This window comes from Anser cygnoides, chromosome 1 (genome assembly GCF_040182565.1).
Source record: "Anser cygnoides isolate HZ-2024a breed goose chromosome 1, Taihu_goose_T2T_genome, whole genome shotgun sequence".
Taxonomy (NCBI): domain Eukaryota; kingdom Metazoa; phylum Chordata; class Aves; order Anseriformes; family Anatidae; genus Anser; species Anser cygnoides.
Window position 1 is genome coordinate 130,377,822 of NC_089873.1, and position 72,089 is coordinate 130,449,910.

Sequence of the window (72,089 nt, forward strand, 5' to 3'; positions counted from 1 at the left end):
AAAGAAATTGCACCTCCCAGGTTGAGAGCCCTAGAGAGCTTTTTACAGTGTCTGTTCTCATTCATCTGACACAGATAAAAGAATTAAGCTCTGCCTCACTCACCATCTTTGACCATTTGAAAAGTCCTCTGATTCCACAAATACAAACATCCACTAGGGGGACAGAAGTAATATGTGTTTCTGGCTAGGCAGCAAATCACAATAGTGGGAAGTTGAGCCTACTCTTCCATCTGCTGTGGGTCACTTTGAATGACAGCAGGAGTTGGCAGACAAAACCATAGCAGAATAGATTTTTCTCTCACTTCTTTCCAGCACCTTCAGAGATACCACTACGGCAAATAACCATGATAACAAGCAATAAATACCCCAAATATTTCTCTCACAGTTCTATGAGGATTCTGTTCGCTGTTATTTCTCATATCCTAGTTTCCTAAATATTATACTGGATGATATCCTCATATCCTGCTGATAATAATAATTCACTATTAAAGCACAGATTTTTTTTTTATAACACTAAACTAGTATTTCAAACAATGCAGACGTTCGCACGATTGCTGAAAAATCCAAACCATTTGGAAGTCCTAAAATAAAATAGAAATATTAACAGAAATTGTGCTTAGAGAGATTCAACAAATATTCTGGAAAGACATGAAGGACAGATGTGGAATATATTACAATGTTTCACTCATGGCACTTGAGTGATGAGTCACCCTGAAAGGCTTGGCATTTTGGAAGGTGGTACCAGAGCAGGTGCCATAATTAAATTTATTTCTCATCTTGGGCTCTCACAAAGTGTGTTAGAAGTGTACCTTCAAAGTGTGGCTTAATTAATCTAATGGGAATTCCAAGCATTGTGGTCCACTTGAAGGAGTATAATAAAGCATCCCTTAACAAGGTTTGAAGATTGGATTATGATGGTAACTGAAATTTCCATGGCATAAGCAGTAAGTCATGTTTTTATGCAGGGTGTTATAAATCTTAAATGCAGGCATATCCCCATTGAAAAGTGCCCTTGAAATCTCTGTGTGACTGGTATTTACTGTTTTCTTTTCATACAAGCAAGTTACTAGAAGGTAACTCGGACTGTGAGTTTTCAGAGATCTGACAGAGTAGAGCATATACCTCCTTGGTGTCCATGGTTAGGTGTGAGTGCCAGGACAAGAGGCACTGGGCACAAACTGGAGCCCAGGAGGCTCCCTCTGAGCACCAGGCAGCCCTTCTGTGCTGTGCGGGTGAGGAGCCCTGGCACAGGCTGCCCAGAGAGCTGTGGGGGCTCCTCCTTGGGGATCTCCAAAAGCCGCCTGGGCCTGGCCCTGGGCAGCCTGCTCTGGGTGTCCCTGCTTGGGCAGGGCTTGGAGCAGGTGAGCCCAGAGGGCCCTGCCAGCCTCAGCCACGCTGTGAGTCTGAGATTCTGTGATTCTGTGAACCTTTTCTTTTTAACCTCTCTAAATCCACACCACCCTAACTAGCTTTCCCTTCAGCCTTTTACCTTTTGTGGAAAAGTGTCCTGACAGGACCCTGCAGGGAGAACTTTGGGAAGTAAAGGGATCTGAGGGAGCTAAATGCAAACAGATCTGCAGATGTGGAATGCTGTGTCTCTGCACTTCAAACACTGCCAGACAAATATGAGAGCAACTATTGGTAGACAAGGGCCATACAGACTCATCTAGGAGAAGGCCTCATTTAAGGATTTGGGAGGCTCATGTTTCTTCCCTTTGGAAGGTGCTGAAGGCAATATTCAATTCGAGACAATATCTGACTCCCTGTATCTTTCTGTAAGAAGAGTCTAATGGATTCACATGGTATCCTTGAAGCTGACATAGAATCCATCTCGAAAGTGAGTTAGAGGTGATGCTGTGCTCTGTGGCGTGTCCAGCTCATAATCACTGCAGCACACAGGGAGAAGATGAACACTAGCACTGTAGCTTAGACTGACTGACAAGACTGGCACATGGTTAATCAAAAAGACTACTTTATAAGGAGTTGTCAAGGTTTCCTGCAGCTCATAATTTAGAAACATGAACATTAGAAACATTGACATTAACTTTTTATTTTCGTCTTGGTAGAAAGCCAAGCCTTCTCTGATATCTGGGGAGACAGATCTTATAATAACTGTTATTCTGAAAGCACAGAAACATTGTTTTCCTGATATATGCATTTTATCTATCTTGTAAATAATCAAATTCAGTGCAATGGAAAGCAAACTCTGAAAACAAAGAACTGTATTTTTATCTTTAGTCATGTGCCTTTGCTTTTCTTTGGAAATGATCTTTAGACCCACCTTAACATCCTCCATATAGTGCCAACAGCTGTGTTCTGCTGAGAATCTGGTCCTGTGCTCATAGAGGAAGTCAGCATAGCAATTATGCACATTCAAACAGTGTAATCAGAAGGATTTAAATGTCTGGTGGGAATGAAATCGGTGTGACTCCTTCTGTTCAGTGAGCAAGGTTCAGCCAAGGCTAGGTAAGGCACAGCTGTATCTCACCATGGTACCCCCATTGGCGGTAACGGCAGGGGTTGCTTTGCTTTGAGAAGCATCCTGAGGAGGAATATCATATGTTTTGACTCTGAAAAAGAGAGCCAGGGTTTTGACTCTTAAAAAGGGAGACAGGATAACCCTGGGTTTTTCGCTAAAAATAATGCTGGCTTTTGCAAACTTCAGCCTTCCTCCTGGATTTCTCTATCACGTTTTTTTTTTTTTTTTTTAATAGTTATCTCCCTGCTCATTTCCCAAGGACGGCAACTTGGCTTGCTTTTCTCAATAAAACATCTCACATTGCTTGAAAGGACTCAACTTGTCCTTCTATGCAGTTTTCTTTGAAGCCTTATTTTTACATGGCATCTAGAAGAAATCTGCATAGAAGTCAGTGCTTTGGGAAAGAGCTGACAGGGGCTATTTTATTGGAACTTTCCATCACCTCTGTGTACTACACCCAGCATGCTCCCAGCCCGTCCTCAGATCTTCCTTCCTGACCACTGATGGGTAGGTAGCTCACCCATTGTAATGCTTGGATCTGTATCTGCCCATATGCACACACTAAGCATAAAGCAGCAAGGCCCTGCTCCAGAAAGTAAGCAGAAGATATCACATTTAATGAATAATGGTACATTATAGGGTCTCACAACATGAGTGAGCGTTGGTTCAGCTCTCCCTGTTAGCAGTGTAAGCAGCAAAGTGGCACAGGTCTGTGCAGGTGGACCTATGCTTTTACTGAGTTACCCCTGCACTCATTTATTTCGAGCTGAAAAAAGTCTTAAGCATATTGATTCAGGAGTCTTTTTAAGATTATTCTGCCATTACAACCTTGGACTCAGACAGGCTTGTTAATAAGATATAATAAACGAGATTAGATTGAATAAATAGGAAGTGTTTCCTTCCCATAGTGAATACTTTATCTCCAACATTGGAAATGTTTCAGCTGAAATTTCTTAGTTGCTGACACACCACAACTCAGCTGTAGCAAATTTTCACTTAGTCCTTCCTGCATAAACTCATTTTGGTTCTGTAAATGTTCTGTGTATTGGAAAAGCTTTGGTGAATGCCAATCCGGAATGCCATACTGGGCTCATGAGACAGCAGTGGAAACGTTTGTTTGTTTGTTTGTTTGTTAGTAAATGTTTCTTTGTTCCTACCAACACAATATGCTATATTTCCTTCTTCTGTGCAAGAGGACGTATTTGTAAATACTCCCCCTTAATTTGAATTTTTTAGCGTTTTCAAAGATTTGTTCCTGTGTGTGACTGTATAGTCACTTCTTATCTGTTCCCTTCTTAGATAAAAGCTGCACTCCCAACTTTCCTGGATTTTTAAAGTATTTAGAACAGTTCCTACTAATAAATTTAAACTGATAATAGAGAAAATAGCAATCTATCTAAATCACAGTCTTTCTAAATCACAATAATTTCTGCTCCAACAGGATTAGAAGGCAGCTAAGGTTGCATAATACTTCGCAGGACTATGCCTTACATTAAGGGGAAAGCATAAGGATCACTTCTAAATCATATTAATTAAACTCAATTGATTAAGTAGCCTGAAGGATCCTGAAATAACTCTCAGTAAAAATATCCTAGCCACATTTGAACAGCTCTGAATGAGAGTGCAGCTAATCCTCCTAATATAAATGTATGGGAAAATAGGTTTCATTAGCTCCATTGCCTGGTAAGAGTCTCCTTTAAACCTGTGGCAGAAAACTTAATAAAACTCAATAATCTGAGGAGCTACAAGGTAGAGTTTTCAAGTATTTTCTTAATTAATATATCAATAAATACTGAAATCTGTGGCAGAAAACATTTCAACCTACCAAAAATAAGTTTTATCAGTAGAGAGTCTGTAAGACCTCCCACACCAACAGAACTACCATGAACTGGTAATTAATGTTAGCAGTGGACACTGTACAACAGAAAAACAGTTTAAGCTTTATGTAATATTATCAATATTCTGTCAAATACAGAATGCAACGTGAGTGCCAATATAAATATGAATCAAAAAATGCCAAGGAGAAGAAACTGAAATAAGAAGGGCTCTGACAAACAGCATCTGTTAATATGACATTCCCTGGAGGGGAAGTGGAGAGCGAGGCACCGGTCTCTTCTCACTGGTGACAGGGAGATGATGATGATGATGACAGAACATAAGGGAACACCACAAAGCTGAGCCAGGGGAGGTTCAGGCTGGGCATCAGGAAACGTTTCTTTGCCGTGAGGGCGGTCACACACCGCAACAGGCTTCCTGGGGAGCTGGGTGCTGCCCCGTGCCCGTCAGTGCTCAAGGGGCATTTGGGCAATGCTCTCAGTGATGTGCCCTAACTGCTGGTCGGCCCTGAAGTGGTTAGGCAGTTGGAATAGATGGTCTTTGAAGGTCTCTTCCAACTGAACCATTCCATTCTGTTCTGTTCTGTTCTGTTCTTCCTCCTGCAGCAAACATACACCTAAAGCCTGTGTCCAGCTCACAGTGTTTGCAGTAAAGATGGGGAGGATGTTAAAGGCTTGGTAGAATAGATTGATGCCTAAAATGCAATAAAGCCCAACAAGAGCACTGTCTCCTTCAAGCTGAGAGCTGCAATTGATTCTTGGAGGGCCAAAGCTGTTGTGTAACAGATGTGCAAAGTGGTATGAAAGCAAAGACCACTCACTTTTTCTTTCTAATGAGACAGATGCAAAGGCCACTGATGTCAATGTAGCACCAGTCAGCTTCCATAACTTGCCTCTGTATATTTCCTTTAATTAGTCAACCCAGAGCAGCTGAGTTTCAAGGCCCAGTGCTGTTAGGCACATTCAGTAATTGCAATGCAATTGCTCTGAGCCTTTTGCTTTCATAGGCAGTGCTTTCTTCAGTGTTTCACTGGCAGTGGCCTTCTGCAAGCCCTGCTCCATCTGCAGCCCCTCACATATCTGTGGCAGCAGAAATGGGAGCACTGAAGATTTTGAAAACCTCTGCCAAGTCCCTAGTGTCTGCAAATCTGTTGTCAGTGCAGCATTGCCTGCAGGAGCAAACTGGACCTGGGATGAGGATGCCCAGTGGGTAAAGAGAATCCCTGCATTTTTTTTGTGATACCACCTCTGTCTTTGTCTGTTTGGCTGCTGGAAGATAACTCTTTCTAGTGTTTGAAAATTGACAAAAAAGCAAGTGAATAAACATGCTTATGAAGCTTGAGATGATTTCTAAATAGAAAGCAACAAACGCCTTCTTATTTAATCTATCATGCTTTATTAGCTAGAAGTTTTGTGTAATTCAATATTTACCTTTTGATAGAGTGTTCAGTTTGAGTCCATATTTCAATAGAGGTCACTCAGGCACATTTTTGAAAGCATGGTGTACAAAATTAGAAAATATATCCAAAGGCAAAATAAACCAATCAAAATAGAACACATGCTTTCACATTTTGATTTCATTCTTATAAATCCCCTTCTAATTGTTACCTCAAGGGAGCTGAAACATTAGCCTTTATGCAAATTTTCATTTGATAAGGAAATTATTTTTTCAGTGTTTTTTTTTTCATACCAGATTATACAGCATCTGGAAAAGAGAAAGCAAAGCATGTTTCCAGTAAAATAAACTGCATTACCTCTGTACACAGCAATTCAAGACATTTGTATTGTAGACAGATGGCTGAATGCACACAAACATTACTTTACAAAGCAATAAGTAATATTCAGAGGAGATATTAAAATTACACTTTATAAAATATGTACAATCTTGTAGTTCATAACTAAGCTTTTCCACACATGCACTAGGAAAATGATGTGAAGTGGGTTGTGTCCTCAGCTGCCTTCAGAGTGAACTGCTGATAAAGCTGATCTATAATACATAACTGGTTCTCTGTGTCGTAGATTTTATAAAAAGCAAATACTCTGTGGTCTCTTGAAGATATTTTTTAAAGTGCATAACATGGTAACGGATCACCATGCTTCCTGAAGTGATTCTTGGCTTGTTCTAGACTGCCAGCAACTGGTCCTGAATGCACATTCAGAACAATTAGAAGCACACACTGATTTTTCCTCCAGGAGGAACCAAATGAACTAGAAATGCTTGCCTGGAGTCCACCTGCTATTCATAGGGATCTGCTTTTTTGGAAGAAAGATGGGTTCCCCTCTGATACTCCTAATCACTGAATGAGGGAAGTGTTTTACAATAGTGTAATTTTTTGTTGGTGGTGGTGTGGTTTTTTTGTTTGTTTGCTTTTTTCCAACCTACACTCTGTTCCTCAGATTGTGCAGCACAGCTCACCTCTTCCCTTAAATGCAATACAACACTGACAGGGAGAAATATACTCAATTTTCCCAAAGAGCACCGCATTTCCTTTTGGACATCATTAAATTACAGTGCTTACAGTTTGCCTCTTTCATGGTAAATATCATATTAGTGTGTATTAGACCAAGGGTCATGATTATCCATGTCTCTTGCTCTTCACCTTCAACCTGTGGCATAGATAGCACAAGTGTAAGCACCGTAGGCATGAGATTGGCCTGATACTTTTTCTCAGTTTTCTATTATCTTACCCTGAATGAGCCTATGGGAATAAAGACATTCTTCTTAGTTTTCCTCCTGTTCAGTCTGATACATAAGTAACTACATGGCACAGGGAAGGCAGGCCACTGCTCTTAGACTAATGGTCTAACCAAATTTACGCCAGCGGTCTAAGGTCACACAAAGGATGACTGGCAGTAAGGGTGTATTCACAGCAGCCTTCCTCTATCATGCCAGCAAGGAGCCTCACAACCCTAGAGCAAATGAGTAAAGGGCTGTGAACCACTTTCTGGAGGGGTCTTGTACGTGCCACATTCAGGTGATTGATGATGAGGAGGAAAAGCCTCCTTCTTGTTAAACCATCTTAATGGCCTGTTTAATGTGGCATCAGGTGGTGGTGACAGGGCTGCATGCAAGAACAGAAGGTTCTTGCAAGAACAGAAAGCTGCAAGGTGGGAACAGAAGGAGGAAAAGAACGTGTGCCCTTCTGCTGGTCAGCATGGAGGCAGGGCAGGCCTGGGCTGACTGCCACAGGAGATGTGCAGAAGGATTCATCTGGACAGACATCAGCCATTTGAAAATTAGTTAGATAGTCTATGTTGACCAACTAGAGCTGGTGTGGGCAGTAAAGGTGAGAGATGGGGCACCATGTCTCATGAAAAGGGATGTGTCCAAAACAAGAGGGATGATTTGCCTGTCCATCTTCAAGGGCTGGGTGCCAGATTTTTCAGGGCAACAACTAGGATAGGCACCCCACAGTGGGAACTGTGCTCAACTCTGTCGTTAACCTTCAGGGCCAGTAGGTCAGAGCCTGCTTTGGCTTGGTTTTAGGCTATTCATAAAACAAAGGTAGAAATGTCCTTTTTTTTTTTTTTTTTTTCTTCTTCTTCCTTCTTCCATTTTTTTTTTCCCAGAAAAAATGCTTTGGACCCTTTGGATGAGAAGTTCTGTCCAGCAGGCAGGTGCTTTAATCATTGCTCTCTGCCTCCTAGTGCAGGGACTGGTGTCATAGCCACCTCCCACTAAAAAGAGGCTGCAGAGGCATGGTGATGTGAACAGCAATAATACACTGTCTGACTCTGGAGCTAGAAGTGCTGGCACAAAGCCCAGGTTCATCTGTTTCAAAGCATCATTTTGGAAGGACGTAAGGGACTGACTTTTCTTGTAAACACGCAGTAGCACTTACTAAAAGATGTTCAGCATAAGGCGGGCATTTTAGCATGAAGTGTAATTAATTTACATTAAAACAGATTAAATCCTTTATTTCAAAAGAATTCTATGATCGGTTCTCTTTAATTCATAACTACTTATGGTGAAATAATCAAACTAATCACAGAAATTGTCTGAAGTAGCTATTTCCAGAAACAAGCAATTAGGCACTTTTAAAATGAGTTTTGGATGTGATTTTAATATAAAATTAGACATAGTCTTCATTGATAATCTTAGCAGAAAGCGGGGTGGTATTTAGTCTCTATTCTTAACAGGTTTTACAATTGCGATGATGGATTATGATGAAGTGCAAGGTAGGGACATAAATACAAGCCAGTCAGCCAGCAGAGATGGACATCCCAAGGCAGAGGCTCTTTCCAAAGGGGACACTTTCACCCCCTCTGTGGTATGACCTACACAGATGCCATACCTGGGTGAGGACTCTCGGGTTAAGTGTGAATCCACATCGGAGTCCACTGTTTTCAAGGTGCTGAGCCTTTCAAAGTGGCCTGTACAAATACACTCCAGGTTTTCTAGGGAAACTGCTACAGAGAAGGAATAAGTTATTGGAGTTATTGACCCAAGCCAACAGCACTTGCGATGCCCGAAGTGTGATTTGGAGATGAGCCTCTCTTTTCAGTGGTTCTGCAGGATGCCGTGCCCGCAGCCCCATGCTCCTCCCGTGTAGCTGCTTACAGGCAGGACGAGCAGGGGTGAAACCCTGCCAGCTCCTTTGGGAAGAGAAAGGGGCTGGGGAGCAAGGAGGTCTTTCCAGAATAGATATGTGGACACCCAGCTAGAGCAGGGCCACTGGCTTTGGGCCAACAGTCTGGCCAGATCCGTGCACGTGAGCTGTAGAGCCCTTGCGCAAGAAATGCTGTGTACAAGGGAGGGATGCTGCACGAACAGCTCATCCAGCTCACCATCCGCTGCAGAGAGCTGCCTGCAGGCTGGCTGAACTCTCTTGTGGCTGTAGCTACCCAAGCTAAAATGCATTTTACAGCCCAACAGCCTATTCTGTGATCTTAAATAAATATCAATTTACAGATGGCCCAAATCAGCTGTTTCTTTACATGCATGCTTTTAAAAGATAGCAGCATGTATAAACCTGCTGTCGTTGAAAAAAAAAAAGAAAGGCTAAAGGTAGCACAAATATTTCAGTAAACATGCAGAAAGCTTTCAGGTTTGAATAAAGTCATCTAAATATTCCTTTGCCTCCTGCCTTCTTTCTCTTGGAAATGGAGATATGGTGATATATGAGATCTCTACCGATTTATTGAAGAATGATACAGGCCCATCAACTGCAGTGATTTCCCAGGATGGAGAGGGTAAGCTGCCCTCTTATCGTTGTGGTGCCTAGCACTAACAATGAGCTGCACAGTTAACATTCAGGGGATTGCTTACTGCTCAGATAAGCTGCACTGAACTTCTCGCCTTTAAAGAAGGCTGAAAGACTGTTTTTGTTCCCCAACTGAATACACACAGATGGTTTTCTGCTGTAAGGAAAAAAAATGTATTTTGTCAGAAAAATGAGTAAGAAGGTATATTATTTCTGCCAAACCATGCATAAAAATGCAATCTTTCTGTTTTGTAACTAAAACGTTCATTCCATACAAATCAAACTAATTAGGGGAATCAGGATCACACATATGTTTTCTTGTTAGGTAAATAGAGGATTTTCAAGATATTTTTTGTTTGTTTAACACAAAGAAATATTCATTACCTTATACAACATTTGGTGTTTTTTTTCAACCTGAAATAAATATTTGTGTTCAACAATACAGCCCTTCTTTTCCATCAGTTTTCTTGCTTACAACTGTTACCATGCAGCAGAATCACATGCATCTGGTTTTTCATACTTAAACATTTCCTAAAAGGCAATATGTGGAAACACTGCAACACAGATACCCTTTTGTAGGCAGAGCCGAAGGACTCTGAAACCTTCACTTGGTGTCAGTCTTAGAAAATTTCTGTTCTTTCTGATTCTTTGATTCTAATCTCTTTGATTCTTTGCAGTGATTTTCAAAACTGATGAGAAAACATTTTTAACCAAAACAGTGCTTAATAATCCTAAAGCAAGAACAGCTGAAAGCTGTGATTTATTCAGTGCTTTCATCTCCCACTACCTTCGGTGGGAGCAAAGGGAATTCAGGAATTTCAGAAAATTCAATTTCCTAATGAACAATGTTTTGTCCTTTTGCCCTGTTTAATCTGCTCTGAGAAAGCAGGGACAGAACTCAAGATGTCCCAGTAAAACATTAGTTTCATATTTCACACTGATTCATCTAATGGCAGCTACACATATTTAATAACCCTGCAGCACTTCTGACCCAGGATGAAAGCACCGCGTCCTCATAGTAGAAAGTAGCACACCCCACCATGTGACATGCAACAGCCTGACCCAGGGGCCGTTTGTCCCCCACCCACACGCTGCAGAATTTTGGGAAAAGTGTTTTTTAGAGCCTTGTAATGCAGCATTTCCCAACCAATGCAGTCCCCAGGGCTTTTCCTGTCCTGAACCAGATCATTGCCAAGGAGCAGGCTGCATCTGAGTGCATGTCTCTGCAGTCGCTTGCCAGGCAGGGACTTTATCTTTGTGCTCTTTGAAAATTTATCGAGCGCAAGCAGTGCTGCAGACAATGCTCCAGGTTCAAAGAATCGGCGCTGCAGGTGTGCCAGCAAACATCGAAATAGCTCTAGATAAGGAATTGGACTGTTGCAGCAGTATAAAGTACATCATGTTTTTGAAACCAAGGTAATGAGACAAGTAGCAAGAGGCAGAAAACTAATTACAGCTACAACTAATGCAGTAACGTGCTAGGATATTTCTGAAAACTTTCTTGGGTTCTCTTTTCCCTGACCTCAACTGCTGCATCGAGTGTTTTAATTATTTTAACACAGGGATGAAATAGGAATAATTTCAGACTCAGAATTGCTCTTTCTGAGGTATTAAAAAACAAGTGTAAGTTTGTGAAATATATTCCAAAATACTTTTTTTTTCTTTTTAACCATTAACTTTTTTTCACTAGATTTATTATTTTTTTTTTTCACAAAACCACCAGATTTTCTTAAAGGTATTAAATTGGGACTGGGGTGGGATTTGAATAAAATAAAGAATTTCATTGAAAACGTATACTCTAGTTTTCCACTGAAAAGGCCTGCCCCATGTTGCTGGAAACTCAAAGAAGTTGCAGACATTTTAGGTTTCAATGGAAGTTTTACATTTTACATGGCGCTCCCTCTAAAGATTTGCCTATCAGCTCTGAAAACAAATGGGAAAAAAAATAATAATAAAAAAGGAATAGTGAGGAAATGAAGCAATGGTGTGGCTGTGACACATGCGAACACCTGCAGCTGCATTGTTGGAAACCACTTTCCAAATGATAGCCAAAACTCCCTCTTTCCTGTCCTCAGGGGGGTCACTAGCTCTTCTAAGAAGAAAAGAGTGAAATCCACAGCACTTGTTTAATTCCATGGTGCCACATTTTCATAATTTTGCTGTGCTCAACACAGTGTAGCCGTATTCAGCGCAGCCCTGAGGGAGCTACAGCCAGTGCTTTTCCCCATGTTTACAATTTGCTCACATCAGAGCTCTGTTTTCCCCTTTCCCTCAGAAACATGAATTCAGAAATTACTGAATTCTCTCGTAGAGCAACAGTGATCTGTTGTTCATTACCAGTCAGGACACACAAGGCAGCACAGTCACTGCGGCTGTGGGTGAAATGTGCAATTCCTGCTTGCTTTCCATGATATACTTACATGGCTGAAGAAAATATTTAGTGAAAAAAAGTCTCAGGCAAGATATATTCTTCTCATTTTGAAATATCGTAAACAGCTCAAAACTCAACAAAACTCTCTGAAATGATCACAGGCCAGGCTGGTCATCAGGAGCTTCATGTTAAAGCTCAGGGAAAGCACCATCCTGCTGAAAAAGGCAGTAACAAAGGCCTCAGACAGCCCAGTGAATTGCAATTAACGCCACAGCCACACACTTGGACAAGAAAGAGAGTGGACTCAGCTGGAAAATGACCCCACTGTGTTAATTTTTCAGGCAAGGAGATCCTCACCCAGGGGACACTACTCTCTGAGCCTGCAGCCCCTGCAGACAGCAGGTCCCGCCAGCATCCCTGGGCACCCATGGGTGCCAGGCTGAGTGCGATTACGCTGCATGCCTTTTCGACACTCACCCAGCAAGCCTAACACAAAGTTTTTCTAGCTTTCATTTTTCTTTTGCCATGGTAAGAAACAGGATCATCCTCACAGAGGATGAGGGCCATTAAAAACTCAATATTCCGCTGCAGGGATCGGTTTATAGCCTCATTTGTAGCAGCTTGCTTTATCAGGTGTGCAGCCTCATTGCCTGTCCTATAGCCCACACGCTTCGAGAGCTTGTTATCTGCAGGACACTTTGCTCATGTTTCCAGGACAGCTGGTGCCTGGCACAAGATCTGCTCTGGAGCGAACATTACAGGAGGCCTGCCTCGCCGGGCTGCCAGCCAGCCTTGTCACTTGGTCTCCACAAATTTCTGTGAAGATAGAAGGAAAAAAACTGTAGTCTGGAGATCAGACCTTGCATTGCTGATGGTTTCTACTGCATAACTGGTGAGTTTCACAAAGCACTACTGCATGAAAAGTGGCTGCTCTTCATTTTCTGTCAGATATCTACCCTTAACCAGACCCGACTAAACTTCTGTGGTACCCCTTAAGTGGCAAAACACATTCACTATCTCCCACCTTGAAGACAGGAAGAGCAAAGTAGTAACACTTGGAAAATGCCCTTCTATCTCCTCCATAACATGGCAAAAGCTCACACATTTGAAAACTGTAAACATATTCCAACTCACATTTATTTACGTTACTGCTTTCACATTGACGTAGTGCAAGATACTGCTCATTTATTTCAGATGGGGCCACCAACATACCCCAGTAAACTCTTGATATTTTTTATACCATGAATTAATACTGTACTCCAAACATTAATAAATACTTGAAAAGTCTGTAAATGACCTACACTGAACTCCTTTGTAAAAGTATTTACCTTATTTAAATGGATTTATTTTGGTGTCAAAAATATTATGCCATGAACTGCTGGATGCAACTGTTCTGATGAATTTTGTGCACCTGGTGTAGTCTTTGTCATTGCTGTAAGTCTGTCTGAGTTTGGGATTGAGCAGAAAGTGATGAAGAACTGGCAGAGCCAAACTAGATTTGATCTTAAGACACTCACTTCACTCTCGTTAAAAGCAGCAGGTCTTGAAGCAACGCAGCCCACCCCAGGGAGCTCCTGCGGGCAGGTGCTAAATGACCTGCTGCTCCAGACATGCCACAGTCCGGGATGAAATGTTGGATGCTTCCAGCTCCTCCGAGTGCAAATTCTCAGAGTGCATCAGACTTCCTCACACACAAGTGTGCATGCATGTGTGCATATGTGTGCTACTCAGCATCCCCACGGAGCAAAACCAAGCAGCTGCACTAGGTACGTCATGCAGTGGTCCTCAGCTGCATGTTTTAGACATAGCCTTCATGGCAGATGTGGTTGCCATTGATAAGGCTAAAGGTGGCCAGGGAGTGGTTGGTGCTCTTGAGGGAGGTCATTCGGGTGGTGCTCCTGGCCATGCTCTGGGACCGGATGAGGAGGCGAGCTCTGCAGCAGAACAGCTGGTTGTTGAACTGTTTCCGAAAGCTCTTGCTGAGCAGGTAGAGAGCAAATGGGTTGACGCAAGAGTTAGTGAATGCCAGGATCCGAGCACAGATGCTGGCGATGAAGTGCAGCACTGAGGTGTCCACCTCTGAGTAGTGGTAGGACCGGTATAAATAGATGATGTGAGTGGGGAGCCAGCAGAAGGCAAAGAGGCACACAAAGACCAGTACTGTCCTGGCCAGGCGCTTACGGGATTCAATCTGGAAGAAGAAAGAGAAATGCAGGTTAGCAGATATCCCTAGCTTGGACCAATAGCTAGCTATATTTTCCCAATGCTGCACCTTAAGGGTTAGCACGTGACACCTGCACTAGTTACCCATATATAACATACTATGTAATATATAGAAAAAATAATATTAATAAATATTAATATTAATTATGGAGTAGGGGTCTGGGATATTTCACAGAGCCCAGAGGCAGGACTTTCTGCCTTGGGGCCATGTGGTATATGTACACAAATGTGCTGCCAACAGCTTACAGCCCTTGGAGACCAAACGCAGTACTCAGAGGCTGAAGGGGCTGGAGAAGTCAAGAGAGGAGATTTCATGCCTACAGAAACACCAAGGCAGAAGCACGGTGGACCCTTCAGCTGAAAGAGCTGGGGTCACAAGGAGCAGGTGGCTGTAGGGAGTGACCAGATAGATGACCAACCACCTCTCTTAGCATAGCTGTATCTACCCAAGGGGAAGGTGCTGTTATGATGTCAGCTAGCTCGCAGTATAACCTTCACGCAAACAAGCCACACTTTTGTTTTCCTTACATGTACAGGCTTGGAGTCAACCCAAAGTATTGCTCAACGGAGGGGAGCTGAGGTAACCCATACCTTATCTTTTGTCCACCAATGCTGCACACTAAGATAACGCCACTGAAAAACACGTTTCTTCCTAACGAAGACAAGATCCATGACGGAGGTCACACAAAAACCGAGGATGAATGGAGTTGCTCAGAAAGACCTGCTGAAATGCTCTGCTCACTGGGTTATACTGCACAGCAAGTATAACATTGGTGCCTTTACAGGGATCATAATATTCTCCTGTCTGGTAATTTCTGCACCTCTTCCCAGACACTTCTAGGGTATTTGCTGCCACCCGCTTGCTCCGTGTATCTGAGAATGACCTGAATAGCCTGAAACTTTCCCCATCCCTGACTACGCTGCCCTTGTTCTGGTGCTGGTGCTGCAGCAGTGCCTGGCCAGGCTCCTGGCCACCTCCTCATCCTCACTTACCTTCTGAGCTACACAGAAACTTCTGAGCTAGATCAGAAACTGAGCAGCTGACGCAGGCTGGTTTTTGCTCAGGACAGCTGCAAGGAGGGAGTATGCAAGAGAGACCTGATGTGCACATTTGGACTTTATTTGGTGCCCCTTTAATGGCACCAACTGAAAACTAGCTATTGAGCTTAGAAAGAACTGACATGTACCAGATGATAATGTCTCCAGGGAGCGGTCTGAAAATTAAATCCTTCGAGAAAGGGCTCTCCATGGCTAAACCATATATTCTTTTTAAATGTATCCTTAATTTGATACAGGGCTATTGAGGCCACATCTGCACTATAAAGAAAGGAAGCAACGCAATAAAGAAATCAATACCAGTTATCTCAGATGGAGACCTATAGCTCCTGAATGCACAGCAGGACAGGAATGATGGACTGATGGTGTTAGACTGTAGCCTGGCCTTTTGTTTTCTTTAGAGCTCTCTCCCCAAAACCAGAGGGGGAAAGGGCTGCTTTTACAACTCACTTTATTGCCACTAATCAAAACAGTCATTGAATCTGCAAAAACATAGCCTGTAGTGGAAAAGATTTATAGACATTCAGAAGAGAAAAAGAATAAGGATTTAAGGGACAGCACATCACTTAATGGGCAGAAAACATAGCTTTCCATCCCAGTTGTTTCAACTTAGTACCGGAAGGCTGTGAGAGATGGTTGTGTTATGTCAACCTAAGGTGGAGATGTCAACTTGGTGCAATTATATGGATGCTTGTTCAGCTGAAGAATGGCTTGTGTCAGTTTAGCTTAGGTTGAAGAACCTCTCAGTTGAAAGGAAGGGGATCTGTCAATGGAAATAAGTTGTTTAGAAAGAAGTTACCTTGCTGTTGCTTTCTTACTTAGACAAGCCCAAGGCTTAGATGTATCCCAATTTAAGCAGTGACCAGAAACACTCAGCTGCACATGAAGGATTTGGATTTACCCCTGGAGATAACTTTTTCTCCCTAGTGGCTTACAAAAGGAGCAGCCAAGAGTGAACAGTTGCCTGCTGAATGCCTGGAGTTAGTTTGGCCAAATCCTGGTTAAATCCCCTGCACATTTTCAGCCACACATTTTCAACCAGAGCATGAGACTCAATTGTAATATATCCCAGTTGAGCCAGCCTGGCTTTGAGTTCTGTGGTGGCACAGCTTAGGAAATTTTATTTAAACAAACACAAACAAAAAAAAACACTCATGAGTGATAATAAAAGAGGTATCTCTGCTTTCAAGGCTACAAAGGGGAGGTTAAGAGTCTGCACTGGTCCAGAGTAAATGTCTTACATATATAAATCAAATCAGTCTTAAGGTGAAACTTGAGGGTATGACTTATTGGACCAGAAGAAGATTGACCAATCTGATCTATTAGAGGGCAGATAACAAGGGGGCAGGCTGTTTTGTGCAACACCACTCCCCTCTGCAGACCATAGAAAAAGAGGCATTGATAGATGGAGAATAAATGAAAGGTTTCAGGGGAAGAAGACAGGCCTCTCCCTATCTCCTGAGACTTCAGCCTGGATTGCACCACTGCAAAGATCACACCATCCACAAGACGTATAACTTCAGTGCATCTATTAGGAGGCCTCACTATCCTGCTCTGTCCTCCTTCCTGGGGACCCTATGCACAGCACTGTTATCCTCCTGTCTCCACTTCCCTAGTCTCTCTCCAGCCTGTACTGGTTTCTCAGCATGGCACAACACCAGCAGATGACACCCCATTGTCATGTCTCCATGCTGAGGACTGAATCAGAGCCAGAATTTCCTTCTGCAGGAAGAGGGACTGCTTTGTGAGGCAAGACTTTATCCAAGGTTCTCTCTGATGAAGGAACATTGATGAGTTTTGATTTTCTGCCATGCCACCCCTCAGCTTTGATCTCACAACACCATGCTCATCTCTGCCCCATCTCCTGCATCCTAGTCAATACCTTCCCAGGCTCTGGCCTGAGTTTCCTGCTGTGTTTGTTGTGGTAACCACCCTGTCAGAGTCTCCAGAGTTAGAAACATGAGATGTCTTTAATGTTGTGCCGCAGCTTGTGTCAACCATTGCAATTCTTTTAGACCACAGTCTAATAAAATTAACGCAACAGATGCAGTCTGCCCTCATGTCATTTTCCCTGTATGAGCCCTCTTTGCTACTAGGTTCATCAGGAGTGTGGATTTTTGAAGAAAGCCAAGTCTCTACCTGTTTTCTCACATGTAAGTTTCCTTCCACGGGAATGTTGTAAGCACTCCGGATCAAATTCTTAGCAATGAAATAATAATAAACTGATATGACAGATAGAGGAATGATATAAAAGATCAGAAATGATGCCATCGAGTGGATTTTTGGATGCAGCCCATCAGAATGTGGGTAAGGAGCACAGCTGATGAAGGTTTTGTTAGTCCCTTTGTCATGGAAAGGGTGCAAATCTGAAAACACCGCTTCGGGGATGGCAAGCAGCATGGAGACAATCCAGATGATAGCAGCTCTCACACAGATCTTCATCAGTGCATGGGACGCTTGGATCTCCATTGGTCTTACTATAGCTTTATACCTAAAGAAAAAAAAATAAAAGAAGAAAGAAAGAAAAAAGAAATCATTTATTGACCATAGCACTGGTCATGGATAAAATTCAGGCACCATATTCTTGCTCATTCTTTACAGACCCCTTTCATTTAAAAACAAACAAAATATCCTATTTTACTCAAGATTGAATTTTTTTTCTGCTATTTTAAATTTTACCGTTTTCAAAAGATTTCTCATTTTAAAGCAGAGATAACTGTTATGAATCCATTCAGTTTCATGTGTATTGATTCTGAGTTAATGTAATTTGTAATCGACCCAAAGAAGCACAGTACTGCCTGACATTAATATGTATGTGTCCAAATAGCATTAAGATCAGAAGTACAGTCACAGACTTCTCTTCAAAGGCATACAACAGTTTACACCCCATTGCAAAATACTGTTGAAAGAAACTGAATGGATTACTGAATTTGCAGATTTTGTAGCACATTTCCTTTTGAGCTGCGAGTATGCTTACCTTCTGGAAGCAAAATCTGATGCTTTCTCAATCTACAAAGAGTGTTGCCCATTTAAATTGCTGCCTGATGCTGTAGATGGCAACAGTCCATTGTCCAGAACTAAATGCTCCCAGGCTAATTAGCCAGAGATGCTAACTGGCTTTCTTAAAGAAAGAAAGAAAAAGCAAACAAACAGCAACAACAAAACAAAAACAACAGAAACATAAACATAAACAGAAGAAAACAAAAACAACAAACAAAAACCACCACTATTGCTTGCTGTGCTAGGCATGTAGAAAATATTTTTTGTTTTGCAATTTTGTCTTTCATGATTTCAGCCCTTTGGAATACTGCACTTTAGAATCCAAGAAAATGAAAGAAGCCAAGTTATTTGAACCCGATGTGTGGAACAAGAGGACAAGAGAACAGAAGAGTTTCATATCTGCTAGAGCCCTGGTCTGGCAGGAGTGTACACACCAGGTAAGCCAAAATTTACATATGCATTTGAAGACTACAGTAGAAGGAAAAAATTAATTGAGAAGAATTTCCAAACCTACAGGTTTCACAAATTGTTATTTAAACTAATTATCATAGCAATTGCTGTCTGCTGAACACTTTTTTCCAGGATCCACCTCACACTGCCCATGACAATTTTGGCCCCTTAGTCACTGTCAGCTCTCTGAAGATTGATGATCCATCCCTACGTGGGTGCTCCAGAGTCCTTTCATAATCTCCTTCCAGGGTCCTGACTCTCAGCCAACTGAATCAGGCACTGAGGCAGCAAGTACAATGCTCTGGAGTTGTGCAGACATCAGTTCTGCACTGTTTTAACTGGTTAAGTGCATTATTTATGGGATAAACACATGTTTAGTTTCTAGTTATAAGCATACCCTATTCAATGTACCTATCATTTCCCTCTATGTGTGTATGTCTGCATCTGTGTATGTGTATTTTATGTTGTACACACATATTTATGTACATGTATTATTCATGTACATGTACCTACAAACACACATGAGAACATACATGCACACATGAATACATGCATGCACACATAAATACATACATGTTTATATTTAAATTGTGGGTGATCAAACACTGGAACAGGATTCTTCTTCAAAGAGAAGTCCAAGGCCAATTAAACAGGGCTTTGGGGCAATTGGTTAAAGGATCAGGCACATGGGTAGTGTTTTCCTCTATCCTTCCAGTAGCAGAGAACAATATTGAAAGGAACAGGCAGAACCAGCTGATCAATATGTAGCTCTGAGGATGGTGTAACCTGAAGAATTTTGGGTTTCTCAATCATGGGATGGTCTACACAACACCAGGCCTGTTGGCACCTAATGGGATGTACCTTTTTCAGAGAGGGAAAAGGATTTTTTTCAGAGGAGCTAACAGGGCTGGTTGATAGATCTTTAAAATAGATTTGAAGGGGAAAGGGATAAAACTAGGCTTATCAGCGACAAGCTATGGGATGGTATGCCAAAATCTGAGGGACTGCACGCTAGTGAGATTCTCCAGTCTGCTCCACAAGGTGCTGAGTACAATGAAACACATTTGAGATGTTTCTATTCCAGTGCACACAACATGAGGAACAAGCAAGAGGAGCTAGAAGCCTTGGCTCAGCCCCAGAGCTATAACATCACTGGCATAAGTGAAACCTGGTGGGAAGAGGCCTGTGACTGGTGTGTTATGGTGGATGGTTACAGGCTTTTCAGAAGGGATAGGCAAGGCAGGCGAGGTGGGGCGGTGGTGCTGTTTGTAATGGAGGAGCTGGGCTGTAGAGAGGTAACAGCTGGAGATGACAAGGTTGAGTGCCTCTGGGTAAGGATTAAAGGACAGTCAAATAAAATAGATTTGGTTGTGGTAATTTACTATAGGTCACCCAGACAGGATGACAGCACAGATGAACTATTATTAAGGAACTAAAAGGTAGTTCTAGATCAGCCACACACATCCTTATGGGGACTTCAACTTGCCAGGCATAAATTGGGAGTGACACAGCGCTGATATAAACAGGTCCAGGAGATTCCTAAAACACCTTGATGATGACTTCTTGTACAAGTACAAAGGGAGCTGACTAGACAAGATGCCCTCCTAGATTTGTTGCTTGTAAACAGAGAGGGTCTCATAGGAGAAGTGGTGTTCTGTGGCTGTCTTGGCAATAGTCACCATCAGGCAGTCAAGTTCAAAGTCTTTGGTAATAGGAGGAAAAGTGCCACCAAGACTTCAAACCTGGATATAGGGAGACCAGACTTCAGGCTGCTCAGTGAACTAGTTAGTAAGGTCTGCTTTTGAAGATATTGGAGTTCATCACTGCAGGTCAATTTTTAAGTAGCATCTCTTAAGAGCACAGGAACAGGCAATTCCAAGATACTGGAAGTCAAGCAAGCAGACCAGAAGGTCAGCTTGGCTGAGCAGGGATTTTCTTCTAGAGTTTAGATGGAAAAAGAAAGTGTATGGCCACTGGAAGATAGGTCAGGCAATGTCTGCTCACAAGGGGAGCGGAGGGGCAGGCGCTGAGCTCTGCTGTCTGGGGACAGCCACAGGACCCGAGGGAACGGCATGGAGCTGGGACAGGGGAGGGTCAGGCTGGGTATTAGGGAAAGGGTCTGCACCCAGAGGGTGGTCGGGCACTGGGACAGGCTCCCCAGGGCAGTGGTCACAGCACCGAGCCTCCCGGAGTTCAAGGAGCATTTGGACAACGCTCTCAGACATAGGGTCTGATTTCTTTTTGGGTGGTCCTTTGGGGACCCAAGAGTTGGATCTGATGATCCTTGTGGGTCCCTTCCAACTGAGGATATCCTATTGCTCTTAAAATATTATATTATATGATTCTATGATTCCAAATATGGTGTTACAAATTCTACAGTACAAAAATGGAAGAGCTAGGCTGAAAAAAAAAAAAAGGCATCTAAAAGAGCTCAGTTTATAGTCAGTTTCACCAGATTATTTACTGAAACAGTAGCTAAATGAACATCTTCAGTAAACCCTAAAGAATATAAATGCAAAAGGAAATGAATTACATATCAAGGTATTCATAAATTTAGTTAATTCAAAGCTATTTCTGCAGGTGTTTATTGTATGCTTATCAACATGGCATGTTAACATAATTACTTCAGGGATTTTCTTCGATATAATATAGCCAGCTGAGAGAATATTTTCCAGTATTAATTTCCAGTAATATGAATGAATTAAAGTATACAGAGAAAGATAGAGTCTGACTTATTTTTATTAATATTAATAGATTATGGAGAGTCAGAAAATTAATTCATTTAAGGTTATTAGTACATTTTAATTAGACATGGCATTTCCAGACAATATAATTTTGAAAGAATGTAATTGCAAATGTCTAGGAACGCTGGCACTGATTATTAGGCATTTAGTTTACTTTATAAAGCCTGCTACAACAGTTACAGAAGATGATCTGAGAGACTTTTTGCTCACAAGGTGTACCGTCATGAGGTCAAAAGCACAAAAAAAAAAGAAAAAAAACAACAAAAAGAGGAAAAATAACTGTAGAAAAAAAAAAGGATTTGAAGATGTAGGTTCTTACATATAGGAACACGGGTGCATATTTTCTTAAGAACCTAACAATTAAGTCAAATTATTTTGCTGACTATCTGCATGATTTTTCTGATGGTGGGCTAACTTATTCAGAAATTTCCAGTAATTATGTTAACCTGAGTATTAATGTTTAATTGCTTAGTATTGATCTGGTGGGAGTCTTCATTTCCAGCTGCCTTATGGATGGGTTGATGGGTGTCCCCTTAGCTTGCATTTCAACAGCTCTGCTTTCCCTCATGAGCTTTGGTTGTGGACAGTAGCTGCAGAGGATTGCTCTGTCCAAGGGCACAAGGTGGGCACGCATCAGAGATTGACCTCCTGAGCTGGGCTGGTGTTGAGAGGATGATGGATCTTCCAGTGGTGTGTGCTCAGGGAGTGAAAATGCTGCACTTCCTGGTTAGTTTTTGGGGGTGGGCTCAGAAACTCCTTTGCTCCTTTACTTTTTCATACAATTTACATGGTAGGGTCAACCTTGGATTTTAACATCTCGTTGACATTGCTTAAGGAGTACAAGGTAGACTGGATTTGAGCAGCACCTTGTCCTGTTTTTCAGACTGTGTATTTCCAGCTCATGCATCAAATACTCTTCAAAGCTTTCCACAGCTTTGTCCACTGACATTTCCTTTACAGTGAGATAGTCTTTCCCTTTCACCTACCAGCTTCAGATCAGCTGCATGCCCACTTCTCAAACAACAGCAACAACAACAAAAACAGAAAAAGGACAGCTTTGGTGCTGGTGGCTGTTACCTTTCATTTTGCACTGCTTGGACATGGTGGTGTCCAAGTTCTCTGTTAAGTGCTGTGCACTGTTTTCCTGCTCTGCACAGTCACGTCAGTTGTGATCAGCATCACAGCAATCTACACACTCTGGAATGCATCCAGTTTTCTAGGGTAGGCTACCCCTTTGGGACATGAGAGATATCTAATCCACACCATTTACATCTCCAGCAAATGCCTTTTAACTCCTTATCGTGTTCTATTTTATCTCCTGAGACAAGCACATGTTGAAGGTAAGTAGCTGAGGTGTGAATGGCCACCCGAGGGCTGACTGAGGCTGAATGAATCAAATCCACTTCTCCATGTCTGCATCAGACATCTCTACTACTACAGCTGCCCAAAGGCAGGGCATCAGCCTTGGTGTCAATGGAGAGAAAGAGGTGAATCAGGGGGTAATTCCTCCAGTCCAGAAATAGGTGCCTGAAAGGAGTGGGGTGATAAGTCCTCCAGAGTTGCCCCTCTTTCTGCTTTCTGTAGACAGAGCTCAGGCAATAAGATAATGAGTTTCATAGCTCATTTTAGATAGATACTTTCCCATGTTTAACCTCCAGCATTTAAGTAATCCAATCCAAATCTCAGCTTGTCTGCAATAAATCCAGTTATGGTCATGTACTTATCACCTCTGCTTGCTTTCACCTTCGTTCTCTATAATTTTTGTATGATGCTGATCTTTTTCTGTTGCAGTCTTTCCCCTGCCTGCCTTAAAAAAAAAAAATCTTGAAAGAGATTAAAAAACAAAGGTATGACTCATGCCTCACAACAAAGGCCAAAACTTAAAAGGAAAAACATGCCTTCTGAAGATTCAGTTGAATAAAACGACACAGTCAAGAATTTGTGTCAACTCCAATCTCTCCAGTTGTCAAACAGCCCAGATGAAAGTGACTGGGTTGCTGATCTGACAGGAAATATGAATGAGGCTCTGACCTTTACTACTGCTCAGTCTTTGAACTTCTCTGTTCTCACTGTGCTTGCTAGGTAGCAGCCTGCCTCACACACAAAGATACCAATGACCTTCTGGCCAGGATGGATGCCAGCACATCTCTGTGTCTCATGGTCTCAGTCTCAGCCTGCACAAAGAAATTACACATGGGGTTGTCTTCAGTGCAATTAATGCAATGATAGGATAGCCTCAGAAATAGTAGGTCAGAGTTTTGGCCAGACTGAGCACCTCTTTGTGAGGCTCTGGCAGATCAAAACAGTTTGCAAGATGCTGTGAGGACTCAACATGCAAGGCAATCCTCCCCTCCACTGGACATGAAGCTCCAGTGCTGTCTCTCTTCTCCATGTCTTCAGACCACCAAGAGGAGCCTGGTCAGAGGATTGCTTCAGCATGATGACCCAAACCATGAAAAGGGCTCACGAAAATCTGTCCCTGCATACTGCAAAGTGACTCCTCCACCTTAGGAGATGGGGCTGGCAGGGTTTTGGGCCAGAGGTATTTTGGAAACAAAACCTGAGCTGGTATGGCATCTTCAATGCAAGAATTCAATAACATGTAATGCACAATCACTTCTTAACCTAATCCCAGTGATTCAGTTTGTGACTTTTGTAAGTTTAACAGTTAGAATTAAAAAATATGCCAGAACAGATGGTTAGGACCATCTACCAAAGTATGTACTTCTCATTGAATTCTGGAAAATATCTTACATGCGTCTCTTAGGATCTCTATTGAGCTCATTGAGCAATTGTTTCTCACAACTGAAACTACTGAAATGACCATAAACCACCAAAGCGTGACACCCACACAAGGTTTTTCTGTGGTAAATACTTTTCCCACTGAGGTTAATAAGTCAGGGAAACTGGAAAACTGTGTCGTTATCCTTGTGTTAATAATAATGCTACTAACGATAACACCACATAATGTACTCTAAAACTTTATGCAAACATTGGTTAATACTGTACACTTAGCCCCAAAGGCACAACTTCAAATATAAACACAGAAGTAGCTTTATCATGAAAAAGACAGTTAAGATCCCAAATGGATGTCAATTTCCTAGATGCAGCTTCTCTGCTGGTGCAAAATATTCTAGCCATCTTTGTGCTCCACAGCTGAGACAAGAAAATGCACATTGGCTGAAGTATAAATGAACTTTGCCTTCAAAATCGTATTGCCTGTATGTTCCTAGGCACAGAGATCTGAAGGGTTGCTTTCACACTCACACTAGGGGAGAAAGGAACTTATCCCTGAAATGGCACCTCCAGTGAATCCTTCATGTTTCTTTTCCTGCCACCTTCATCCACTTACTTGCTGCCTGCTACATCAGCCACAAAAATGAAATTAAAACAACAAAAGCACAGGACGAAAATCTGGTGTTTCCCTTGGATTTTAAATTAATTTAGCTCCTCTTTTTTTTTTTTTTTTTTTTTTTTTTTTAGGGAGGTAACTTCATGCTTTGTGGAGAAGCTTGTGCTGTAGGCAGCCTTAGCTTGCTTTCCTCTTTTATGATTGCTTTGTATTAATGCTTTCCCCTCTTCTCTTACGTCAGTAATTACAAGTGATATAGATGTTCCATACAGTCCTCATTGTATACTTGGTAGATATGGGATGCAAATAAAAAGGCAGGCTATTTTATGCTCAGAGATACCACCTCCTGCAGTATTTTTAAAATGAGGAGGTTGATAGATCTTAACTTCAGACAAAATCACTTGTGTCTGCTGTAATAATAGTACCTCTGTGGCCAAGAACAAATGAAATTTGCAAAACCTGGCCTACCTTTGCTTCATTACCAACCACACTGCTTAGACTGCATCAGGCTCACAGAAAGATTTTCCATATTTCAGACCCACTTTCTGTTTTTTCTCTGAAGGTAGAAAGCCACTTACAAACTTTTTTATCTGTTTAAACTGAGCTTTATTTTGAGATGTTGAGTAAATGTGAACCTAAAACTTAAATAAAAAGCAGGATTTTGTTAGAATGGACTGAAGCCTTACAAAAATAGTCATTTAAATTGCTGTTACATAAAAACACTGAGTTCTTCCCAGATCTAGAAAATGAGCTTCTGAAATTGCAACCACTTCCTATTGTGATGATGGAAGAGCTGCCTCTTAGTCAGGATGTCCACGTATTTCTTCTGTTCCAACCTGTAACTGAAAGAGGGAGAAAAATTGTCCCATTTTTAAGCTTAACATGTGCACCTTGATCTGGTCTTGGCCTGTGAATAGGCTGAATGAAAATCTTCTCATTAAAAATTTGTAATTATGTTCTGCTAGTATCACATTATCATTTTGCCCACACAATACGAAGGACTGGCTCAATTACCATGCAAAAAGCCTCAAGCAACAGAAAAAAAGTTGATCCTATGCTAAGACTGCATAAATGAAGCACATGGAGCCTTGTTGAGTGTGAAGTCTGAATTTGAAAGCAACAAAAAAGTCTTACTAAATATTGGAAGAACTTTATGAGAAATGTGATGTCCAAAACTTTCTCATTGTTTCCAGCTTGAATGTTATGAATATTTATAGCTCCAAAGATAAATAATTGAATAAATCCACAAAATTGCTAGACTGTCTAAGCCATCAGCACCCTACGACAATCTATTTTGGGTCTATCTGCTTTCTGCATACTTAGTTAAGATTATCGTTATTATGCATGACTCTTGGGTGAACATCTGTTATTAAAATCTTTAGTAAATTGCACATGGGCACAAAGACATCCCTGACGGGCTAGTCTTACATACATTGGCAGGTACTGCCTACTTTCTCTCTCTTTCCAGTAATTAACATTCAAACAGAAAGAAACAGGATGCAATGAACGGAGTGGCGTAGTTCTAAATTTTTGAAGCATGTTTCCCAATTTCAGTCCATGTACCTGCACACTGCTACATTAGTCTGAAATCTGGATGAATGGGAATTTCAATCCAGGAATGACTGGGGTCGACACTGAGACTACACACTGGGGGGAAGAAGGCTTACATAGTAACTATTTAGTAATGACTGTGTTATTCCTAGTCATGACTACCCAGAAGACAAGATATTTAAAAAATTAACTATACATATAGGAAGCAACAGATATAAAGGTCACTGGAGTAAATAGTGGATGTCCCATGGGCAATGCTGTCCTTATTAGAAAGACCCCCTAGCACCTAGGGTATTTATTCTCTGCAGGTGACCTTCATTCACGCCTGTGAATGAAACCCTGATCTCAAGTCAAAGATTTCGGTTGGGTCAGCCTTGCCATTTGCCGCAGTTCTTGAAGTTGGACATAAGACCTGCTATCTGAGGGAGGGATGGGACCTATGCACTGAAATACCTCCTTTGATTTCAAAACTAGTGAGCTCTCCAACACAGCCAGTGCCCCAGCTGGAGAAGCTCCTTGGTGCCAGCTAACTGCTGTGCAGTTCTCTGAGTGCTCAGCACCCGGTATGGACAGGGGGATGTGCTGGTGCCCACACTGCATGGTGTGGGATCAGGCACCACCAGTGTGGTTTGCTCATGCCAGGGCTGCTGGTGATGCTTTCCATCTAAGGATTTGCTGTAACAGGACAAGTCTCCAGTGTTGTCAGTGGTGTAGGACTGAGGGCATGGAACTAAAATTTTAACAGGGAAGCTAAAGCTGGGGCCTCAGGTGCAGACCCTTCATCTCACTAGAGAGTCAGCCTAATTTCTCTGGAAAGCACAGCCTTCAGTGCACAAAAGGAGCATCAGTGGTTAACCTAAACACATGAGGTAACTGCTGAATATCTTACAGAGCCTGCAATCGAAATTCATTGGAGTTTCTAAAAATGGCAGTTTCTCAGCCCCAGAAGTCCTGCCTGTGATGAGCAATAAATCAATATTGTACTTTGCTCTGACAGAGAAAGAAGAGCTCATCACTGACCTACAACTTAACAGTTCCTTACACCGTAGCACTTACACTACAGTGCACAGCCATGGCACCTTATCTTTATTTTGTGGAAAAAGGACAAAACGCTGTATATATATGGAACCTAAAAGAAGCAGGCTTCTTGAAGTTAAAAACAGCTGCCCGTGCAATGGACTGGGAATGCAAATGTAAAGTGAGAAATGCTAATGACACAATAGCAGCTGACCACCAGCCTCCTCCCTTGCCACACCTTGCCCTGAAAAAAACATGCAGGGCAAAAAGCTACGTTGAGTGAGAGAAAATGAGGAGTTGTGCTAGAACCTCAAAGAAGTAATTAAAAAAAATCAATATGCAACAGATGGGAAAAAAAAACAAAAGTAAATGACAGCAAATATTGGAGTTTAAAAATGTCGGTGTCTGATAAGGAAAGCTGGAGGAACCAACAAAATATCAAAGGTCGCTGTGTGACAAACAAATGTGCATTTTTAAATACATTGGGAACAAAAAAATCATTAAGTCAGGCATACATATAAACAGTGAAGATATAAACAATGATGGAGACAAGGTGAAAGGCAATCACTAGATATTTAAGCCCAAATGTGGAGGAGGTATCCAAAGCTTGTGTGCAGTGCTCTAGATGTAGCAGAAAAGTCACCAGCTGTATTAAAGAAGATGTGAGCCAACATCTGCAAGCCCAAAACATTTTCACACCAGCAGGCCTGAATAATTTGCACCTAGGAGTATTAAAGGAACCAGCTGGGGAATAACTGGTGTTATTTTTTTTATTTTTTTTTAATTTTTCTACATATCTTGAAAAAATAGAGAAATTCCCGAGAACTGGGGAACTGGCTCCAAAACTGTGAAGTTCAAAAAGGTGGAAGTTGTGACTGAGAAAAGTGCAAGAATTTGGGCTGTTCAAGGCCAGTAGTAGATGGTAGAATGGAGAGGCTAATAATACTAACAGATGACAATTAATATTAGTCCTTGTTGTTTAATGTATGGCAAGGTTAGTCTTTTTTTTTTCTTTTTTTTTTTTTTTCTGTTGTCACAAGGTTGTAGGTGATGTAAGAAGGGTGTGTGCCCTGCTGGCATACAAGCGAGCAGCCTGTTTGGGCATGCTTGCATGGGTGACCTTGTTAGATGTAGACTTGCCCAAGAGTGTGCCCAGACATGCATGCTCCTCCCTTCTCCATACATGCCCAGGTGATCCCTGCCTCTCTCCTATGAAACAAGGGTTAAAAATAGATGCCCTGGCTCAAGAAGGGGAGCTGGTCCAGGTGAGGACCCCGAGCCCCTTGGCAACCCCAGAGGGTCCCCAAACATGCTGGTAAAATTGTAGCAGTGCGTGAAGCCATTTGTAGCCTGGGTCCTGGGAACCTGCTCTAGCTGCAGTACTATTTACTGCAGTTATCAGGTGCCTTGGGCAAGGTATGAAGCCTCTGCTGGGAAAGTCTGCAGATGGCACAGTGGCTGAGCAGACTGCAAAAAAATATGTCAGAGTCATTGGGATAACTGCCCATAGTCTAACAGAAGCCATTTTAACTCATATGAGTGCAGTGCATGTAGGACCCAAGTGAGCAGATTACGGCAAAATAATTGGGGGGCTTTCAAGGAAAGGAGAACAAGACTTCGGAGCATCTCTTATACACCTGGCAATCAAATATCCCATGCCATTCTTATGGTGTTATGGCTTTAGAGCAATCAGTACCTGAGCTAGCTAGTATAAAGCTGTCAGCTATGCTTATATGATGCGTATGTCCTTTCTGTGGCTTCATTAAAGATAGGTGTCCCAAAAGGCCATTACCTCCATATCAACTTTTAGCTCCATGTTGGGGCTAAATAGTCTAACACTATCCTTTACTGTTGTTATTAGTTCGATTATTAATAGTAGCAGGGAAGTGATGGTGTCTGTGGTGCCTCCAGCACTGTAGGACCATGGTGAATGGTCTGTCTGTGGTACCATATGCTTTTAAGAAGAATATCAAATAGCAGGAAGAGTTCAGAATAGCCTGCCAAGAGGAGATCGAATCAGAGAATACAGCTTTAAGCCAGTGTAGCTGGATGATGCCTTCCAAGGAGCCTTGATCACCACAAGAATGCATTTTCATATTGAGAAGATAAGCAGAGGTAAGGGATATTTCCATCCTGCTGAGAAAGGCATAGACAGATGCAGTGGTCAGAGGTCAGACAAATTTAGATTGAAATATGACAATTTCCAAGCAGTGAGGATAGCAGAATATTGGAGACCAATGAGAGGGAAAGGGCACCTTTAGTTAGAATATTTTAATGTTGCCTCGTGTCACTGAAATGATCTGTTTTAATACAAATGACATGAGATACGCAGCAGCCTCTGTGTGTGGGTGAGGGCAAGAAAAGCAGCTGAACTGGATGGCCGGAGCCATCAGTTCTGGCCCAGCATCTGCAGCTCTGGCCCTTCCAGGCCATTTGACCAGCCATGGCTAAATCTCATGCTTCAGAGCTGTCTGCAGGTATGAAGAAATAGTTTTCACTCTTAGAGTGCCACTGCTGCTTTTCGTCCTGCCCTCCCAAGGAGCCACAGGGACTGTCCAGAGGGCAGGCAAGGACAGGGTGGACAGAGCTTTGGCAGTGCTTTTCCCTTTGATTCTTGACAGTTTGCTGCACTCTGGCTAAACTGACTGCTAGCCTGGGGTCAGGAAGGCAGTTTTCTGCAAGGGACTCCATCTTTCTGCCTTTCTCTACATCACACATATCGGCTGGTGCTAGGATTCATTTTGGTGCTTCACCACTGGAATGGGCTGAAGCATCACTTTGGTTTCTGCCCAAGACACAGGCTGGTTTCTGGACACTGAAATTCCCTGCTCTGCTCGATCAGATGGTGTGGGGGCAAACCAAAGAGCCTGTTGACAGGAGCTCGGGCAGGACCCCATGGTCCCCAGCTGCTCACACGACATGGGTGAGCTGGGCACGCGGGTTCAGAATTGGTGAGAGGCAACCAGAGGGGTCTCTGCAGGGCTAATGCTTGAGTCACTTTTCAAAATAAAAAGAAAACAGGTTATTCCAGAGGCTTTCTGCCAGCAAAGCAGATATAGGTTTTTTCACTGCATACGCAGGTGAGCTTTTTCAGCTGAAATCCCTTTTCCTCTTTTTGGCCAGGCTGTTGCCTACCTCTGAATTCCACGTACGAATGCCTGAGCTGATGGGACTGGCAAATTCTCCGCGGCCAATTGCTCTCCTTGCTAACGGTGCACACAGCACCTCATACCACGAGACCATGACAACTGATTGGGGTTTTCAGGTTTTACTGAAATGTAAACAATAGGTAATCCAACTTTTCTTCCTTTTGATTGCTTAAATATTGACAGTCTCCAACACATTAGCACTGACTCTAGCCCTGGATTCGTGCGCTGGTCCCACTGATATGAATGGGAGCTCTAATGTTCCTGGCTATAGTACTGCATCTATCATGTTTTAGCCATCTGCTCCAGCTAATCAAGATACTCTGAAAGTTTGTGCTGTTGATCTGTTTCTCTTGGTACAGATGGATGCAGGAGCTTAGGAAATGAGAGCTAAAACCAAGAGTGTTAAGAGTGTTTGTATTGTATTGACACTGGGCAGCAACACAGTATCTAAGACTTGGAGAATGGGATGAAAGAGATACCTGTATCTCCCTGTGTGCACCTTCTGCCATCAGCACAGGAAGAGCAGTGGCAGGGCCACCATGCCAGCAGCACCGACCTGGCAGTGCCTGCCCCGTGCTTCAGTGGGAGAGAAGGCTTTGGGATGGCATTCAAAGCCCCTCAGGACTTCTTCTCTGGTTTGGAAGGACTGATATTCTGGCTGAGATCACACTGGTGGATCCAAAATGCACGTGTGAGGGTATCATTCTGCCAGCTTGCATTGACCAGACTCGGGATTGTCTTGGTAGTTCAGAGAGCAGCTTTCTCAGCCACCCTTTCAAAACCTTCCTGAGGCTGCACACTAACTTACAGCACAAGTAAATTGCCCCAAAATTGTGCCTTGGTGACCTGAAGGGATTTCATGAACGTTGCTACTAGACTGCCTGGAATGAATTCATAACCACCGTGGACCTGACACTTTGTAAATGATGTATTAAAGAAAAGCATCATTCCGTAAATCAACTCTGTGGAAATCAGTTTGGCTTTTCATAGAATCATAGAATATCCTGAGTTGGAAGGGACCCATAGGGATCATCAAGTCCAACTCCTGGCACCGCACAGGTCTGCCCAAAATTTTAGACCATGTGACTAAGTGCACAGTCCAAGCACTTCTTAAATTCAGACAGGCTTGGTGCAGTGACTACTTCACTGGGGAGCCTGTTCCAGTGTGCAACCACCCTCTCGGTGAAGAACCTCTTCCTGATGTCCAGCCTAAACTTTCCCTGCCTCAGCTTAACACTGTTCCCATGGGTCCTATCACTGGTGATAACGGAGAATAGGTCACCTGCCTCTCCACTTCCCCTCGCGAGGAAGTTGTAGGCTGTGATGAGGTCCCCCCTCAGCCTCCTCTTCTCCAGGCTGAACAGGCCCAGTGACCTCAGCCGCTTCTCGTACGTCTTCCCCTCTAGGCCCTTCTCCATCTTCGTCGCCCTCCTCTGGACACTCTCTAACAGTTTAATGTCCTTTTTGTACCGTGGTGCCCAGAACTGCACACAGTACTCGAGGTGAGGCCGCACCAGCGCAGAGTAGAGCGAGAAAAGCTTTTCATAGCTTTATTTCAGGGTGGAACACTTAATCCTCTTGTGGAGCCATAATCTGGCATTGTAAAATAAAACGAACTGACATGTAGATGTTACTCCTTCTCTGGTATTGTATGTGTTATTAATAGTGGGAGCAGGAGACATCTAAAGCTCAAAAGGGATGAGTCCACCAAACAAATATTTTTTGCATATTCAGAGACTTCCTTCTAGAAATTCTGGGTCTGTTTCTTTCCTTCCACCACTGATTTTTATTTTTTTTTTGGGGGGGGGGGGGGGGGGGGAGAGAGGATTGTATGGGTCTTTATTTCTTACATAAACAAACTTCTTCATGAGTTCAGAGGAACATCAGAAGGTTGTGGCTGTGACCCACTCGAAGGGGTCCAGGGCATCTGGACCCACTGCTGCATCCCTGCATCCATACCTGCATCCAAACACTGAGGTCAACATTTGCAAGACTGATTGCCATTGTTAGTAGCCTTATTTCAGGCCTCAGAGCTCCTGTATTACTGCAATTCCTGCTGTCTCCAGCTGGTCTCACCAAGGTAAGCCACCTACCCTCATATTCATAACGTCACCCCATGTGTCTCCCCACAATAAATGTCACTGCCTCCTATGACTGGCTGGCAGCAGCTCAGGGTGTCAGGCATTCCTGCAGTTTTCCAGCACTAAAATCTGGATAATGCAAGGTGCTTAAGGTAAAGATTCCGTTTGCAAACTCCAATTACGCTTTACACTTGCTCTGTTGTGTACTTGTAAAAGAAACATTACTTCAGGAAGGCTTCATTGCATGAGCACCAGGGCATTTCGATTTTTTTACAATCTCAGCAAAACAGTGGGCAAGTATGATCAGTGCCTGACAGCTTGCCTAATTTAAATGCAAATGTCTAAACCCTGTCAGTCATGGGAGAAACAGTCAATTAAATAAAGACATCTCCCATGACAAGGGCAATTAAATGGGCTGCTTTTCCTCTTACTGTGCAGAAATTTTCCTTAATTTCTTGTCACTTGCCGAGCCAGCTTCGGCTTTTCTGCCAGGGCTCTCAGCCCAGGTGTGATCGCTCGTGCAGGCTGCCTCTATACCTTGAGTCTCTTGCAGGAGGAGGGCAGACAAGCAAACTGAAGCTCCCTCTTTGCAGGGGTGAGCTGAAGAGTAGCTGAAGAAATCTGCTGCTCTGTCAGAGCAGAAGAGCAGCTCAGACAGATGTCCTTCCCCTGTCCGCCTCGTTTGCAGCCTTTCTAAAACACACAAACATGCATACACACTCATCGACTGCTTGTTTCCTTGCTCTTGTATACTCAGCCCTGGCACCTTATCGCTCCTGGAGGGTGGCTGTAAGCACACCACAGGCCTTAACCCTGTCCTGGCTGCTCTGTAAATCTGCCAGGCTCAAAGGAAAAGTCTCACAGGCAGCTCCCACTGCTCCTGCAAATGTGGCCAGAGAGATGAGGACACTATGCAGCCATCAGAGTGGTCTGGAAGAAAATACATTTCTAATATTGTTAAATCTATTTTACCCTACCTCACACTCTCAAATAATTTAACTTTAGCCTGATGCAATCTCTTGGTTGTACACAGAGCCAGGCTGAACACCCAGGGACCCCATGGCTATGTCCTATGTAACTAAAGCTGTGCAGATCTGCACGTGTGCATGTGCACACAGAGCACCTCGCAGCCTGGGAGACTCCCACCGCAGGAAAAGATGAAGCTGGCAGTTTGTCCTTCTGTTTTATTCTGAGAAAGGTTTGCAAGCGAGCAACCAATCCTCTGTATAACCTCTGGGTCTTGGTGGGTCAAACCACGGAGCTGCTTTGAGTGCTCTGTGGTGGAGGCTGGCACTTACCTCAGCATCTGCAGTCACCAGGAGATGACAGAGTCGGTGTTATTGACCCTGCCTAACACATGATGAAGTGGAGATGGAAAGAATAATAGTGTACCTCAGGACACCTCTGCCCCCTTGATGTGGGGTGAGCGCAACGTATTAAAACTGGGCCCCTGGTCTTCAGAAGGGGATGTAAAGCAACGGAGATGGTTTGTGGCACTGTGGTAACTTCTAGCAGACTTTTCTCACCACTCTCTGCCATAGCGTATTGGCTCATCACATCCACCCATTGCTTTTCGTACTATGTTTCAATGGGCACCTCTATGGGAATAACCCTGTTCTATCACACTGCTTTTTCTTTGCACAGCAGATTTCTGATCCCAGGGATACCAGGTCTCTAGGCATTACCACGACACTGTCAGCAATGCCTGCAGTTGTTCCTACTAGCTTTTTGTTAATAGAAGCTGACTATAATTGAGCGTTTTTTTATCTTTTTTTAATTTTTTTTCCTCAGAAAATGAATTATAGACAAAAGTCTGTGGTGCACCGACAGGTCTCCCTTTCCTTGGAGACAGTGCTGTGAAGTGTTATTCACATCAGATGGGTTAGGAGGCTTTTCTCTCTAAAGGTCCATGGCTTTGATTCATGAGAACAGGGAAATTTGCGTGTTTTATGTGAGCATCTCAGGCAGGTTTCATGTTAAACAGCAAGACTTTGTCTGTACCCAAGGAGGAAGGGAAGTATCCTGACACAGTGGTTTATCCTATCTCCTCTGGAGGTACCTTTCTCCATGGACTATGGGACACCTTGCTGGCTATCCTGGAGGGGCTCCTCCGTTCAGACAGCAAAAGCTGAGGGAGATGAGCTGTGCCTGAGCAGTGTCACCCACCAGACTCCTGAGTCCTCCTGTTACCCTGCTCTGACCACAACACCCTCAGACATCTCCCTGCAGGGCTGAGCTGCTGCTCACCCTTTCTGCAAGGCCACATCTGACCTTGGAAGCAGCCTGCTATGAAACCTCTCCACACTCCAGGGTCAGCATCTCCTTGCCCTAGGGGCCACCTCAGAATGCTGGACTAATGGTCCCTCTGTGGACTCAGGCAAGCATCACCATGCTGCTCACAGCCAAAGCATGTCTTGGAAGTTTTCCCTGTACATTTTAAGTTTATTTTCTTAATGATTCTGAAATGATTAATACTGTGTACTAGAGTTTGGGGTGACATTTCTCAGAAAATATAGATAGACTAATGGTCTGTGAGTTGGCAAAATGTAGACCATATTATTCCATGAGAAAATTATCCTAGCACTGCTGCTAATATACCAAAATGAAAACTTCAGTAAACCTAATATATAAGTCCTGTTTGTGGTCCAGTGCACAGCAGTTAAGATTCATAGATCTAATAAAGGTAAATGTTTTATTATTATCTCCTTCTGCACTGAACTAGAGATGCATTCAAAGACAGCAAAATTGTCCCTTGAAGATGGGAACATAAAGTCTTCTCGCACACACGTGCCCACCTCCCTTATAGCCAACTGGCTTGGAAAAGTGTTGCAAAATTTGATTACCAGTGCAGCATGATGGTTAAGAGGATTCAGACAATGCTGAAGTTGGGAATTTAAAGTCACCAAAACCCAAGCTTGCTACAGCTGCTGTTTTCTGCTCTGTTGACTTACTTCAGGCAAAAAACACTATTGATGTGCTGCTCAGTAAAAGCATTTGCCTTGTTTACTTTATGTGGCGTGATGAGACAGCAACAAATCTCTCTAATATAATCTTCTTTATGATGCATTTTTCTTTCCCTGACACTTTTTTTAAAACAACTTTGACCAGAGCTTTGGAAAGATGAATTCTCTGGAGAAATACTTATTTTCCTAACATTTTCTCCAGAGCAGGGTTCCAGCTGTCACAAGAAACTCAAGGGTGAAAGTGTAGGTGATCCTTTAGTAAAGAGTTTGTACAGTTTTCCCATTTTCCCAGTGTTTTTACAGTAAATTGTCTGAAGACTTTTGTCTGCACATAGGCATGTTTGTTATCTGCTATTGAGGCAGGCGGTGCTATTTTTATACATAACTATCGCAGAGGAGTTGAACTGCTGTGATACAAAACATATTGACCATTCTCTGTCTCTGAAACACAGTGTGTGATCTGCGTTTATTGAAATCCCATAAGGTATATTGAAATGTGTATGTCAACAACCCTGAAAACTGAGCATAAACAGTCTGATATTTTAAACTAGGAGGTTGGGAGGAGACACACAGCATGGCATGTAAGGCACTACCTAAAACAAGGCTATTTCCACTTCCTTGTGACCAAGACAAAACTATAAGGATTTTTCTCATATGAAATCTTAGTATTTCTGTGAAATTTCCTATGTTTAACATGGTGACAATGTATTCCTTAGTCTCTTTCTGAAGCATCAAAATTAGAAACAACATCTTGGCCTCTATGATGTGCATATGAGCTTCTGTGAAGGCCAACAGTCTAACAAATACTTAAAATCTTTTCATAAAGGAAGGCTTCCTTCTTCAAAACAACATTTGATTTCAAGGTCTTTTGATTTTAAATCTGAATGCTCTGAGATAATTTTCCAAATCCTCACAGAAATCCAAAACAGAGTTGGATTATTAGAAGCTTATCATCTGCAGAAAACCTTTTTCTCATATAGTCTAAAATAGCACAGCTATTACATGTTCTTTTCACCAAACTTTATTGGAAGACAAAGTTTCCAAACCAACAGCACAGATCATTTTTGATTGGCTACGGGGCAAAGCATTTAATCAAGGGAAATGTACTGACTACAGCGAACTGAGATGCCTGACTTCAGGCATCTTTATTTGAGTACTTTGAACATATTTCATGAAATGTTGCCTCATATGGTGTTAGCCCTAAGGAAGCAAGCCACTAGAAAAAATTGATTCTAACTGCACTTTAAATTGCTGTTCCAGTGCCTTCACACTTTATGAAGTATGGATCAATTATCTTTTTGGCAAATATGGACATGCTGTCTTTTAGTAGAGCTTCTTTCATGAATAGCTATTTTTCCTCTCTGGGCTTGATCTGTTCTTGGTTTTCTTTTAATTAAGTTAGACTAGTTGCTAAACTGCACAGTTTAACCCAGAAAAAGTAACCTGCATTCAGCTTGTTTCTTCCTCAAGTTTTGTGCTCATAACCAGCAGAAATTTAAAAGAATGTGTTCTTTTTCCAATGTTAGGTTAAAAATGTCACTTATGAGTAATGTATTTGTGACCTGAAAATAGATGTCCATAATTGTGCATTTTACAGAACTGGAAATATGCAGAGTTTTCAAAGCTACAGCAGCAGGCTTACCTGTCAGCTGAGAGAGCCGTGAGAGTGAAGACTGACACCCCTACAGAAGTGAGCTGTATGAAGGGGATAAGTTTACATCCGATTCTGCCAAAGAGCCACTCATCAGCAAGGTACCTACTGGCATCCACAGGCACGCAAGTCACTAAGAGCAGCAGGTCTCCCAGAGCCAAGCTGGAGATGAACAAATTAGGGACATTTCTCATGGATTTCACAGTACAGAAGATCTTAATCAAAGTGATGTTGCCGATAAGGCCTATCAAAATGATGATCCCGTAAATGGTGGGGATGGCGTAGAGGAAGGCTGGGTAGAACCACTCATCGCTGAGGATGGAGAGGTTTGCACTCTGGTTGACAGAGATGTTGTAAAGAATGAAGCTATCCGTTTCCAGGTCCAGCAGAAGGCACTCTCCAGATGCCATTGTCCTACTTTTCTTTTCTCAGAAGACAACTTTTTGAAAATCCTTAAATAAAATTTCTTCCTTTGATTTTGCTGCCGCTTGGTTGCTTTAAACAGTCAGAAAAGTTTAAAAGTCATTTCACCTTGTGAAACATTTTTAAAATAAATAAAACAAAAAAGCCACTGCACGTTGCTTACCAGTACAGTTTCTGTAAGTTGAAAGGAGAACATCTTTTACCAGAGTTTGAATCCTGGAACTTGTCTTTTCCTCGTTGCCTTGTCTTTCTGTTAGCTGCTCCCCAGCTCTGGAAGGCCATTTATCACATTCAAAGCCCAGTCAGTGGGAGGCATTTTCAAAATCAAGGCTAGTTAATTTCCCAGCTCCAGGTCTGCCGAGCAGAACGGAGTCCGAAACGAGGGAATTGCAGCCAGCAAGAACTTTTGGTAGTTGCCGTCATGCTGCTTTCCCCATATCTTCTGGCTTTCAGCACCTGCACTCGCCGGCCGGATTTAAAGTGAGGGAAAAGCACGGCTCCTCTGACGGCTCGGATCCTATAGGCAGGATCTTCCGGACGTCAATTCTTCCCCGGCTTCCCATGATGAGAGCAGGATTGCTTTAAATGATCGCAGTCATTCCGTGGGAGCCGCCGGCTAGTGCCGGGGAATGCCAGCCACCTACTGGACAATCTCATCACTGCCTGGGTAGGAGAAAAAATAGGGGGAAAAAAAAATCTCCGTTAACTCTTTAGATGAAAAAAGGACTGCTCACTAATACCTCGTGAGATGAGGTTCACCGCCTCGCCAAAAATAAAAATAATAAAAATAAAAGTTTATTTCATACTGCAAATAATGTGACCAAAACAGCTCTTGGGCATTCTTAAATGAGAGCACACTTACTTTGTTTGCACTCCAGTATTCAATTGTTCCAATGAAAGAGTATAATGATATGGAGCCAAACTCATCCCCCAGGGTAAATGAACCGAATAAAGCCAATTAAGATAAAATCAGCAACATAGTTAAAGCAGGCAAATGCATATTAACACCATGCACCTGCAGTTAACCATGGAAGGCTGAACTCTGCACATTTTTTGTTTATGTTTTAATTTGGAGGTAACAATAGCAAGGGACAAAGTTTACTGTTCAAGGTGATCATTGCTATTTATGAGATACCCATCATAATGGCATCTGTAGGTAACACATGTTTAGATGCAGCAGAGAGGGACTCGCTCAGATTACAAAAGTCTGGAAATGCTCTTTCTTAGAGCTTAATTAAGATATAACCAACACTGATGGCTTACGACTTTATAACAGATAGGCTATTTATGATTATATACAAGGACTTTCTGGACTGCAGAAAAATACAGCTAATTTGGAATCCAGCCTGCAAAATTAAATGAAGCTGTAATTTACATTTCCCCTTGCAACTGCTCATTTTTGCAGGCAAAAAGAATGTTTTATCAACTGCTAGAAGTACTTGGAAGTGAAGGAGATGGTGATTCAAATCAGACATTAGACGACAAAAGTGTGATAATTGATTTGCTGAGAAGGGAAATATATCAGAACATGATCTGGAAAATATCCAGGCACTTGGGAGCCATGTCCCAGAAAGGGATCATAAGAGGGAGACTCCAGGAGCCGTTTTTCTGCTTCATTCTTGTGACCCAGGTCAGTGTTTTCAGCTGCTTTGCTGCTGTTCACTCAGTCAACAAAGGACTTATGTGTACCCTTAACTTTAAGAAGGGCTACTTACATATGTTTTCAAACCAAGCACCCGAGAGAGTGCTGTGCTGAGAGCTCAAGGGAATGGAAAACAAGCCAGATTTTCTGGTATTCCTTTCAGACAAAAGCCTGTTTTAAAAAATAGACCTTAGGTTTCCAATGTTAAAAAAAAAAAAAAAAAAAAAAAGAGGACGCAGAGCAACTGTGCTATTTGATCCAGGTGCACTAGAAAAAGTGCTTCAGTGGGTTGGGGCCAGCCCTGTGCAAGGCTGCCAGGTTGGGCAGAGCCCAGCTGGAGGCAGCACAGGGTTTGGCACAACAGAATACATGCTGGGGGCATGGAGAGACACCACGGGGCTACCAAAGCAGCCTGTCTACACTGCGCAGTGGGACACCTCTCCCAGGAGTTCCCCCAGGTTTGTTGGGAGTCTGGTCAGAGGGACTTCACAACAGAAGAATGTGTGCTTCCACGAGGATGACTGAAGAACTAGAGCTCCTCTCCTATGAAGACAGGCTGAGGGAGTTGGGGTTGTTCAGCCTGGAGAAGAGAAGGTTCAGGGCAGACCTTACAGCAGGCTTCCAGTACCTAAAGGGGGCCTACAGGAAAGCTGGGGAGGGACTCTTGGTCAGGGGCGTAGTGATAGGACAACTGATAATGGCTTTAAACTAAAAGAGAGTAGATTTAAATTAGCTATAAGGAAGAAATTCTTCACTCAGAGGGTGGTGAGGCACTGGCACAGGCTGCCCAGAGAAGCTGTAGATGCCCCATCCCTGGAGGTGCTCAAGGCCAGGCCGGATGGGGCTTTGGGAAACCTGGTCTGGTGGGAGGTGTCCCTGCCCAGGGCAGGGGGGTTGGAATTAAATGAGCTTTAATGTCCCTTCCAACCAAACCATTCTGTAATTCTGTGAACCTCTGGGATTTGTAAACCCACAACTGAGAGCCATAACAGCTCCAGCTCTCACCATGAGCCTTTAGTCTTCCAGATGGACAACAATATGATTCATTTGCCAAAAATCCTCTAGTACAGCCACTAAGTCATGATTCATCACAGTTTAAATGATTATATGCTGACATTTTTCATACTGTTACATAGTGAACTTTGTGGGGTGAACAAAGACAGGAAAGGGAAAACCCTGCTGGAACCACTTGTTATCTTCCAGCAGACTTGGATTTGGGTCACTCTTCTGTTCTTTTGAGATGAGTGTAGGCAGATCAGCATGTCCCAGGTGTTTTCACATGTAATGGAAGAGGCTTTCATGTTCTCTGAGAAGATCCACTTCACCTTTGTCATTGCAAGGCAGCTATTTCATTCCAAGAAAATTTTTGAGTCTAAAGTAAAAGATTTCTAGTTTTGGGGGTTTAATAAAACCAGGCTTCAGGTTTTAGGACAACCTCTTTTGATCATAGAGAATGAGAAATTGAAAATACATACAAAAAAAAAAAAGAAAAAAAAAGAAAGAAAAAAAAACCACTACAGGTTCTGTGAAGCCTGAAGCTTAGTTCATATTACAAAAATATTCATTGTTTATGTCAGACTTAATAGACTGCTTTGGGTTACATGCCTGCTACCAGCATGCAGGACACAGGCTGTATTCACACTTGCCTAGCCTACTTCCCCATAAGTAACTTAGAAATGTAGAACACACTTCCCAGAGATATTTTTGTCTTGTCATAATTTGCATATGAGAAGTTTTGTTAATTATTAAACTTTTCTTTCATCATAAAATGAATGCTGTCTAGCATTATCTTCCCTGAGCAGACAAAACATTTGGGCCTTTAAATGAGCATAGGCACCTCTGCTGTAGTGTTCATTTCAAGCTCCCAAACCTCTCTCCGAAACAAGGTAAGCATTATTATCCATATTTCGCTGGGGGTAACCTTCAGTCACATGCAGACAAAAAGTGACTGGCACAATGTTACTTAACAGGCTGTTGGCAGAGTTGTGAATAGAATAATGCAGGTCTCCCAAGCCTGGTCCTGCATTGTAATGTTTTTCTGCTGGACAATGAGAGATTCCACAGATACTTTCAATAGATGCTTTTGTCAGTTCTCAACCTTTATCCAGCCTCTAAATGATAGCTGCAAAGAGACTATCTTCTTTCTCCTTAATTGTGCACAAAATTTGTAAAAAAGGTCCTTGAGTAAAATTTTCAAAAGCAGTTAAACCTATTTGAAAAGTAATGAATTTTAGGCTTCTACACTGCTCATGAACTCACCACCCAGAAATGGAGCCAAATTTTTAAACGAATGCAACCCACATTGAGAGAAGTACATGGGGACCCGTTTTTCAAAGGAACTCAGCAAGCTGCAGCTGCCACAGTGACAGCCACAGGCAGATTATCAAAGAGCTCAAACACCCAGTGTACTGAGATCTTTTGAAAGACACCGATCATTTACTCTTCATATCTAAATTGGCTTTTTTTGAAAATCTAGTCCAACAAGCACAGCACTAAACTACTCTCTGTGTATTAAGATGAGTGGAAATTTCCCCAGAGAAATTAAGATGTGGGACACCTTCCAAACAGCTAAGAAACCTCGCAGACTTCAGGAACACAGACCCTGTGAGGTCCCACAGGAGATGCTTTGGTGATGGGAGCCAGAGGACGCTGCAGTGACCACCCACAGACTCTGTGGCTGGCTCGAGCCAGCAGCACGCTCGAAATCACAGAGGTGGAGGTGATGGGGGTCATCCCCCGGAGAGCATGGCTCTTTGCTGAGGGTGTCATGTTCATTACTTTGCTACTAGTAAGACTTTCCTTTGTAGCAGCCTCTTGAGCACCTCCTTGGAGGAGAAGGATAAACTACCTTCCACAGTCAACTGTCAGAAAGGATGTCTCTGGACTTAGGGCTCTACTGTTCCTTGAGAACTGGGTCACTGGGGCTAGGAGCAGTGACAAGGGATTGTTCCTTGCTGAACTCATCCATTGATTTACCAAATATTTCCCTTCAGCAAATTATCTCCTAGAGGGAACAAAGTGATGGAGAACATCCTTCCTATGATCTGTTCAAGTAAGGTCTTCATTTTCACTGCTGTTACCCTGACCCGTTCACATCATGATCTTTGTCTCAGTTCACCTCTCTGTTTCAGTCACTGAAGTTAACAGTAACTGTTTACAAAAGGGTAATTTTCTAACTTAGTCCATTCCAGAGATCTGGTTTACAGTAGAGCTTTACAGCAAGATAATTACATTAAAATGTATATTTTTCAAACAATGATCTGGTCTCATACCTGCATAACTGGAGGTCAGAGGGGGTGGAGAGGAAACTGAATATAACCCATGGTACAGAAGTCTCTTGAGTGTATATTACATGCTGATTTCTTGCATGTGTAAATATGGAAATGAAGCATTGTCAGGTTTGCTCCTTGATCAAGCAGAAGATGCAAATCCCAGAATGTGAGGCACTCCTACTGTGCCTTTGAAAACAGCTTACTCATCTTAAATTAGACAACTCCTTCAGTTTGTTATTGAACTTCATAAATCCTGTACTCACTCCCAGTATCTCATCATGACACAAAGTCATCAAAAACAGACACGGCTGGAGGGGATGTCTGAACTGGATAGCACCTAGGATATGTGCATACAGGCAAGGAAGGATTTGAAGGAGAGAGCATGCAGACATTTATTTACAGGAATCTCCTGCCAGGCTTGATAAAGCAAAAGCGTAACAGCATCTAAAAATGCAGCGAGACAGAGGCTGAGTGTTGGACCAGCAAGAGGAAGGAACTAGACCAGGCTTTGCAAATGTAGGATGAGGAGGGACTTGAGAATACATGTATGAGATGCTCTTGAGGATGGAGCAACAGGAAAAGGTGCAGGAAGAGTGTCGTGTGAGCAAACAGAAAGGGAAATGACCTTGGCAGCAGCCCTCTGCATATATTGGAAGAGCACAACCGCACTTTTTTGAGATCAGAGAAAACAATGCTGTAGCCGGGAAGATACGAGACACTGGGCACCTGTGGTGATTTCACACAGAAGGGTAGCTAAGCTCCACTAGAACCACTCTCTCACTCCCCCTTCTCAAAAGAAAAGGGGGAGAAAATGCAATAAAAAAGGGCTCATGGTTGAGATAAGGACAAGGGAATCACTCACCAATTACTGTCATGGGCAAAACAGACTCAGAATAAGGAGATAATGTAATTTATTGTCTATTGATAGAAGAGTAAAGCAGTGAGAAACAAAAAGCAAACTACAAAAAGCAAACTAAACACACCTCCTGCCCCCATCCTCCCACTTCTACTTCCTCTCCCCCGAGAGGTGCAGGGGAACAGGGAATGGGGGCTGCGGTCAGTCTATAGCACTCCATCTCCGACGCTCCTTCAAAGTCCCTCTCTGCCCCTGCTCCCCGTGGGGTCCCTCCCATGGGATGCCATTCTTCCTGAACTGATCCTACAGGAGCTTCCCACAGGCAGCAGCTCTTCAAGCACTGCTCCCACACGGCTCCGTACCACGGGGCCCATCCCCCAGGAGCAAACTGCTCCAGCACGGGTCCCCCACGGGCGGCAGCTCCCCCCAGGCCCCCTGCTCCTGCGTGGGCTCCTCTCCACGGGCTGCAGCTCCGGCCCGGGGCCTGCTCCTGCGGGGGCTCTCCATGGGCCGCAGCCTCCTCCAGGCCACATCCACCTGCTCCACCGGGGGCTCCTCCACGGGCTGCAGCGTGGAGATCTGCTCTGTGTGGGACCCATTGTGAGAAACACTCCGTAGCCAATAACTTAGGCTCAGGCAAGGATCTCAGTGAAGTAGTAATTTATTCGCGATTGCAATGGTGGGCGTCCCACAAGCAGGAGCGCACCTACTGGTTCCAAAACACAGTTTATATACTTTTAGATGACAGGACCCTCCCCTGTTTCCCCACTGAGTGGGTAATCCAGGTTCACAATCTATCTGATGCTTCACAGACAATGCATGGCCTTCAGTTGCCGGCCTGTTAAATTTCAAATTTCTTTTGACTTTTTTACTGTTTGGAACGGTAATGTTTCTTCACTTATCTGACTTGACTTAACACCGTGATTTTCACCTAACTGTTCTAAGGAGTCTGGTTGTCTGCATTTTACAAGGTCGCCTGCTAAGTTTTCTTATCACTGCAAGCATATCTCTATACCCCATTCTTTACCTTTAAACAATGTAACTCTGCAAAAACAACATTTTTATTCCCACACCATGGGCTGCAGGGGGACAGCCTGCTCCACCAGGGGCCTCTCCACAGGCCACAGGGGAACTGCTGCTGCCTGCCTGGAGCACCTCCTGCCCTCCTGCTGCACTGACCTGGGGGGCTGCAGGGCTGCTTCTCACTCCTCACTCTCCCAGCTGCTGTCACACAGCAGTTTTTTCCCTTTTCTTTAATCTGCTCTCCCAGAGGCCCACCCAGCATTGATCCCTGGCTTGGTTCTGGCCAGCAGCGGGTCCCTTTTGGAGCCGGCTGGAGTTGGCTCTGGTCTGACACGGGGCAGCTGCTGGGCTCTGCTCAGAGGCCAAACATGAAGCCTACCACTACCAAAACCTTGGCACGTAAACCCAATACAAAACCCTAGCAGTAAAAGAGATAGGAAAAGCTTCATCCTATATACAGACTCTCTCCTCCCCCCTTCAAAAGAGATAGATATGAGGATGCAGAGAAACAAACAGAAAGCTGGCTTGAGTGATAAGCAATCAGGAAAGATGGCAGCAGAGTGACCTTGGTGCAGAGAAAACAAGATCTCTGCTAAACATGCTGAGCTTCTGCTGGCAACTGATCACTACCAAAGAAACATCACAGGGGAAGATTCCTGTCCTGTCAGATGGAGGCAAGACAAAGTTGGAGAGATTTGAGAGTCACCTGCAGGAAGAGAAGAGATGAGATTGTGGATATGGACTGCTCAGAGTGGAAAAGAAGAGAACCAACTGAAGAGTACCCTGAAACCCCACAGACATCTGAGCAAGATGAAAAGAAGCCATTAGAAATGCTTCAGAAGGGAAGAAGTGGGCAGGAGAAGAGAGGTCAGTTGAATAAATCAGGGAAGGCCAAGATTTTGGGTTAAGTGTATGTTGAAGCATATTATCCTAAATAGCTAATTGGCCAAGGATAGTGTACAACTTAAGCTAGATTAGGCTAAAAGAGTTAGAGACTTTTGTGCTAGAAAGGATGAGGATAGCAGCTTTAGAAAGGGCAAGGAAATTGCACGCACCCCATGTTTTTCCTCTGTTCTCTACTTATTTCTGGAGGGCATTTCCAAGCCAGACACTTTGGTCAGGAGTTCCTGGAAGGTGAAGGCAAAAATCTCCTGCTCTTGGCCACCAGCAGAACCAGCACTTTCCTGAAGTTGCTGGCACTTAACAGGGATGTGGAGGCATTGCCCTAGAGAGACAGCCAAGTAGAGCAGAGCACAGGAAGGCTGCAAAACAGGTAACCTTAGGGCTCTAACACCAACTTCAAGGCTGAAAACCTACCTTAGAGGCACATTTTTTCAGGACCTGCTGAAAAACTTCTCTTTAGAGAGCTGTGAAGTCCACTGGGACAGGTGGAAGTTATGTCAGTGCTGATTTAATAGACTTTACTTGGTAGGTGAAATCTGGATAGAGTCAGCCTCAGCATTTATTTAAATATTAACACTGGCAAGACTGGACAGGAATGCTAAAGGCCATTAACATCTGTGTGAAACCCTGAACTGTGAACATCTTCCCCAGCTGTATCACCTTGCAGACATTTGTTTCTCCTGGCCCCTGGCACGCAGAAGCAGTGTTCAGGAGCTGCAAGCCCTTGTAGCTCCTACCCTGGGCTGATGGGTTCACTCAAGTTTCACCCCTGTCCCTGTCCCATCCCAGTGCTCCCGTGTGGGCTCTTGGAGTTTGAACATTCTCTCTTCCAGTGCTGTTGCTGACAAGCAGCTGGTGCAATAAATTATTGCTGAATGCATGCTATTCTTTCCATTTTATAATGAAAGATGTACTGGAGATGCATTTTTTTATTTTTTAAATCTTAGTTGCCATGGGAGAGAACAATTCCCCAGCTACAGAAAGACAGACAAAGATGGCAATATTGTTATTGTTAATAATAAAGGTGGTACTCTGGGAGATGGGAACAAATGAAACACCACAGTGTCAACTACTTATTTTAAGAGAAAAAAAAAAAAAAAGTAAAATTTGTTGTCAACAAGGTTGTTTAAACTTTTTTTTTCTTAAAAAGGGATTTCAAAGCTAGCTGGCAAAAATCCTGAAGAAATGCACTGGAGAAACACAGCAATGTAATATTACCATTTACCATCTTTATACTGTACCTGAGGGATGTTTCAGAAAGCAAATCACATAACACAGAGGCATTCGATAACGATAACTCTGAACAAATTGTTTTTCTCGACATCTACTATCTGATTTGCTTTCTATTATCTTCTCTCTCATGAGAAGGAGAGGAGATTTCAGATAGAGGCTCTAATTTGCCTCCTAACTTTAAACAGAGGACAGCTGCAGTTGTGACAGCAGGGAGCAGACCCCACAGATGCTCTGGGTTGAGCCCTGGATGAATCCCAGGATCCACCTTGCACCTCTGGGCCCAGACCTCCACCCTGTGATGTGTGGCACAGCAGCTTCCCATAGAGAAGGAAAAAAAAAAAAAAAAAAAGAAAAAGAAAAAAAAAACAAAGAAAAAGAAAAAAAAACAACTCCACAACTACAAACAAAACAAAACAAAACAAAAAACCTCAAACCCATACAGCCTTACAGAAACGCTGAGGGTAGGAGTTTTGTCTGAGAATATTGGCCACTAGAGGACATGGGTGACATACGTTTTTTGCTGAGCAGTGCTCTGGCTTGCTATCCACTTTGCATTAAGCTAAATGATGCGTAGGCTTGCTCCGTTGATGGAGTGGGGTAGGGGCAAGTAGGTACTTCATGGTGCAGGGTGAGCAGTACTACGAAGTGGAGGGGCTGGCATGCTCGTGCTGTTTCTCCAGAGCGGTTTTCTAAGTCTTCTGCATGTACACCGGCACGTCCCTTTGTGAGGGGATGGTAGCACGTGGACATGGCTCTCTCCACTTCATGGCATGATCGCTGGTGGGGTATATATTCGCCGCAAAGCAAAAGGACTTGGAGAGCCGGGCTGGGTGTTAATCACAGGGCCAACTCCCTCCAGATATAAGGCAGCAACCCTAATGTCTATCTTCTGACCCTGGGTAGCAAGAGACCACACAAGTGGATAATTAGATAGACCTCTTCCCTGCAATCATTGTGTCTGCAGGAGACAGAAGCTGGAAAGGAGCAGATAGCAACCCTAGAGGACACAGAAAATATTCAACAAGGTCACAAATAAATCTGGGTTAGAAGGGTGGGCACTGTTAGAAGGTGTTTGGAAAGCATTCCAAGCAAAAAACACTTGAAAACAAGTCCACCCTCAGGGACAGAGAAATGACTGAAAGGAAATCACTACTGTGTTGGGGTATGCAGAAAAATGGAAAAGTGAGCGCCAGCAAAGCACTCTGCTGCACTGATGGGTGCCCCTGTTTGGGGGATAATCCTACAGCAATGAGAGGAAGAGGCAGAAGCAAGGCAGACCTTTTCTTCTTGTCTCAGTTAAATTAAACTCTGGGTTTAATTTGGTGGTCTGTGCTCCGGTATCTCACCACCCATTTGCAGGATACATCTTAGTGTCTTTGAATATCAACAAAGCATCTGTCTGATGGGCTCCATTCTTACTGGTCAACTTGAGCTAACTTAAAATATGAAAGCACAGGTTAGTGTGCCTGAGGAACAAACGCAGAATGTTTTTGTTTGTTTGTTTGTTTTCTGGGAAGCAAAACCACCTACCAGTGTAGTCTAGTCTCTTAAAACACCTCCTACATATATAGCAGCACTGGCTTTTGTGCAAAGAAATGGGTTTACTCTTTTTTTAAAATGGCATTTTTAGTGCTGTAGAATATGCCATGTTGAACCTGACAAGGGGTAGCAGAAAGAAAGTGTGGTGGTTTTACTCAGGTGGGCAGCTGAGCTCCATCACAACCACTCTCTCATTCCCTCCCCTCAAAGGAAAGAGGGAGAAAATACGATGAAAAGGGCTCAAGGGTTAAAATAAGGACAAGGAGATCACTCAGCAATTATCATAATCTGCAAAACAGACTCAGCATAGGGAGATTAAAGAAACGTATTACCAATTACTAGCAATCTAGAGAAGCGAAAAACAAAGAAAACAAACTAAAAACACCTTCCACTCCCCCATCCATCCACTTCTACTTCCTCCCCCTGAGCAGCGCAGGGAAACGGGGAATGGGGTCTGCTCCACCGGGGGCTCCTCCACAGGCTTCAGCGTGGAGATCTGCTCCATGTGGGACCCATGGGCTGCAGGGGGACAGCCTGCTCCACCAGGGGCCTCTCCCTGCACAGGCCGCAGGGGAACTGCTGCTGCCTGCCTGGAGCACCTCCTGCCCTCCTGCTGCACTGAGTTGGGGGGCTGCAGGGCTGGGTCTCACTCCTGCCTCCCAGCTGCTGTTGTGCAGCAGTTGTTTTTTTTTTCCCCTTTCTTAAATCTGCTCTCACAGAGGCACAAACAACTTCAGTCATTGGCTCAGGTCTGGGCAGTGTCAGGTCCCTTTGGAGCCTTCTGAAACTGGCCCTTCTCTTACAAGGGGAAGCTTCTGGGCTCTTCTCACAGAGGCTACCCCTGAAGCCCCCTGCTACCAAAACCTTGCCATGTAAACCTGATACAGAAAGATGATGCAGTTGTCATACTGACATCCAAAACATGTGCAGAGAGAAGCGGGGTGCCACAGGACAGACACCTTGCTTTTGATGATGTCATATTAGATGTCAGTATGCTAAAATAAAAAAAAAAAATAATCAGTAGCTATGTGGAGAAATGTAAGGTCTTGGGGAAAGCTCAACATAACATTCATAAGGGGAAGTCATAATTTATGAAACTAATATTGTTTAAGTTAACAGGCAAGGAGGCTGTATCTAACGATAAACATATGATACCTGTGAGCTTGGACTCTCTGAAAGCATTCAGGAAGTTATTGTTTAATAACACCTACAAAATAGGAAATCAAGAGTAGAAATGAGTCACTCTTCTCCAAGAAGAAAGGCATCCAGAGCACTCTGGAAAGCTCTCCTACTCTCTGTGTGGCCCAAAATATTCATAAATATTCTAGAAAAGGGAGTGATCTGTAAGGAGCCAAAGTCTGTTGATGGTCCTGAGTTCTTCAAAGCACTAACAAGGAAAACTGATTGCTGAGACTGGCAGGAAATGTGGTGTTTGGGTTGTGTGGCTGGACAATAAATGACAAGAAAGACAATATGATACTCATGGGAATAAACGACTTTGAGTAATCATACCCATATTTGATGGGATCTAAACAACCTGTTTCCAGTAAGAAAAGCAACCTTGAAATCACTGTGATTAGTACTCAAAAACATCAGCTCGATGCACACAGACCTAAAGGCAAACAACAAGGAAGGAAAGATGAAGGAATAAGTAGGGAATGAGTAATTCATTTTAATGTCTGGGTTTCCTGCCCCTTACAAATGATAGTGCTAATTGCATTAAAGAATAGGAACTGCTCTGCATGGCATGGAATGCCTTAATCTGCCTTTGCCAACAGTTATCACATGACAGTGCTTGAGGTTGTTGGGACATATTTATTTGCAATCCAGCAGAAAATTGGTCAATAATGAAGCACTGGCTAGCAATCTTTAGTTTTTAGTGTTTTCTAATGTAAATATTTACATTGTCCCATGCTGAGAAACTAGTTGTGTGTGACCAAAACCCTGGAGATTATTGTTCATACCTCCAGAAGTCATCTGAAAGATGATCATAAAGACATATAAGCAGAATTGGCCCCGATCCTCAAAAACATTTAAGAATATAAGTCCCAGTGTGAACACTGGGAGTTAAGTATCTAAATGCTTTGTGAAGCCAATCACCTACAGCTGTCTTCTTATTCATTAGCTATAGATTGAAAAGCTGGTAAGACCTGGATTAAATTTTAAATAATGATGTTTGGATGCTCTTGACATTCTTGTACTAATTAACATATTGACATATCCAAGGCTTATATTCTCTGGTGGAAACTCATATTTTGTCTATGAAGACAGGCAGGATATGAGCTCTGTATTCTTCCAATGTGCTAACCAATGTATCCCTGTCAAGAATATCCCAATATCATCAGAATCTAACCTAAGATAAAGGTTATGTTCTGTCAATATTCATTTTGGGGCTCAGAGGAGAGAGATGATCCCTGACATAATCACCACTTTGGTGACACCTGAGAGAGCTCAGAGATCTGCTCATCAATTGGAGTTTGCATTGACTGCCAAAGGTGCCATAAGCTTAAAAAGTCAGAATACTAGAAAAAAAAATTGAAAATCAGTATCTGTTACCACTGTTATCAGATATTCTAATTAGCTAGACAGAAAGGCAATGAAAAGGAGTTGCAATATAAGACAAATATGGATTTCTGTGATAGCAGCCATTTTTTTAGTCTCACGTTCAACTTCGCTGAATGAAATCCCAAATACCCATCAAAAACTGGGATAGCCAGTCTTTTTTCAGCCCAAATAAGGACATGCAATCAAAATTCTGAAGATTTGTTATTTGGATTTATCAAAAACATTTTATTTCAAATTTTTCAACAAATTGGATTATTTTTTTTTCAATTCAGATGAATAAATAATTGCTTTTCCTGTTTTGTGACATGACTGTGTTAAACCTTTATTTGGGGAGCCAACCGTCATAATTATCTCCTTTAATCCAAATCTTACGGCATCCTCCATGATGTGGCACATAATAGATTCAGAAGAAAAAACGCATTTCCACCCTGGAAAATACATCTAACTCCATAAAAGAGAATAGGAACATAAATTACGGCTGCATGTAACGGAAGACTAATATGGAATGTAATTTAATATATATATATATATTTATAATTGCTTCTGAAAGAGACATTTGTGATCTGTTTAGGAAAATTGAAGATTCTAGTCTGAACCAACCCAAAATTTAAAACTTGATTTAGACATTCTTGATGAGAAATTTGGTTTTGTATTTTCAGTTAGTCATCCTTATGAAAAACACAAAAGCCCCTGTAGCATGCCGTGCACATTCTGCTTTCTCTGTCCCTGCTGTAGACTACACAGTCATCGTTCTGCTCTTGAAGGAAAATAAGATTCAGACTCAAATAAATTAAGCTATCATCCCTTGAGAAAAAAGCTAAACCAACTAATATATATATAAAAAAAAAATGCACAGAGTCTTGAATTGCTTTGGAATAACATTTAAATGTATGCTGCAACAAACTACTATTTTATCATTTTATGAACAGTTGAAGGAAGCATTTGATGACTTTCCCAAACCATAGCAATTTAGATGAGTACATCTGACAGCAAATCTGTCAAAGAAATTTGTAGCTAAAGATCTGCTGGTTTCAGTGGGCTCCGTTAATGGATGAAGATCACAATGTAACAGAAAATAATAATAATGGGTTTGGGATTTTCTGGAATTCAAAGACTTCAGGAAGTGGAGTTTTTTTTTTTTTTTAAAAAAGAAAAAGAAGAAGAAGAAGAAGCAGAAGAAGAAAAAAGCAAATATATGGGGGGTTACAGCCGTTTGGAAAATTATTCAAAGCCTTCCACACCTTTACTGGATCAGTCTGTCAATTTAATAAAGTATTCAGTAGTGACGGCATGGCAATGAGTGGTCAACCAGTGGTGGATGAAATGATCTTACCTTACCTGTCTGTGCATGCTCTCCCTGAAACGGGACACAATTCAGTATGTCCTTGATGCAGGGCTTTGGGGACAACACTGGCTTAAATAATTCCCCTTTTCTCTCCACTGACGGCGTCTTCCTCCACCGTTGTGCTGAGAAGGAAGAGAAAGGTGGATGAGGAAAACACAGTCTGGCAGCGAGGCAGTGTGCACCGGTGTGGGGTTGGGAGCAAGCGCCTGGTGATTGGGTCTGGGAGGGATCTCCTCACTCCAGGACCACCGCTGCAGCCCCACCACGTGGGATCACATCCTTGCTTCAGGTTCTGTGGTGTCTGCTGAAGGATGGACTCTGTTAGAGGACGGCAAGGCTAATTGGCCAAGAAAGTGTATTCAGAGGAGTGCTTTGTATAAAAAACTTCAGCAAATACGTGGGTTGAAAGATTTGGGGCAGTCCTGTGGTATTTCTGAGCATCTAAACTATGATGAACTAATAACAGGAGAAAAGGGGAAAATGAATCATTTGCAACAAGCAATTAGATTAGCTACAAAGAAAGCAGGTGGAAGGTGAAGACTTTGAAATAGAATTACAACGGTGAGCTTTTGTCCCCAGAATAGATACTGCATCAGAAGAGAACGTGAAAGTGTGAAACTGGTCACGTTTTGTCTTATTTGGAGCACAGCTTTGCTTGCAATGAGACAGAGAGCCAATTCTGATCTCATCCTGTTTTTTTAATGGCATAACTTCCCTGAACTCTGCAGATTACAGTCCTGATTTACCATAAAAGTGTACATAACAATGCACAACAAATTGTATTATGCATTTATAGCAGCTGCAGAGAGAGTCAAGACTGACATGCAGAAATATGTGTGCACTTGGAAAATCTGGCCCTGAATCAGAAGAAAGCTCCCTACACTTGTTGAATAAAAAAGGCACAGTGTGCAACTTCTACTCTGTTTAGGGAGAATCCATTCGTAAACACGTTCCTAAACTTCACTGGGAAATCAGATTACAAAAGATTTGTAGACAATGTGCCAATGGATATGATTTACAAAGACCTCAGTTCAGTTACGTCATTCCACTAAAATGTAGCTCTTCTTTGGCCACCGCTTCCAACACTGGATGTTACCTACATGAAATAAGAGAGACAGGAGATCCCTGGAGTTTACAGCTATAACAGTGGCCATAATGCCTCGCCTTCTGTACCAAATGGAAAGATCTTTGAGAAAGATGCATATACCCTCAGCTAAAATCAGCTCAATGTCATCTGAAAACAATATCTGCATTCAGGTATGTAGTGACAGCTCTCAACACTCCTTTCAAAATTTTGACAAGTCAGTATCCCAACTTATTTAACTGAATAAACAAATTAGTAGTTTACTGGGCAGACAGACAAGCGGGTGGGAAATAAATGACTTGGAGTTATTTCCTCAGCATAGCACTGGTCTTCAGCAAGCATCCTATTCATAGAAATCCCAAGTAAGGGGCTTCCGACACAATACAGCACAAGCATAATTATTGCTTTTTCTTCATTTCATGGAAATAATCCTATTATCTGACAGACCACAATGCTAAAAGAGACAGGAATTCAAGTACTAAGTATATGTATCACCCTGGAATTTCAGTGAAACTTTGAATAAAGGAAGGGACAAAAGCTTCTAGGAAATGCTTTGAGGCTCTGCTACCAAGAGACAATTCTATGCAGTCATTTCACAGGAGCAGTAGCTGTGACATGGTGCTTTGATCCCTTTACTTAGACACATGCAAATAGGATATTTATTTACGTTGGAGTGATTTTCATCCACCACACAATCCACATATTAGTATACTTCTAGTTTGCTTGTGTTGTTGATTTGGATACAATATGCTGTGCTAGAAAACCCAAAAGAGCAGTTAATAGCTGACAGTAAATTTGTGTTCACAGATTGCTTCCAGCTGAATTAAACCGATCTGCTCAATAGCTGTCTGTCACTTTTAGAATAGCTTCACCTTTCAGCAGTAAGAGGGCAGGAGCTACAATGTTAATACTTCCTCACACAACACGGGCCTCCCAGGTGGTAGGGAATATGCATTTTTTCACTCAAATGTCAAATATAACACATGAACTTCAAAGGAATTTACACTGATCATTGGCAGTCTGCCTACTAATTGAATTCCTTCCCAAACTGTTCCTGACCCTTACAGTGAAAGTGGAAGAAAGGGCAAGGAGGTTCTCCATCATAAGCACATGTTGTACCACTGCATACGAAATATCTTCTGAAAAGTCACAGGTGAGTGGACTGAACAATACATGTATGAATTATGTCTAAATAGCCAAAAGTCTGAGCTTCCCTGTTCATTCTCAGATCTTGGCCCACTGATTGTCTACACTGCGTAAATCACAACCCCAAGGCTGAACCAACTAGTTTTTTCTCAGACAAAACCAGAGACTACTCTCAACAATCAGTTTGATTAAGGCTTCATCATGTTTCCCTCCCTAACCCCCAAAGGTCCTCCAACACTACTTCTGTGAGTATGATATCCTTAGGTATTCTCCAGTGTTTTTATGCCACCACATCCCAAAGTATGCCCTGCATATTCTTGGTGTTCCACTGTAAAAATACCACTCAGGTGGGCTGCAGTCAAGACGTTCAGACACTATGGACTGAGAAAACACATGACAAAATACATGGGTCATATGTTGGGATCCAGAGGAGGCCTGCACCAGTACAGCACAATGTGGATGCACCAGCTGATCTGTACAGGACTTGCTTGAACAGAAGGTGTGATACCCTGTGAGCCCTGACAGTCAGAAATCACTTCCCAGACCAGGAACATTTAGCAGTACAGATAACTCCAGAAAAGCAAAAACAGTCTTGCACACTCATGAGAGGCACATTATCAACTGTTGATACTGATCGTCCCAAATGGCTGCATGTGTCTTGTTAAAATTAAATAAACATCAGAAAACCTTGACTGGCACATACCCAAAGTGTTGAGAATGGGTGATATGCATCTGGAGCCAATTTATTCCCTTCTTTGGAGGCAAAGGAGTTAAAATCTTACACAATATCTACACTTTGTGGACTACATGGAGAAATCTGGGTCCTCAGATTCCACCTAATAAATCATACAGTAAAGATAAGAACTTCAGTAGACATTTATTTTCCAAAGAAATTGTCAAGAAAAATAATTCAGAATCACAAAGGAGAGCAGCCACTCTCAGGAAAATAACAGTTCTGCTAGGGTAGTTGACACAGAGAAAAAAGCTGCCAGAGGAACTTGAACTGTCAATATCTGTACAACACCAGTGATGCTGTTTCACTGCAAATCCTTGCTAGGAACTCAGGCAGTAACTGAGAACAAAAGCATCCTTCACTCACCTTCTGTGAGGCTAAACTTTTAATCTGATTCAGTCTGGTCTTCAGGGTTTGCCAAAACATAGATATCACACTAATGTGAACAATGCTATGGAAAGAAAGAATAGAAAAAATAAAACACTTTGCCTTCCAAAACTAAAAACTATTCAATTCTTTAGATGAAAAAACCCTAGCACTGAGAAGACATTTTACAGCATTAATAGTTCAGGCTGCTCTCTGCAATGCCTGATGCAAACAGACCATTTCAAGTGAGTTAAACATGATGCAGGTAAAGTGAGACCATATCCACTGTGGTATAGAAAAATTTTCAGATACACCCCACCTAACTCAGCCGTAAACCTTCAGTTACATCTGAAAAGTCAGCACAGTCTTTGTGGCACTTTTTCAAACTCAGAGTAGTCAAAGGGAGGATTTGCATTAATGTCAGTATGCTGAGTAGTGAACACAGTCTTTCAGCGTCTAATCAGAGCACTTTACCTGCCATGGAAACCTTGCCTAAACTGGACACTAAAAGGTAGCAAGTTCCTTGTACACTGAAAGATAACCTACATTTCCTATCCGAGTAACTCTAATCTTACAGTAAAGAACCAGAAAAACTAGAAAATATTCTCATGAAATCTCTGTGAGGGAGCTAGTAGATGACAATACCTGTTTTGACAGTGATGTCTGTGTGTGTGTAATGGCAATTTCAAACACTTTTTTTTATCTGGGCTAACACAGCAGGAGCCTCAACTCACTGCCCAAGCTGTTCTTTCATTCAGCATGGATATTAACAGTGCTTAAACCAGTGTAATATGAGGTTAATCAAATCTGCAATGCAAAGCTATTAGAAAAAGTCTTCCACTCTAAGAAATCACATCTCACAATTTGTCTGTGGAGTTCAAAGACTTTTATTTAGAGGTGTAGGAAATTTGCTCTGTATTTCAGTATACATCTATGAATGCTTCCAAAACTATAAATTTTCATCTGAAAATTATAATTTCTGCAAGTTAAGCTGATAAAACTGCAGGATTCTTAAGGGACCAGGTCTGCCCAACTGAACTCTGAGAAAGGATGCTGGTCCCACCAGGAGCTGCAGGACCCCTAAATGCCACCAAACTAAGCAGCGATGGTGGTGCAGTACTTCCAGGAGACTTTCTGGTCTTTAATCTCTTCACCTCTGAAAAATACATCTCTCCACTGTTTCCTCCAGGAAATGATTAACAATGATCACCAAGGTTTGGAAGAAATACGGTTGGTGAGAACCCAGGCCTACTGAAATCAACAGGAAAATGCACACTGACTTCAGCACAGGCAAGGTAGTGGTCATGAGTGAAAAGCACTGTGTGACTACAGAAAATAGAGATGTTTCTATATTTTTGTTTCATTCATGGCACACTGAAGGACTGAACCAGTGGGAAGATGGGGAAGGGGAACACATGTTAGTTGAACCTGAGCTCCCACTTCATTCCCAGGACCAGGGACCAGGGCACCCACACCATGAGGCAATTGGCTCTCCTTACGTTTCTCACCCTGACTTTTCATTTTCTTCCCATTCCTGAGCCTTGCACTCTCTGTTAACACTTTTGGCTCAGCACATTTCCCTAGAGCAGCAGTCATTGCACCAGCCAGCCCATCAATAATAATTTCTCTGGTCTTACCGTTCCTGTAGTTGGTTCAGTAGAGCCATTGACATTTTCACTGGAGTTGGCCCAAATGGCCCTAATGAAGAGGAATTGGCGTGCTGGCAAACTCTCTGCAGATACCTGTCAGGGATGAAGTACTACCACCTTTTCTGTGTTAGATATCAGGATTCAGAAAATCACCTCACCTCACCCAAGTTCATTTTTCATTAGGAATAGTGAAAAGGTGTTTGGATTTTTAGATTAAGGACACAGGCTCCACCCCTGTACTATGGGAAAAGATGCAGGGTGTGATTTATGTCCCTTACTTAATTCATTTTTGGGGGCCTAAAATGGGTTGATGCTTCCTTTTAAGGTCAGGCGTCAAAGGCTATAAATAGAGGTAGACTTCTGTTTGATAACAGGTTTTGCACTGAAAGTTAAGTATGTTCCCTTACAAATGCAGTTCTTATCAGATGAAGGAGGGAGGAGAATGGTTTAATTCTGGAATTGTTGATATTTATTAAGACTTAATAGAAATATCAGCCTCATCCAGATAAGCAAATCTGTATCAGTGTCATCATTCAGCAATTTCATGGCCATTGGAGCAAATCCCTGTGAAGTATGTGGCAACTTACTTTTCTTTCACTGAAGAGAGAAACAGAAAATACGATGGATTAAGATGGTTGAAACCTAACTCATCCCCCTGTAAGATGATTATCAATATTTGGCGTGCTATCTTTGGCAGAAATGCTTGTGCAGAACAGCAGTGCATATTGTCTGAGGGAATCCAAGAAAAAAAATACATGAAACGCTATTATGTGAAGAAAATTATAAAGAATTTAAACACATAAAAAAACCTTTTAACCACTCTGGAAATAAAATTTATTCTCCTTAAAAACAAAACAAAACACTGTAAGCTATTAACACAATTCTTGTTCTGTCAAGGTTTCCATGTTGTTATATTGCATCATGCATCTCTTTGCTGGGTTTTATGCTCAATGCCATCCCTCCTCTATGTGTTTCAGTGGCTCCACTTCAGCTCCTTGAAAGCTTCTTGTTTACATGCCAGGTGCAGTCATATTCTCTCTGGGCAGGTTTTAAGGGGTGTAGATCTGAATGACGTGAGGCTGTATTTGTGTTAACATGTGAGATGAGAAATATACTTCTTAATAGATGATTATTTCTCCTTGAAAATGGGAAATTCACCTGTGCCCATGCTGACAATTGTTCTTGTTTATGAAGATTTATAAATGAGTCCTTTCATGCTGGCATAATAACATGTTGACAATTGCTCTTTCTACTCTGGCTACCATTGCACCTGGGACCAGGCTACACCATCTTTAGTGAGGCTGGCCAATACCTTATTGCATAGGTAAGATCCATGAGAGTACTCATGATGTAAAACACTGCTCCCTGGACATGATGGTCTTGTAGTTCCTAATGAGTTTAAATTATTTAAATTATTTAATTCATTCAAATTGCAAGTGTGGTGACTATAGTACCAGACAGAGATTAGGAGTTAGATTACATGTGGAGGTAAATCTTTTTTCTATCTTTAGAAAGCTAAAATATTTATGAAGGGAGTTCGAAATATGATTTACACAAGTGTCTTTTCTATCAGATGTATAATTCCTCTTCCCTCGCTATTGCAGAATGCTGTGTTCAGAGGACAATCTATAAAGTTTGTAGAACAGCCAGGGGGTTTGGGGAAGGAACCTTTCCTTTTTTTTTATTGTTTTGTTAACCAAACTCTTGTGATAAAAATCACAGCAGGCTTTTTAGTGTATTTTTTCTTGGAAACATGTGAACTGATATTAGTCAACAATTAAGTTATCTGGTATTGATTTTACATGCACCATCAACATTTAACTTGCAGTTAGTAGAAGCTCTTGACACTGTGAGGCAGAGTATTTAGTGTAACATAGCTTTTTCAAAGATAAACAGTAAAACATTATCTGTGGTAATTTTCACAAAAATGTTCTCATTCTGTTTTTTTACATCTCTCAAAAGAATTCATGAACAGCTTGCTTCCCTAAGTGGTTGTGTGGCAGAAATTATTTTGTGCTCTGCTGAGGAAACCTAAACCCAGTATTTTTCAGGCAAGTAAATAGTACTTTAAGTTTGAAAAGAAGACAGTCTAGCTGTAGCTTCCATCCATTTCTAAGTGACTGTCATCAGAAGATCACCAAGATGGTTCCTTTGTCATGCAAGGGATTATGATTAGTCATTTAGATCAGTGAGATTTGGGAGTGCTCAACGTCTTGAAGGATAAGGCAAGAAGTTTCCCATTTAAAAGCCTGTAGTAAATATCATCCATGGACAAATCAAAAGATGACCACATTGTGATGTAAGACAAATAAGCACGTGACCAATTCGATCCCAGCAGGAATGTGAGCAGCACTGTAAACCAGATCTGCTTGAAAGGGAGATTATCCTACAAGCAGTGCAGGACTGATGGGAATAGCCACTTGTAAGCTGCAAAGAGCGAATATGTCCTGGCTTCTGAAACTGCAAAACAGGAAAAGTACCAAGGGTTCAGCACAGAGCAATAATGTCACCAGTGCTGGGGTAGCAGCTCTCCAGGAAAAGCAGTCACTTTGCTGGAGCAAAGCCTGGAAATAAAAATGTCTTTGCTCCAGAAACAAGGCAGTGTTACAACTTTAGGCTCATCAAACTAAGAAGACACCCAGCATCAATCACTGGTCCCTGCAAGAAGTGAGTAATGCAGCTCATGGAGGGCTGGCAACCCACCTTCAGTGAGCTTTTTCTCACAGCTCTGCCAGATCTTCTTTGCTAGTTTTCCCTGTTATCAATGTTGGACAGCCCTGTTATACCTGTGTAATGCATTCTGTCCTGATTTATCTACACTTTATCTCCACTTCACTTGATTGTAATTTGGTTGGGCTCAGAAAGCTGTATTATGTTCAGAGCTGTGTGCTGCTGGAAGAAGGCCAGACCCTCCTCAATCAGCGGGTGCTGCGATGGGTGAAGGCTTTGGCCCAGAGAGGTAGCCTACATTGCACTGGAGCTTGTCTCATGATAAAAAACAGGGTCTGTATCTTTCAGCAACTTATGCCAATTCTCACCTTGTGCTGGAGGTAACTGGTACTCCATGAGAGGTAAATGATGAGCCAGGAAACAGCTGTCTTCTGTGATGAGCCTGGGAAGAGCATATTAGAATATGATAAGGAGGGCAGCATGAGCCCTGAGGCTGAGGGAAGCTGGGCTCTGCCTCCCAGACCATGCAGCAGAGTGCACACACAGGAAGCATGCCAGAAAAAGCTAGGGAAGGAAAAGATGCTCCCACTTTCTGACTTGTAGGAAAACCTCTAACATCTAACTAGATACGTGACAGTGTACTCTCCCCTTTCATCCCAGCGCTGCCTTATCCTCCCCATCCCACTGCCCTCAGTTTGAGGGTGGAAGATGCCAGGCGTGAAGGTATCAACACAGACAGACATCTCCGGTGGTGGCAGCAGGGCAGCCAGCTGCTTCTTCATGATAAAGGTGGAGGGCATGACCCACTCCTGCACCACAAAATAGCACACCAGGGGAAAGTGTCTCCAGTGCTTTGTGTCCTCTGACTATAGCTGCAAGGCATTTTCCTCCTGATCCCCAAGACAGTGGTAGGGGAGAGGTGTCGGTGCAGTGCCTCGGCTAACCATGCAACAAAGCATGGCCCAGAGCTCTGCAGCTTCTCCTTGGGCTTCTGTCTCCCAGCTCTGGCTGTTCCTTGAAGTTTCTGGTCCAACAGCAATTATTCCTCTGATAAAAAGCTGGATTTTAAATGACAGCTTTTTTTCACTCCACTGCCTCTAAAGCAGATCTATAAATCATAGTAAATGCCTGCACATTATGTAAATTGGCTCCTTTGCAGAATGTTCTTCATTCAGTACAAACAGAGCAATTACACCCTTTGATGATTGCCCAAAATTGCTACTTCTTTTGCCCTTTCCAAAGGAACTTTTTTTCCGTGTCATCTTTTCTCATGGGTCATGCATTAAGTGATGATGTGTGGCAAGTGCATTGTCGCAACCCTCCTTTAAAACAAAAACAAAAACAAAAACAAACAAACAAACAAAAAAAACAACAACAACCATTTGACCTACTATCACTGTAGACCTCTTTCTGGTGTGTGTCCTTTCCACTGGTCGACTCTATCTTTTTCGCTCTTTGTGCATTCCCTTCATTGTATTAGGTGATACTTTTCATTCAAGTTTCTTTCTTTCTTTTCTCAGAATCTTTGATACTTTGACACAGCACATTTAAAAAGTACCTTCTTCCACCATGTGATGGCCAACTTCTTTCAAATCTGTTCATTCATTGTTTTGCCAAAGCTTCCCTACGTTTCTATTCCTAGGGACATCCTTGACACAAAACGTTGTGCTAGAGCACTTCTGACTCCTTACTGCATTGATGTTGCAGTATATGCTGGCCTTGTATCACATCAGAGATACCTATTACAGTGAGGTTTTGAATCTAAAGATCCAATAGAACACAAATAAAATAAGAACAATGAAAGTAGAAATTCCAGAATATGGCCTTTAGAGAAAAGCATAGGAACTGAAAAAATACAACAGAGCTCAAATTTTCCTAAGATATTTAGACAACAACAACAGAAGCAAACAGCAAGAGATGGATATTCCCTACAATTAGTTTCTTTTACCTAGGTAATAAATTAATAATTATTGAAAATTAAGATTAAATTTGTGTCTGTTTTATACATTTAGGATGTAAGCTATGGGATGTCTGGCTTTGAACTTCTGAGATGATTGCTGAGTTGCTCAAAGTCTAAGCAACAGTGTAGTTATAAAAAACCTCCAACATGCTCATGCATTAAAAAAATAATAATTTAGTTGCAGTTACAGTCAAATAGATCTTCTTTACTGCTGTAACTATTTCAGATAGAAAAATCCATGATGACAGTTTTCTTCTTTATATCATTTATTGTCTTAATTGTTTTCCCTACAGTCCTTCTTTAATAACAAAGACACATGGAGTCAGTCACTCTGACAAAGCACTCTTTTAGTTAGCAGCATTTTTCAGGCTGAAGTCCCTGTAGGTACTGCCAGAAACTCACTGTTGGTTTCATCCCTGCAGTCATCATCTTTCCTTGTCCTTCTGTCCTTCCTTTGAACAACAATCAATTCTGTAGCCATAGTTTTTGAGTCAGATTCATCTGCAATGTTGTAATCTCTTCAATATTTCTGAAGCTAAATTACTGAAGTGTGTCAGTTTGTTTTGGCCAACATCTACAGTGCATCTTTAATTGATACAGACTTTGCTACTCTTTTCTAGAACACTCTTTATAGTCTTGGTAGGAAGCTCACCACTACACAGTTATCTGAGTGTTTCCAGTCTCAGATAAACCGACTGTACAGAATTTACCACAGTGAATTTTGCTGCTGCAGCTAATCTTTTCTTTTTTCTTTTCCAGTTAAATAGATAATGTTCCAATGGCTGGAGGACATATTCATTTTGTCAATCAATACCTTTTGATAAAAACTTTGGTGCCTCTGCAAAATCAGGGCTCTGCTGAAGCTTTGGTTCAGTTCAGTATAATTGGCTGTTATAATCTCAGCTGGCTTCCCAACCAACTACAACAAAACACCTACAACACCTACAACAAACCCCATTCTTTTGCTTCCACCTCACCAGCACCCTCACAGCTGTATTACCTGGTTTTGAGGCAAGGTTCTTCTTAATATTCTTTTACCACCTAATTCTTTATTCTTAACCAATCCACCAGACATCCTATGACTTTGTTCTTGGAAATGGATGATTTTCATTCAGTAATGCACTCCAACAGCTAACTCACCATGAAAGAAATATGAAAGATGTTGCATGTTTTTGAGGTATGGGGTAAGGTAGATTGGTGGCATATTTAAGGATCTAGATCATATTGTTTTTGTATGGATTGTCCCACCTCTGCGTTATTTCCATTCTCTCTTTTATATCTCTTTATGAGCCTGTTCAACATGCTACAGCAGACATGTTTTAACCTGCCAGAAGGTTATCCATCCTTGCTGATAAAGAAAGGAAACGCACCCGCCAAGAAATGCTCCAAACTAAATTAATAAGCCCCGTTCCTAAACTCAGGGGTAAGGTGGGCAGATAAGCTGCTAACAACGTCAAAGGGTCAGTGAGCAGCAAAACACGGCTATTTTGGGCTTCCCAATGGATGCATCTGCAACAGGAGGGTGTAACTGTATGGAATGGAAAAAAAAAGAACAACACCCAGCCAACTTTCAAAGGGTGTTTGTGATGATGAGATGCCTGAGTAGAACAGAAACCAACAAGGTACAGTGGTTTGGTACAAGCAGTAAATAGACTTCTATCGAACATGAATTGTTGTGGGAGGTGAACAGCAACAATCAGCCAGGTGCCCTAGGGCTGTGCATAGACAAGGCTGGAGGTGAAGGGCAGGATTTTGCCTCAAGCCTCTGGCAGCTGCAGTGAAAAAGTCTGGCTGGAAATATGCTTAAAATCTTTTATTGTTCTGAGTCAAAACATAAAATTTATTTGCCTACTTGCAGTAAAACTGGAGATATTTACAGCCACTGACCAGTTCCAAAGTGTTTTTGACCTTGTCTAAGCTTTACCTTTACATTTACCATTTGTTTTACACAATGTTTTCCCCAGCCTCAGAATAAAAATAAGAAAGGCAAAATGTATGGATTTTAATTCTTTCAGGATCTTCAGCTCACAAAGTCAGAAATTGTCTTCAGTGAGAAAACTGTGTCATGGCCACAAACAAAGGATCATGACCAAAAATGTAAAAATCATTTATTTATATGCTTAAACTTGTGACAGGTCTTTCATTCTCTGTAGAGAAGTTTTAGTGTATCCTTTATTTTATCAGAATACACTGTACACAAATCATCCTTCTCTGAAAGTTGCCCTCCAAACTGAACACTCAGGATGGGTGGAGAGTCATTGTGCTGAGCTGCGCTTGACCGTGCTTTTTGCTGGATGATCTGAGAGAGAAAGACATCTCATCCCTGTGGAGTGGGTGGGAGTGCAGTGGGGAAATGCAGTAGCAAAGAGAAGTCCTGTGTGATGGGAAGGTAGATTGGTAATCCATGCCGTTAGGGGCTCAATTGCTTTGCATGGGTGCAGTGCAGGAATCTGTGCCGTGCCACAGAATCAGCATCCCTGCTGGAACCTGGATGTTGAGCACCAGCAGAGCTGTGAATTTTATATCCCAGGTTTGCCTCGTAAATCATGCCTATTGCTAAGGTTTTGGCCATCAGCGGTGATCCAAGTGCCACTGTAAGTAAGATCTCCAAGGAGAACACTTTTTAACAGAAGAGGGAATGCACACTGAATTTGCTCAAATGGAAACGGCACTGGTTTAATCCAACCTTTTACAGTATGCTACAGTGCTGGGCAAGGACAGCTTAACGAGGATTGAGATCCCACCCTAGACAAAGCCTCTGGCAGCAGACAGGAAGGACAGGTATTTCATGCATAAAGTTGAGATGCTCCAGAAGCATTAAATGTATATTTAATCTTGACTCATTACTGTGAGTGATTTGTGAATGTTTTGAGGAATAAAAGCAGTGATTTGGTTTTCAATTATTTTCATAACAATATTTATCACTTATAGTAAGTGAGACAGCTTCCTGAAATTTAGGAAAACCTTAATGAATTCTTATCTAATTTAATGAATCATTGTGGTGCCAATATTGCATTTCAAACTTTTGGAATGTTCTAGCCATTATTCGCCTGCCTCAAATTTTCAGCCAAGTACTTTTGAAGACAGAAAAATGAAAAAATACTCTGTTAAAATACTCTCAGAGAAAACATTTGCTACTGCTTACAGAAATTACATGTGTTTGTGGAAAACGGAATGATTCCATAAATGCTTCTCAACAGGATTAAATTTACTACTACTTTTATTTGCAGTGGTTCAAATTAAATAGTAGAGGTAGGTGCTTAATGATAAACAATTACTGTTATTTGAAAATATGATTTTGACATTGATACAAAGACAGTTTTAATAGAGTGGCTTGACAATTTTACATTTAAAGTGGGGAAAATAATAGAAGACCAGGATATCTGGGTTATGATTTCGTGATTACATCATATTTTGAGAATAGGAGCTTACTATAAAGGTCTGGGAGAAGGACCTTGTAGGCTGGAGACGCAGAGCGAAGCCAGAAAAGACACATAATTCTTAGCACAATATTGTCTCAATACCCTGTAAAATTAATGATATCCTCACCAGCAACTCAATATCACTGAATTTAGTTAATGTTATTTATAAGAAAACATGTATTAACCAAATACAATTTGTTTTCTTCCTTTCTTTCTCATTCCCAGATGGAAGACAGTAAAAATGGAAATAAAATCTGAGCGGAAGAAAAATTGATCTCTTCTTTGATGTTCTAAATATTTCAGTTTCTTTTCTGACATGTTTCTTTCCCAGTCCTTTCTATCAAGTATAAATGAGACCAATGAAACTTGTGCAGCAAAAGGTGAGAGTAAGCTGATGGATATTGTGACAGTCTGAAAAAACGTTGAGTATTTCGAAGAGTCATTAGTCTCCTCTGGTAAACCCTTTCAGTGCAGAGTGGGACTGACTGAACTTATCTTTATGGAAACTTGTGTCACATTAACTTCTGGCAGGGAAAATACATAGAAGGCTGATGGGTGTGTGATACGTGAGAGCATAGAGAAGAATGAACTTCAAAATACTTAAGTAGGGAGACATTTGATCTGTACATTTTCCCATCAAAGCTATATTTTTACTTTTTTTTTTCTTTTCTTTTTTTTTTTTTCCCCATGGAAAATTTTCAACAAATTCTACTAAATGTCCAAGAAACACCCTTTGCTTAGACTTTCAGTGATTAAACAGGTTTTGAAATGCTGAAGTGCCATGGCCCCATTAGGGCCACGCTATTAGGAGAGGACATTCTGAACAGGTAGAGTAAGATAGAGCTAAATCTTCACTATCCCCTCATAATAGGCATCATCTGGATCATGTTTTCATGCTCGGCCTCACTGCTTTAACAAAATATTGCTATGGGCTTTTTTCTTATTACATATCTTGTTCCTTCACCAAGAGTTTATGTTTTGGTTACAGGGGAGTAATCTCTTTCTTGCAATGTTTGTTTCTGGTGAAGCTTTGCTACTCTAAGTGAAATCACTTAAAAGGGAGGGATAGATTCTTTCTTGCTACTTTATAGTCGCTGTAATAACTAATAGGTCTGAATGGAAGGAATAAAATGGTGATTTTAGGTCTACAGGAGGAGCATGTGGATGCCTGGGGCCACCATTCTCTCTGCAGGGCTTTGCAGAGGGACTTTTGCACTGGCATTGTGGCCACTGCACCAAGACCTGGGCTGGTACCCTCACCTGCTGTATTGCAGCTGCACCAAAAAGCAGTCTTTAGTTCCTGGGTGCATTACCATTTTTATGAGATTTCTTTTTTTTTGTCGTTATTGGCCTGGCTGGGGTGAGACAAGTGTGGAATGACTTATTTGTGCATGATGGAAGGAGGCAGAGGTCTCTACCCTGAGCATTAATAACAGTCTGGCACTCACACCCCCTCCTTGCTTAGTATGTGCCAGGCTTCATTTGTCAGTGTCTCTTGAATAATCATCCTTTGAAGCCACTTTATGAAGAGGCCATCATTAAGGTGGTTAATGAATGTTTGCAAAGGGGTTCCCATTAAATATTATTATGTGGTACTACCTTAGCATGAAACTCTAAAGGAGTATCAACAGACAGGACACGTGACTGGAAGCGAAATTCATTATTGTCTCAATGTCAAGTCCAGGAGAGTTTCTGAATCACATATATATTCAGTTTGCAAATCCCATCCCCTCAGTTTTGATGTTGGCGTATCCTGGAAGAAATGTTTAATGACATTTTCCTAAGTAATATATCAAGAATACACATGCTCCGTCTTCTGCCAGGCTGTCTCTTCAGACCTGTGCCAATGTGTCAATGTTTATGTATATTTGAGACACATCTCCACAACCAATTAAGCATTGTACAGGTCTACATGGATGTACCAAGTCACCTCCAGGAACAGACTAAATGCATTAGGTCTTTGACGTGCTGGCTATAATTCCCTCCCTCTCAGCGGTATCTATTAGCCTGAGCACTGCATCAAGCTGAAGTATCTGGAATGGCAATTAAGAGCAGGGGTCTGTGTGCACTCCACAGAACAACATCCTCCCATTACTGTTTATGGATGTTCTTAAGAGGATGAGTTCCGGCATTAAAGCAGGATTAAAATTCAGAAGACATTGCATAAAATAACATACAATATAACAAAGAATTATTTGCCACAGAGTACCCTTTTCATTAAATCTTTTCATTCAGTCTCTAGAATACAATAGGAACACTATTAAGCATTGTAAGACTTACTCAGTGGTCTGCTGAAGCAAATAGGAAACATCTTCCAGACTTCGACGTGTTCATATAATCAGGGAATCCTCCTTACTATATTGTCAATACTTTTTTATTTGTTTGTTTGTTTTTCTTTTGGATGAAGTTCTCTGGAAGGGTGTAGAGTCTAAGCAGGTTATAACAGAATTAAAACCAGTTTCAGTTTGCAGTTCTACAGGAGTGGTTCTTCATATTGAGCAGTGAAATATTCAGGAATTTAGCATGAGATTTGCAGAAGAGTAATTAAAAAGGAGCCTGACATTTATGAGCTTGCATGCACTTTGTATTTCAATCTACATATGCAAAAGTTACCCTGCAACTGACTGTTTTTCCATCCCAGCAGAGAAGGCAGGGATACTGAAAAAAATGACTGCAATTCAGAAGATGATATAACATTTATACTCAGTTTTAAATTCAGGTTTATTTTTGGAACTGTAAGATTTTACTTCAAAAGTAAATCATTGCTACTTGAACATAACTCACTAGAAATATATCTGTGTGGTTGGCTTTGTTTCTGTCTCAAAGAGGCTGAAATAAGTCTGCTTTTTGGTTTTCCTTTTGATTATGAGTGTATTTTTTTTTCTTTCATAGAATCATCGAATCATTCAGGTTGAAAAAGACCTCTAAGATCATCTAGTCCAACCTTTTTGCTCTACTCATTCACCATGTAATACAGCAAAGTTTTAAATCATTGTTAAAAGATGCAGATTTTGCAGGTTCATTCTAATCCTCCATGACATTTGAAAGGCTTGTTTTTTACTAAATTTATTTTGGTGCTACAATCTGATACTAGTAGAATTGTTTTTGTTCATAGTGTGATAAAACTTCAAGTTTTCCATTGTGCAGAGCTGGGTCTGGGAGGAATTTCCACAGTAACATTGCTAATTTGTTTATTCAGTTTGAAGACCTATATGTGACCTTAGCGTGTAATCAGGGGGAAAGTATTTGTCTATGTATTTCTGTCACATCTTAAACATCTTCAAAATTCTGGCTGATGCTCTAAGGGAGAAGTCTTGTTTTCAGCCTGTGACTGTATAGGCTGCTTTTAAGAGGTACTGACATCAAGCAGAGGCATAGAGAGGGGGAGACCTGCTGATATGGTGCATAGGAGACCCAGTCACGGTCTGTATAGGCACACTTTGTTTATGCCTATGCATGAAACTGATGTGAAGCAGCCTATGTCCACAGCATTGGACTCCCTTGAAGGATGCTCCAAAATGGAACAGCATTACCCAAACTACGAGCTTTTATAGATGTCCTTGGTCCATGCTAGCTCCCAAATGGTGGTCCAGGTTGTCAGGTAGGGGCTGGCCCAGACCTGAAACATACCTAGGACCTGTCTAACAATTTGCCATTAGGGATGTACAGTGCTCAAAGTCTGGAAAACTCCTTTGTACTGCTTTAATTTGCAGGCAAAACCACACAAATCTGGAAAAAGAAACTCCCTTAACAATTATGTTTCATACCCCAAGACTGTGTTTACTGCAGCTAATGCATTCTGTACCAAAACACCTTTCTTTGCTCTCTGGGGAAGTCTCAAACACTGCATCCGAATCTGTCCCAGTGGTACTGGTACCCAGGGCTATCTCTGATGTTGGAAAGCTGATAAATACCAGAGTGGAAGTTGGTAAGAATAGCACAATATGGTTCTGGCTTTGGGGCTTGAGTGTGGATATCTGAAGCTGCTGCACCTCATAGCCATTTGCTCTAATGAGCTTTTCCACCATTCTCATCATGTAAAGCTACCTTAACCTGCTTAAAATGTACTCAGTATTCAGATACTTTTTGAACTTCATCCAAATGTGCAAAAGTACACATTTATTTCTAATTCTTAATCCTGGCACAGGTTTGGCCTTTTGAGACTGGCAGGGCAATGTAAAATGCTTTTAATGTCAGTGAGAGCCAGGCTGAAGGACTTTGTTTTGTCATTAACTCCCTGGGCACAGCCTCAGACTGTACTGTTTTTATTTTAAAGCAGCAGAACTCTCATAAGTATCGTATTAAATAATTTCTTTAAACTGAGCTCTAAGCAAAATATAATCTTTATATTGTTTCAAACAATAACTGCTTCCAGGGTAATTACCTTAATGAAAACATTTCCCTTATCTCTCTTATTATTCACTCATTTCTCTCATTATTCAAATCCTCCTGTGTATTTGCTGACACTAGCGTGGTTGTACACATATGATTTGTTGCTGTTTCTTTTGGGATTGATTTGTCAGTTTTACCCCATCTCTTAAATTGCAATGAAACTGTAAAAATAAGCAGAAACTAGCTATTACACCTACAAATACAGAGATGACAGCTCATTATGGAAATGACAGCAAAGAGCTGAAGTAGCAAAGACCTTTGTATGCCCCAAAGCTGAGTTAACCTGGGAGAGAGAATTAGATTGCATGAGTGCAGAGATCTCTTGCACTTTGAATAAACCATAAAATATCCACCTATATTTTCACACTGCCCTACTCCATATAGCCATGCAACCATGTACAGACCTCACACTGAAGCAGAATAGTTCAAATGTAGCATATGGTAAATAAAAACAAAGAAAACCTACATAGCAAATTATGGCCTAAGATTATCCTTCTAGACAGGTTGGTAGAATAGTGTTGACAATCTGTAAGACTGGACCACTTGGCACTTTCTTAGCTTGTCAAACTGTACTGAAAATACTCAGGCACTTTACCATATGGAGTAAGAATCAAAAATTTAAAAAGCTGTTGTGTCTAGCAGCTGGTATGTCACAGATAAGTGAAAGCAACTGAACCAAAATTATAACTATTGACATAAGAGTCATCATAACTGCCTTAGGCCAGATGGTGGATGCAAAGTGGCATAGTTCTATGGAGACAAGTGATTTTGTGCTGGTTAACTCCAGCTGATATGCTGGTCCTGAAGCATTACTGACCAAACGGGAAAGGGGTGGCTGCAAGTCATATAAAATTAGAAGTAGCAGCAAGACATGCTGTAGTGTGCAGATAGAGTGATATAATGGCATAGATTTCCCAGTGAATTAAAGCCCGGTGATTTCAGTCATGCATGCGCATGTCCCACAGCACAGCAGCTCCTTGCTGCAACGATCAGTTAGGCTGGGGTTAGCACTGAACAATCCTCAAGGTGACAAAAATGTTATAGGGAGGTTATACCAGAAACTGGTGTTTTCGATACCACAGAGAGATCAGAAGTTTAGTGCTGAAGAAAACCCCAGGTGCTGAGGTGACTGAGGGTGTCTCCCCAGGCACACCACACACCCCATAACTCTGAAGAGCTGACTGGAGCCCTTTTGGCCTTACAAGGATTCAGATGGTTTTTAAAGGCATTTTATGGGTTTGCTGTAGCTATGGTGACTTTGTTGTGTAACACAGCTGAATTCCAGCCTTTCTGCTGAACCTAACTTGGTTGTTCTGGGGTATGTCTGGGGATGTTTGGTCTTAATGCTTACATAAAGGACTTTTTATCAGGATTTTGTATGCAAGCAGGGCAGCTTTATTGGGAAATGACATCTAGGCTGCCCAATGGAGCATACAGGAGTGTCATTCCTCTGCAGGAGCCAGGTGCCCATGCCCTGCTCCCCATGTGGCTTTGCCAGTCACTGTGGTCCCAGCTGCCTGACTCAGCTGCATGCAGCTGCTGCCCATGCTGCCTCCTACCTACCCTGGCCCCGGTGGCATGCCCAGATTTTGGACCAGTGCAGGCATCTCTCTCTGCAGAAATTCACTGAGAAAAAATCAGGGGATGTGACCTGAACTTCACCTGTGAACAGCGAATGAGCCAAGTTAAATTATGCTGATGGGCAAGCAGATGGGGTGGCTCACACTAGCCCAGCAGCACTGCATGGCATGGGCACCGATGGCCATACATCATCTCACCTTTAGATTTCAGTGCTTGTTGTTCAGAGGCCAGCACAGACTGGGAACCTTTTCCCTCACAGCATGGCCAGATCCCTCACCAAGACAAGGCTGCTTCCCAGATGCTCTTGGAGCTTAGAAAGACATTTCAATGTGTCTGGTTCAGTTCTATGGATTTTGACTCTGTATGTCTATACATGATGCAAATCTGGCTTCAGTGGTCCCCACTGTGCCTGCTCTTTCCTCCTGCCCCAAAAAAACTGCCTCTCACTTCAACTCCATGTTCGAGTACAGGCCAGAATGCTGGAATAATTTGGGTTAATAATATCCATACAAAAATTACACTCGATGTGTGTTATTTTTAGCCAGGTTGATTTCACTTGTGTAATTCACACTGCAGACTCACTAACATGTGGACTGTCTTAATTGAAAGGGCAGCAAATTACTCTATAGTAACGGAACTAAATGGACAGTGATGAGAACCTCTTCAGCCAGTTTTGCACCTCGGGAAAAAATGGATACATATTCAATATTCTGCATGGTTTTGCAATTGAAGAGGAAAATTCTCACTTCTGCTTCCCACCGGTATCACTTTGACATCAGATAATTATCCTTGACTGGTGTTCTTGATAGATTAGAAAGAAAATTGAGGTTTTCGCACACAGAATGTTTCCCACTTATAAAATTAAACATCTGGCTTCTCCAGTGATTTCATACACCTTATGTATATAGATATAAACAAACCCATAAATATATAGATATAAATAAATATATGTTCAAACATACATTTATGTACTATATAAGCACACATGTTCACACACTGATGTACACATATAAATCTGCAGCAGCCAGAGGTACTCCTTATATATATGCAATGACCTGTTCAGTCCCATTGTCTGCTAAATATTCTCGATTTTTTTTTCCTTCCAAATATACTGAAAAGAATCTTCTTCTATTGGGCAGTTATTAGCAGTTTAAGTTCA

General features: G+C 42.0%; 1 protein-coding gene across 1 annotated transcript; it reads right to left on the reverse strand.

Moving 5' to 3' along the window:
• Positions 1-9,650: 9,650 nt before the first annotated feature.
• On the reverse strand, positions 9,651-38,166 carry GRPR (gastrin releasing peptide receptor). Its single transcript, XM_013184013.3, has 4 exons — positions 37,713-38,166; positions 37,118-37,621; positions 17,308-17,659; positions 9,651-14,080 (listed from the first exon to the last, which is right to left on the reverse strand). The coding sequence occupies exons 2-4, from the start codon at positions 37,534-37,536 to the stop codon at positions 13,688-13,690; spliced, it is 1,164 nt and encodes a 387-aa protein (XP_013039467.1). The 5' UTR covers positions 37,537-37,621; positions 37,713-38,166; the 3' UTR covers positions 9,651-13,687.
• Positions 38,167-72,089: the final 33,923 nt, after the last annotated feature.

Coding starts and splice junctions, on each gene's coding strand:
- GRPR (XM_013184013.3), bottom strand. CDS start 37,536: ATGGCATCTGGAGAGTGCCTTCTGCTGGACCTGGAAACGGATAGCTTC. Junction 17,660..37,117: donor ACGGCTCTCTCAGCTGACAG/GTAAGCCTGCTG, acceptor TTTTTTCTTTAG/GTATAAAGCTATAGTAAGAC. Junction 14,081..17,307: donor ACTTACATGTGAGAAAACAG/GTAGAGACTTGG, acceptor TTCTTCTTCCAG/ATTGAATCCCGTAAGCGCCT.